At 44.6% G+C, this 68,992-nt stretch overlaps 7 protein-coding genes and 1 long non-coding RNA gene across 11 annotated transcripts; 7 read left to right on the forward strand and 1 right to left on the reverse strand.

The window, feature by feature from the left end:
* Positions 1-15,663: 15,663 nt before the first annotated feature.
* On the forward strand, positions 15,664-24,351 carry LOC144702222 (MAR-binding filament-like protein). The gene is made up of 6 exons (XM_078574175.1): positions 15,664-16,110; positions 16,906-17,111; positions 17,642-17,936; positions 23,270-23,377; positions 23,757-24,007; positions 24,148-24,351. Exons 1-6 carry the CDS (start codon positions 15,904-15,906, stop codon positions 24,260-24,262), a joined length of 1,182 nt encoding a protein of 393 aa, XP_078430301.1. The 5' UTR covers positions 15,664-15,903; the 3' UTR covers positions 24,263-24,351.
* Positions 24,352-24,670: 319 nt separating this feature from the next.
* LOC144702221 (metal transporter Nramp3.2-like) lies at positions 24,671-27,038 on the forward strand. Its single transcript, XM_078574174.1, has 4 exons — positions 24,671-25,485; positions 25,562-25,698; positions 25,786-26,438; positions 26,536-27,038. The coding sequence occupies exons 1-4, from the start codon at positions 24,890-24,892 to the stop codon at positions 26,746-26,748; spliced, it is 1,599 nt and encodes a 532-aa protein (XP_078430300.1). The 5' UTR covers positions 24,671-24,889; the 3' UTR covers positions 26,749-27,038.
* A 1,077-nt stretch (positions 27,039-28,115) lies between these two features.
* LOC144702224 (Transducin/WD40 repeat-like superfamily protein) lies at positions 28,116-30,792 on the forward strand. 3 transcript variants are annotated; one of them, XM_078574178.1, is made up of 5 exons: positions 28,116-28,442; positions 28,554-28,652; positions 29,072-30,099; positions 30,179-30,428; positions 30,502-30,792. In XM_078574178.1, the coding sequence occupies exons 1-5, from the start codon at positions 28,424-28,426 to the stop codon at positions 30,702-30,704; spliced, it is 1,599 nt and encodes a 532-aa protein (XP_078430304.1). In that variant the 5' UTR covers positions 28,116-28,423; the 3' UTR covers positions 30,705-30,792. The 3 variants fall into 3 exon arrangements, with proteins under 3 accessions (XP_078430304.1, XP_078430302.1, XP_078430303.1); XM_078574176.1 differs by having other exon boundaries at positions 28,116-28,652; XM_078574177.1 differs by having other exon boundaries at positions 28,116-28,652; positions 30,182-30,428.
* A 5,397-nt stretch (positions 30,793-36,189) lies between these two features.
* LOC144702225 (FRIGIDA-like protein) lies at positions 36,190-39,395 on the forward strand. The gene is made up of 4 exons (XM_078574180.1): positions 36,190-36,340; positions 37,324-38,317; positions 38,411-38,577; positions 38,659-39,395. The coding sequence occupies exons 2-4, from the start codon at positions 37,345-37,347 to the stop codon at positions 39,277-39,279; spliced, it is 1,761 nt and encodes a 586-aa protein (XP_078430306.1). The 5' UTR covers positions 36,190-36,340; positions 37,324-37,344; the 3' UTR covers positions 39,280-39,395.
* Positions 39,396-43,152: 3,757 nt separating this feature from the next.
* On the forward strand, positions 43,153-44,046 carry LOC144702229 (uncharacterized). 2 transcript variants are annotated; one of them, XR_013581210.1, is made up of 3 exons: positions 43,179-43,414; positions 43,538-43,692; positions 43,776-44,046. It is a non-coding gene; the product is annotated as an uncharacterized LOC144702229 (long non-coding RNA). The 2 variants fall into 2 exon arrangements; XR_013581209.1 differs by having other exon boundaries at positions 43,153-43,692.
* Positions 44,047-44,194: 148 nt separating this feature from the next.
* On the forward strand, positions 44,195-46,687 carry LOC144702226 (glutamyl-tRNA (Gln) amidotransferase subunit A (DUF620)). The gene is made up of 3 exons (XM_078574181.1): positions 44,195-45,103; positions 45,172-45,519; positions 45,583-46,687. The coding sequence occupies exons 1-3, from the start codon at positions 44,621-44,623 to the stop codon at positions 46,192-46,194; spliced, it is 1,443 nt and encodes a 480-aa protein (XP_078430307.1). The 5' UTR covers positions 44,195-44,620; the 3' UTR covers positions 46,195-46,687.
* A 315-nt stretch (positions 46,688-47,002) lies between these two features.
* Positions 47,003-48,788, reverse strand: LOC144702228 (SWI/SNF complex component SNF12 homolog). The gene is made up of 2 exons (XM_078574183.1): positions 48,419-48,788; positions 47,003-47,303 (listed from the first exon to the last, which is right to left on the reverse strand). The coding sequence occupies exons 1-2, from the start codon at positions 48,716-48,718 to the stop codon at positions 47,184-47,186; spliced, it is 420 nt and encodes a 139-aa protein (XP_078430309.1). The 5' UTR covers positions 48,719-48,788; the 3' UTR covers positions 47,003-47,183.
* Positions 48,789-49,203: 415 nt separating this feature from the next.
* LOC144702227 (uncharacterized) lies at positions 49,204-50,425 on the forward strand. The gene is made up of 2 exons (XM_078574182.1): positions 49,204-49,798; positions 50,205-50,425. Exons 1-2 carry the CDS (start codon positions 49,286-49,288, stop codon positions 50,280-50,282), a joined length of 591 nt encoding a protein of 196 aa, XP_078430308.1. The 5' UTR covers positions 49,204-49,285; the 3' UTR covers positions 50,283-50,425.
* The last annotated feature ends 18,567 nt before the right edge of the window (positions 50,426-68,992 follow it).

A 68,992-nucleotide genomic window follows, 5' to 3' on the forward strand; every position in this document is an offset into this window, starting at 1 on the left:
ATCCATCTCCTCATTCATCATATGTTCTGTGTTACACATGCACATAAAATTAACAAGGTACTTTCTCATCCATCACTTGTAGAATTTATGTACATACCTTGCTCTAGGCGAATGTTTACAAATGCATATATTTCCAAGGGAATGTAACAACTATAGAAATATCTGATAAAAACAGAATGAGATCATCAATTTAACCATTATGAATGCTAAAATTTATAGGGATAACTGGAAGGCCTGTCCAGTTTTGGAAGCCAAGAACAGTAATTATCTGTCACTTCTCAAACTTTGATGGACTTAAATAGGTGATATGAACTCATAACATCGAGCATTTTCTTTTCATGATTGCATAAATAATTACAGTATGACTTATTTATTAAAACAATAAAAGAATTAATAAGAATATGTGATCACTATAAGAGTGAAAACATGACGGGACTTTTCAATGAAGTTATTGATGCATCAGGTCACTGATTATTTTTTTTATTCAAAATGACAACCATGCTACTTTTTAGGTATGAATTTAGACATGTTTGGACACATACAGACTTAAATATGGAAAATATCATGTGCAAGTGAAACTCCATATGGTCTAACACACAATGTCCAACAGAAAGTTATTCAAAAAATTCATTTTTCATTTTTCACATCAAAGAACTGCTGCTGAGAATTTTTTGAAAAAATCAATATACATGATTCAGATATTAAATAAATGTATAAATAGACCATACATGAATTTTCATTCTCCATATAATTTAAAAATAAAATAATTATTCATTTGTGAACTCCTTCAAAATATAGGAATGAGGTTTTTTATTTTAAAAAATATATATTAATCAGATTTTGAAATGAAAACATAAAGCTTTATTTTTAATATTTTGATTCAAAACATATGTATGAGAGTTATTTTTTTTGACATTTCAGACAAATATAGAATAATTTATTTGCCACGTTTATATTTAAATTTAAGAACAATGGATTCATATCAAATATTCATATTTTCATTCAGATGACTAAGAAAACAAAACGTTGGACTCAGATTTTTGAAAATTTTGAAGCCAAAACATTATGTTACCTTTAAATAAATCACAGTTGGAGCTATTCATTTAAAATATTCATATAAAATATTCATATCAAATATTCATTTTTTCATTCAGATGATTAAGAAAACAAAATGTTGGACTCAGATTTTTGAAATTTTTGAAGCCATAACATTATGTTACCTTTAAATAAATCACAGTTGGACCTATTCATTTCGTTTGTTTGACAATTTTCTAGTGGAAATAGCTTTCAAACTCATTCAGCTTCTTATATTTCACTAAAATCTCAACAATAGAACATTAATTTTTAGTTTTGGATTCTTACTTAAAAACTGGAGGCATGATGTGTGTATTTTTTTATGATTTTACAGATCTAATATAAATTTAACATGCAACTTCTGTAATTCAAACATAACCAAAGAAACAAAAATTTCTCATTTTTTGTTTGAGTAGTCTGAACAAACATTGGGTATCCTAGCTACTTGACTCAAGTATCTAGGCATGTATGAATACAAAAAATGAAACTCTTCATCACAAATATGTGCATAATTTACTTAAGGTGATGATCTAACCTCATATATACACGTACATGTGTATGGCAGTCTGGTTCTCATCCAATGAGTTATTTCACCTCTATATGGTCGTTCATACCTAGTATGACTAGCTCCAGCATACTGATGTGTGTGGTATCTCATCTATCCATGATTGAGGTTTCCTATTCTCTAAGTTTGTTCCATACCCTAATGACATGTGAATCTGTTCCTTCTTATAATCTTTTTTGCCAAAGATGACACATTTTGAAGTTTTTTTTTAATTTTATTTGAAGGTTTTGATTCTCCTTTAACCATTTTTGTTCAGTTTTTCTTCCTGTTGGTTAATGTATCATATCCTAACCCTTCCTTAATGATGCAGCATCTTTGAGATCCCAACATCATGTTAAGGATCTTTGAGCTGATCTCAGAGCTCTCTAACTTCTTCCATAAGTCATATTTATCAGCTTTCTCCATGCTATGGGAAGTCCTAAGTTATTATATTTATCTCCTCAGTAAGGGAACCTACTTTTGATTCTAGTTTTTCAATCTATTGTACTATCATAGCATCTTCTGGATTAGTTCATAAATTCTAGGGTGTAAGTCTTTTTTACTACTTTCCTCTCTAAGGGATAGACATGCATCAAGTTCTTCCTTTACTCTAAAATTTAATAATTCTAGACATTCTATTTCACTAATAATGATTCAATAATCTCCTTTTTTCATTTGTTTCTAATCTTGCAGTATTTCTTGTCACATGCATATTTCTCTAAGGCATTACCAACATATGACTTGAGCTCTTCATTATCCATCAAATCAAATTAAAAGTATGATACATAGTTAGAGTCACATGAGGATAATTTTCTAAGATAAGTAAGATTGCCATCATCTTCTTCTCCAGTTATTGATACTTTTTGTTCTTTACTTTTTATGGTCGTAAAATAATTTCTCTTCTTTTGAGCTATTTTTCTTTGAGATTCCTCTTTTCTTTATTTTTGCTTCTCTTTCTATCAACCAATTTCATCTCAGGTCATTCTGAGATGAATTGATATTTCTTCCTTCAATGAAAGCATGTTTTATTTTTTCCACAAAACTTGGACCTGGTATGTACCACATGTCCATAGAATATGGTTTAGCCTCCAAGTAATGAGTGTAATTTGCTCTTCCTCATCGATGGACTTATCATCAGTCTTCTATGCTATATCCTTGGACTTATCCTCTGAAATGATTGGGCCAACCAAATCTCATGATTCCAAGTCTCTTATTCTTTGTTTGTTCACATCATGTCTCATGAGTGAACCCACAAGCTGATCCATGGTGTCTCATCCAAATTCTACACTATTTATTTGTTTTTAAGTTGTGCTCCAATTTTATGAAATAGAACCCAAGAGTTGATGGTTAATATAAAAATTCACTACTGTCTTACCCTATGACCTCATCGAGTTTATGACCTTGTATAATAGCCCCATCATCTCCTTGATCTACTTGCCTTGATTCATCTTCAAAAGCTTGAACTCAGTGATTAGAAAATACAAACTGTTACTTTATTATGGGAATTTTTTTCCATCAAAAGGAGGCCTAAAGTTACTTTTCATGGTAATAGGATCGACCCTTAGCCACACAGTTACAGTTCCAAGTGTAGTACGATTTGGTACCACTTTTTAGTTTAAGCGGGTAAGGGATGGTTTAAAGAGGAGATGGCAGTGAATTAGGTCCTTAAAATTTTATCCCCTCTAATATAGTCAACTATGTCAAATACATTTTCCCTATCTAGGGAATGAGGTAGATGATAGGGTAGACTCAGTTCATTTTTTTTCAGCTTCTGCTAGTCCTTAATGGCGCATGGGGCATCTACCAACCGGTAAGGATAAGGCCTAACCAAGATTGGGTTAACGCTAAGAAGCATTTTTGAAATCAGGCATAACAGGGATACCATGCAAATAAATTTCGGTGAAGCAAAGTAATCCTCAACACCTAAAGTCTTCCGTAGATTGTGATAAGTCCAAATTTAGGGGTTTTATGTCCTTTTTTTAATTCAGACTTAACCAAAAGTATTTATGAAAATTTACAATTAAATACTTTATAATTAATCTACGGAAATTAATAGGTCTATCCACAGAGAGGCAGAAATCTAATTTCAGAATTTTTCTTAAGCATAAACATGAAGAAAATGAGTTTCAAAATGAGAGATAATTAGTGGTTTCTTAACTAATTTATATAATTTTATATGATTTTAATTCGACATGGTCCAAACCATGCGAGCGAATCCCGCTCATGTGGTTGGGCGCATGTGCGGTGCGATTGTGCGGTATATCGCACGGGATTTTTGCACACCGCATTGCACACCGCACAGGGGTAGGTGAGGTGCGAAAATTTGCTGTTGTGCGAATTTTTAGTCCGTCCTCCCCGCCCCCCCCCCCCGTCTAGTGCTTCCTTTTGTTGTCTCCACCACCTGTGCCCCGCCACCCGTCCCCCCTCTAGCCCGCGCCCCCTTCGGCCGCCCCCCTGCCTCCCCCTCCGGCTTCCCCCTCTAGCCCACTCCGGCCGTCCCCGGCCCCCTCCCCCACCTCCTCCCTCCTCCCCTGGCAACCACCCCCCCCTTTCGCCGCCCGCTGCTCGCCGACCGCCGCCTTCTCTCCACCCCCCTTCGATCGCGGTCCCCCGTCCACCCCTGCCATGTTCGCCACCTCCGACGCCATCCTCTGGGCGACGCCGCTCGCCGCGGCGGCGCCGCCCTGGCCCGCCATCTGACGCAGCGGCACCGTCTAGGCGGCGGTGTCGCCGCGTCATAATAATTTTTATTATTAATTATATTAATAATTAAACATATTAATTTTACCAATTATTCTAAGAATTAAACGTAATTATGTTATTTCCAAATCACATTTAAAAACCATTTAAAATCCTTCAACTTGTGCGAATTTAGTGCGTTGTGCGGTGCGCTTTTCCGCACAAAAGCGCACCGCACGCCGCACAGGCCATTTTGTGAGTGCAAAAATTCGCACACTCGGTGCGAATTTTCGCACCGCACCGCACGACCATCTCTAATTTTAATTGAAGTAGAAACACAAGGAAAAAACACTAAAAATATCTTACTCTAATTTTCCTCATTTTAATTAAAAACATAAATTGAAAATAAATATTTTTAGAATTTTCTGGAATTTAATTTATACCAAAAACCACTATAAATATTAAAAATGACAATAAGATATTATTTAGAATTTTTTTGGATTTTAAAATCACTAGAAATTGATTATTTTAATTTTAGGCATTTATGATTTTTTGGGAATTTTTAAATGCATAGCATAATGTTTCCTAATTTTTTTAGAATTTTGAAATGTTGAAAAGGATGAACTTACCTTCTCCGGCGATTGCCAGCAGCAGCGGCAGAGCAGCGGTAGAGGGGGTTGGGCCTTTTGGTTCGACGGGGCCGGTGTGGTCCGTGTAGGACTGCCTACTCGATCAGTCCAATTGGGTTTGGCCCGATAGGTTCAGGACTTAGTCAATGGGTCAGCCCAATTGGGCTTGGCCCAATCGGGTCAGGACTTTGCTGATTTGACAAAGTCCTGTACAGAGCACTCCTGAGCCCTGCCATCCCCTACACTACCCGTGCACAGACCAGCATGCAGAGGGATGTCCTTGCCGCACAAGCGTCACACGAGTGTCACACGACATTGCACAACATCACACGACAGAGGCTATGAAGGGAAAAACTCAGGTTTTGAAGTGATAAAAATTATTTTTTAAATGTTATTATTTTAGTGATTCAAAGTGGGGAATGCTGAAGGATCTATAGAGATATAGAAATGGGTCTTAGAGAGGAAATAAACTACTTTATAGAGAGGAAATATCAACATAAGGAGATAGAGAGAGAAATGAAGAAGGTGTTTGAGAGGGAATTTGAAGGTGCAAATGAAGGATTTTTTTATGAAATTTTGAGGGGATAAAATAAGGATATGGATGAAGGTCAAGAGAAAGAAAGATTTGACTCTAGAGAGAAAAATTAGGGAAAATGAATGCTCAAAGTGAAAAAGTGATGTTTTCGAAAGGGAAATGGATATATAACGATGGGAAAATGTAAATCTAAGTTCCTCAAATCTCAATGCAAGCTTAATGAGCCCTCAAGGCTTCCTCTCAGATCTGTATCTTCATATTTTTCCAGGATCAGGTGTTTTTCAATGCACAAGAGTTGAGATACAATGAAATTTTCAATAAATTTACATCAAGAAGGTTGAGTAACCTGGATTATGAAATATGTCTTGTCCTACTGGCCAACCACCTACTAGATCACGTCCAGAATGAGAGGAAATGAGGGAGGAAAGGAGTATTTATACATAGGAAGATTTACTAAATACTCCTTTGGGCATTTTCTATTATCTTTTCTTGCCATTTTGCCTCTTTTTTCTCCATGGATTGAGAGCTTCCCCTTGCAATCTTCAAATCCTTTCTTTGGAATGCTTTTGAGAGCCCAATGGGCAGGCCAGCTCATGAGCCATCTCCCTCAGATTTCTCTTTTGAAGGCCTAAATCACACATTGCTCCTTTCAAGCCCCTTTTCAGAATCACTCAACTCTCAAAAATACTCCAACTCTTGAAGAATTGTATCTTCTTATTCCTGTAAATTTCTATATATATGGAACTATGAAATACTCATCAGTTATAAAAATTCTTGAGTTCAAAGAAGTATATGATGTTACTCAAAAATAACCATGATGTGAAAAAATTAGAATTTATAGTTTACGCATAAATATTTAGTTAATTATAATAATAACATGATAAATTCTGAATTAATAATACCAAAAAATCTTAAAGGTATCTAAATATCCATGTATTTATCTTGTTATCAAAGTGATGATGCTTGACCTCCTTTGACTCAGCTCCCAAAACCTTCATCTAGTTGACCCTCAAAGTCAAATAGGATACATATTAAGTTTTTTATGTTTAATTAATCCAAATACTCACAGTATGCATATAATTTCAAAATATGACTTGGTTATGAACACAACATAAATTGACATAAATTGAGCTAAACATCTAGGTTTTATTACATGTTGATGGACAGATCCTATTTGCTACTCAAATATTTATGTGAATCAGACACCATTTGACAAGTGAAATTGATGGACCACATGGGCTTCTCTACTTACTTTAGATATTTATATCTAAAATAAAGGAGTATTTTATAAAAGTTTAAATGTAGAAAAATAAAACTAAATGTTATAACATTTTGAAGAAGATGATTTCAAATATTGTTACGTAAAATTATTTTTATGCAAGACGACATCAATTCAGTGGCCGGCAAGCCAATCAAACATTCCACATCTCTTTCCATGTTCATTAATAGAACATATACTCATTATAGTGCACGTGTGATGCTTATAATGAAGTCCATGAATACATGATCGGACTTAGTGAATTATGATGAGATCGTAATACGGAGATCACTAGTCTTTAAACATGTGTTCTAAACATTCCTATTCGAAGGATACTCGAGATGGACATCAAAGTATCCGGATATAATAGCACTATCTAGCTTCACTCATATGATGAGTATGGCCGGTCCCGTAGCCATTAGTGTGGAGACACTAAGGATAGATAGTGGGTGCTCTTTAGTGGAAAGAGTTCACTGAATTGATCCATACAAATCCTGAATGGTATTATACCGAGCAGTCAATCACGCGGATTCATGTCACAGTTGTGTAAGTGGTCCTTAGGCATGCGACACCAAAGACGTCTTGTGGATAGATGGTTGTACTTTGACTATGGCCAACGAGCTTCTAACCATGGGATTCTAAACGATCTTGGTCCGGGTGAATCAAGAAGTTCACGAAGATGATTGAGTGGTCAAGATGGGATCATCCACCTTTGGTATAAGAGGTGACAGTTCAAGGAAGACGGTGCGATGAAGTCCTTGGTCAAGGCAGTGAAATATAAGAGACGAGTTCTCCGATGATTTCCGAATTCATCTATACTAACTCGGATGACCGATTAAGGTTTGACAGTTGACCATACCCTAAGTTGTCCAAGAAGAGCCAAGAGGATGAGGGATTATACGTACGCGGTAACCAATGATGAACAGGTTCCATGAAGTGATTCGATACACACTGGTGTAGCTTGGCACCCCACATGGTGGAGACTTAACCTATCGATTGGGTTAAATTGATCCACATTAATTAATCTATATGATGATATAGTTAATAAATTTGGAAGGACAATCGTTTCTAGTTGTTCATCCAGATCTAGGCCTCTAGAACCCAACACAAACAAGCCCACTAATAATTTAGATAGTGGCCCTTACATTTTGGTGTAGTTAACCCTACATATTGATTGACTCAAGGCTTGTCTGACTCAAGTTTGGAAACTTAGAGCCATTCTGTAGTGGGATGTAGGCTTCAGTGATTTTGGTACTTTTTCACCACTAGTTACGATTAAGTAACCTACACTGGCAGGTCAATAGTTGAAGTAAACACTAGAAAGAATTCAGCGAGCGCTCACACTATGTTTTTAGCTTTTTTCAACTAAAGTGAGTCAATTGATAGTCAATAGAGCAGAAAGAGCACGGAGCTCTGTTTGAGTCTAAGTGAGAAAAGTCATTATTTTCTACTATCCTACTCACTAAAAAGTACCAAAGTTTCCAAGTTTCTAAACCAATTTTTTTAGAAACTTTTATTTTAATTTCAAAAAGAAATGCAATTACAGGATTTACCTATCACAGCTTATCCTGTGAATGACAAACTTATAATTATGACTATTCAAAATAGGTTATTTCCATTTCTATAGGATTTCTAATTGTGTTTTTAGTGAAAGTTTCAATAAGTTACAAGAAGGAAAATATTGGGCCCCAAAATCCCCGCCGTCAGCAACCTAGGTATGAAGATCATCATTTGAAGATTTCTGCCAACTTTCTGAAAAAAAATATAAAATATGAAGTTTATTACTTACATGCATATGAAATATATAGTCTCCAGAATTGTACTATTTGAAGAAATAATAATGAGGACACCATCGTGGCCCGAGATTTGCATCATTAGTGACCTTGGTCTTTAGTTCATCGTCTAAAAATTCTGGGAAAGCTTTTTGTAATTTAATAAAGATAGTAGGTATTGATACCATTTAATATATATATATATATATATATATATATATATATATATATCCTCTAAAATCTTTTCATTGAACACAAAGTTAGACAAGTTATATGTGAATTAAAGTAAAGCATTACAAAATCACAAAGAAAAGAAAATAGTCAAATTGTGAGACAGTTTATGAGAGATTCACTTAAAGAATTGTCACAAAATCAACTCATTATTATTTTCCAGGTCCTCTAGATTATTTGGATAGCCTATTGGTATTTTTTGGTGCATTATTTTGAAAGCTAAAAACACGAGAACAATAAAATATATAGAAGAGCTCTAGTGAGATTCAAGCAAAAACTCTTGATATCTACACATCAACTGGTGGTGAATTTTATCCTAAGCAAACTTCAGTCTGCATCAGCATACAAAGGGGGAGGGATATAACAAGAAGAAAAGAAGATTCTTAGGAGATAGATAAAAGCAAGGTATACCAAACTATCTTGATATAATCAAATTATGTACCATTGAAATCCCTTGAGTGGTTATTTATTATTTAATAACCTTGAAACTATATTCAGTTGAAATTATTTTCATATCATTGGTATTTGGATTAACTAAATATAGAAAATTTTAAGTTTATCCCACTATACCTTTTGGGGTCAACTAGGTGCAAACTTCTAGGGCTGAGTCAAAGAAACTCAAGCATTATCACTTAGTGGACGAGTTTGAGGGTCAATGATGATAAATCTTCACTGACATTATACTTCATTTTTATCCCTTTTATATCTTATTTCCAAGTGTTTTTTGCAAGGGACACCAACACAAACGTGGTTAGGGTTTATCATCACCTTAGGATGAATACCCCTAGATAACATTACGGGCTACCCTAAGTCGAATAAAAAACTTAATTGATTATGTCATATCCTCTACCTCATTCCAATATATATATATATATCAAATAGTCTAGGGGTATTCATTTTTATCCCTATTATATCTTATTTCCAAGTGTTTTTTGCAAGGGACACCAACACAGACGTGGTTAGGGTTTATCATCACTCTATATATATAGTGGGATTTGCTAGCAACAACATAATGGAGGCAGTCAATAAATATAGATTGATCCGAAATATGATTCAAATCCAATATAACACCTATGGGTACATAAGAAATGTCTCGAACCGATTCTTTTCATATATATATATATATATCTGCAAGCCAATTACACATTCCGCTTCTCATATTCATTAATATATTATATTCATTACAAGCTTGTGTTTTGAAAATGACCTATGAGTCTTTACCATGGAATTCTATACAGTGCTAGCTCAGATGTAGCAACAAGTCCATGAAGGTGATTATATGGTCAGGATGGAGCCGTCTGCCCTAGGCATTAGACGAGATTGACTCACGGAATATGACCATAGTATCCGTCTTCTGCATGAGACTCACGGATTATTTAAGGTATGTGTAATCCTCAAACTCTAATAGCTCATTCAAGTTAGTACTGATATTTGGACTAGGGCGTACTAACTAGAATGATCTATTAGGGTTTGATGATTAACCGCACCCAAAGTCATCCGAGAGTCTTGTGCAGATGAGGAATTATAAGTACATGGTAAAAAAGAGTTGATGTACTACTTTTTGTATATTTTAGGGCACAAGATGTTGCTTTCCACCCTACTGGCCAACAACTTTACCAATCGATTAGATAAGATTGACCCTTGATTATTTGATATATATTAAAAAGGTAATAACATGCAAATTAAAATGTAATGCATATTACATGATAATGTGTGTCAAAATGTCCATATTTTCATGTTATAAAGATATGAATTCATAAACTAATTTTTAATATAATTTGTATGATTTTCTTATTTTTAAGTATTTTATATAGTATTATGTCCTTATATTTATTTTAAATTTAATTTTATAAGTCAGAAATATTTTTTAGAAGTACAATAGGCATTTATTAATATTTATATATTTATTAATTTTTAATAAATTAATATAGAATCTGTTGACTATTAAAACATCAAGAAATTAATAATAAAGCTGGATATATATTTTTATGATTATTAAAGGCATTTTCTACATTTTTTTCTTGTCTAAATCTCACTTGCCACATGTCTCCGCGCATAATCACCAATATTCAAACAATAATTGTCTCCCCCAATCATTGGAAATGGAAAATTATGGCATAGCAATTGTGATGACATAATTATCCAATGATTGCTTCATTTTTTATATCTATGCATTATATGGCACAAGTTTACTTTTAATGAAATGCAATGTTTGCAGAGCGACCTGGATACGAATTTTGCATTAACATCCATCATTGCTCAAGCGATGGATGAGGACTGAATGAATTGTATTTTGTCATGAACCATCAGTCATCTGTCAAAAATGACGCATGATTGATGATGCAAAAGACAGAAAAGAGGACAAGAATGACTGACGTTATTTAGGATGATGAAAATGTAAAGGAATATAAAATAAATAAAATATAGAAATTTTAAAAATAGGATGGGAATTGATGACCGCCAATGAATAGGAAAACAACCGTCGAGGATGAGAATGACAACCCTAGACGACGAGGACAATGACCACCAAGAATGGGACCAATGACTGGAGGATGACTATCCACGGTGAGGACGACGAAAGCTAAGGAGGGGAATGATGATGGCTGACGATAGGGACAACAACCACTAAGGATGGAGACAAAAATTGTTGAGGAGAGGCATGATGACTCCCAACGATGGGAATGACTGCCAACAATGGGGATGACAATCACTGATGAAGGGGATGATGATCTTTGAGGATGGAGACAAAAACCTTAGAGGGCCTTCAATGATGGGTATAATGACCACCAACAAGTGTTAACAATCACTGACAAAAAGGATGACTACTGATGACCAACATCATTAGAGATTACTAATAATGGCTACTACTGTTAGAGACAACCTCCATAAATGGAATAAGTATTGTAAACATTAAAGATTTGATATAAATTGATCAAAGTGTTATAAATTTAAACACATCTTACACTAAGAAAACAAAATAGAAAGGTCAATTTTCAAAGGATGTCATGCTTATATGACTACTTGTGAAAGCTCGATGTTTAGACCTTGCTTGCAGAAAGATGATGCAATAACCAGGAGAACTGGAATTAGATAAGAATTAAAATTCTGAACAATTGTGAAAATGACAATTACCTCATTCACATCTTCATCCATCATTTTCCTTGCTGGATGAGGTTGTGGGCTTCATCCAATAGTGCAACACACAACAGCTCAATACTCTCCACATATAGCAATGATCTTTTGTTTGTCACAACATTACCACCCAAATGAGAAGAGATGCGCTGCCAGTGTACTTGTTGATGGCATTGATACGTACTCCATTGCCAACTTTGTGAGATGAGGATAAGATCATACATTAGTTCCCATCCACAATTAGAGAGGTTTTCCATCATATCTAATTAAAGACTTAAAGATGTTGGCCTCAAGGTCTAATTTGGCTTCTCATTTGTCTTGGTTTGATGTCAACTTTGTCATCCTTTATCGTCTTAGAAATTGGGGGAGTATGTGGCTGACTACCTTTAGATACTTGCCCTCCTAACGGAGTGGGATGTTCACCGTGCTCAAGTGAACACTAGAGACAAGATCACACATATGCAATAATATCTTCATGGCTGCAAGGTTTAATCAAAGCTAGATTTGGTAATGGATCATAGAGTGTTCCTATGTTACTTTGGCATTCGTCATGTGGGGCGTAAGTCTTGACCTTGATCGGGAAAGCATACCTAAGATAGTGGTTAACCAAGACACTTATGTCGGTTTGGCTTATAAAAGTTGGTGGTGAAGTGGGGGTTCACACAAACTTCTCAACACTCAATCTAGTAATATATTACTTCAACACTTTGATTTTTATATCTGTTCTGCCAGCCTACTAGATAGCCTCCATTTGGGAATCATCCACATATTGTCCAGATTCGTAGTTTGTACCATCTAAAACATGTTCCTGATCCACTCTAGAAGCCTAACTTCTCTACATATACTCCAATGTTCAAAACTAATTCGACATCCTAAGTTGGGGTTATAAAATGTTGCACAAGTTTAGGAAAAATTTTGCTCCTTAACTTAGATTGGTGCGTATATTTTTTAAATGTGACAGTTTATAGAGTAACCCCCCCCCCCCTACAATTTCATGCATGGACCTCATTACATAAGAATATTCCATAATCTCTTTCATCTTTTTTTTGGATTTATTGATATCTTCTAAATTTTTTTATTTTTTTCCTTGCTTTTATTGGGTGTTATTTTTTATTTTTCAAGAATTTACCTCTTTTTTAAAATAAGAGCAAATCACCAAATGCCTGAGAAACAATCAAAACAAATGATTGATGCATGGAAAATAAGAAATACACCTTCAGTTTGCAATTATTTTATTTATTTTATTCATTTCTTATGCATTGAGTTCCATGCATGAAATCGCAGGGGGGCCAATTGTGTTGCCCACTAGCATGTTGCTCCCAAAAAATTCTGTCCCAGCGAGTGCAACTGGCCACAACATCTGCCACGAGTGCTGGCCAATGGTATTTGAATGATTTATTCATTTTATGCTCAAATAAATGTTTAAAAAACCTTAGAATATTATAATATTAGTATAGTCAATTTAGAATGCATAATTTATTTCCTTTAATTAAATTAGTTTTCATTGGTTTTAATTAACATTAGTTTTAGTAGATTTTTCTTCCAATAAAATATCTAAAAATTACACTGAATAAAACACCCCTAAATATAATTAAAATATATTTTAACCAATCTTTTGCTATCTCATTACTTGCTCTGTAGTTTTGACCCTTTGCGTTGTGCCAAGGAAAATCATAGAAATCTTTAATGTAAAAATCACAAACTAAAAATGATTTATAAAACCAAATTATGTTTTCTTGGCTGCCTGATACTAGTCACCTTGAAATCATTGCATTGCATTGAATGCATGCTTTTGAAATACCTTCAAAATATATTTTTGCTTATCCATCAGTTGCATGATAAAATTTTACATATTTTAATGAATTTCTAGTTTTTTATCACAAACGTATTATGAAGTCATCAACTAGAATCTTTCCACTATTGAGTGTGAAAGAATGCAACTAAATTTTCTGCAATCACATTTCTCAAGTGGAATTTCATGCATCGCATCAGTGTTATGCATCAAAAATTTTCTTTCCACTACCTAAATTTCCACCAGACAAACTTTAAACTCTGAAAATGATAAATCTGAAATCATTCAATAGTAAATTTTAAATTAATTAATAAATAATATAATATAAAAATAAAAATTATTTTATGAAAGGAAATTGGATGTCATTACTACTATAAATATTTTTCCTGTGCCAAAATAATTTTCCTACAATAAAAAATATTATTGATCAATTATAAAAAATTTCATTTCTAAACAGAGCATCATTTAAGTTAAATATGTGAAAATGATGGATATAAACTTAAATAATTGATATTTATAAAAATATCAATTATAAAACGGATAATTTTGAAAATAATGTAATGTATACTAGTTTTATAATTAAATATTATTTTGTCAAAATGATCATTGAATAAATTAAAATTATTAAAAGTTTAAATTAATATAAAACTTCTGAAAATATGACATTAATACCGAAAAAAATAACAAACAAACTCAAATAAATAATTATATTTAGAAATGATGGAGCACGTCCAGACGACGTCTACGAATCGTCAGCGGAGCCCTCATCGTCGTTATCAGCATCACTGTCGGTCCGTGTCCAGCCCGACCGGCACGCCAAAGCATCCGTAAAGACGCTTGGGTTTAAGTAACCCGAGTAGAGCATGTGTTCGCATTTTCGTTATCCATTTCCGTTTGTTTAATTTCTATTTTGTGTTCGTCATGACGAGTGCACCCTACTCGTCGTGAAGCACCCTACTCTCTTTTCGTATCTGTTCGCGTCGTTTTATTTTCACATAGTTTAATCTCTTAATTTCCTTATGTTGTAAATGGGGGGGGTCTCTTATTGGACTCCCCTTGTTGGACTCATTGTAAGGGGCCCATCATGGCCCCACATAAGGCCACGATGGGACCATGTTCATTTCAGATCTGGTTTTGTTTTCTGGAAGCTATGTTCATTGGGAGGAAGAAGAAGAAAAGGGAAGGAGAAGAGAGAGAAGGGAAGAGGAGGGAAGGCCAATAAAAAATATTGTGCACAAATAGAAAACCTAAAAGGTCAAATAATTCATGCAAAATATGTAGTGTACTAGATTAATTATTTAATGGATCATTAGATGGTTATACATCCATAATAGCGCGAGAAGGAGATATATTACGTCATGTATCCACCTATTCATAAATACATTCATTTATAGACATATGGATGTATACAATGATAGTTTCAACGCAAAAAAATAACATGTTAGAAAACGTACAACATCTATAAAATTGATGTAATCTTATTAAAAAAAACTAGCACGAACTTGACATTATGGTGTCAATAAATATTGTCACAGTACCATCAACTCTCTAAAATTAACTTAAATGGACATTAAACATTATATTTGATTAAGAGATTTGGGATTATAAGGAACTTTATATTTGTGAATAGCTAATGAAAAAAAAATACAAGGAGAATATCAATGACGTTTGAGAACCTGAAAGGTAGACATGGTCGTTCTGTTTGTTCGTTTTAAACGAACAAAAAATTCGCACAAAAGAACCGCACAGGGCCTTGTTCTTTGTTCTGTTCTTTTTCCTTTTCAAAAAGCACATTCGCACAAAGTCGCACATTTGAACAAAACTAGAACAAAATTTGCACAAAGCGCACAAAAGAACCTCACAGGGGTCTATGCAATGTTCTGTTCGAACAAAAAGAACAGAACTACAATGTCCAAGTGAAAGGTTATTACCCATTTGACCGACCCATATGATATAGCACCCAAGGGAGACGGAGGAGACGTGGCCGGTCAGCTTGGTGCGGTATTCATCCCACGTCGGACAAGGTGGACCGTCCGTTTGATCGATGATCCTCCGATGACGTAAGAATGTGTAGATGAGACGGGCACAAGATCTCGTGGTCCCTGTCCTGCCTCGCTGCACATTCTCCGGCGGAAGCTGACGGCGGCGCCGCCTTTGCAGCCACCGAACCCCCGGCCAGCGAGGTGTGAAGAAGACCGACCCAGCAACTGAGAAGAGGAGGAAGAAGAAGTAGAAGAAGAAGGGAGGGAGCGTCGGCATGCCGTCGCTCGCCTCCATCTCGTCGCTGCCGAAGACTAGCCGGACATCGTTCTTGGGGCGGCGATGGCCTCGACGTCTGCTCGTCTCCCCGCAGCAGACGCTTCCCTATCGCCCTCCTTTGAATATCCGGACGTGTACGATTGTTGCCTCGGCATCTCCGTCCTTCGATGGGCATGATGGACGAAGACTGACCGGCAGTTCCAGGGTTTGAATTTCGCCCCGTTTCGTTTGCTTCCTCCCCTAGTTTATATACTCTGCGGAGATGGCTTTTCTTCCATTTGGTTCATACTTTTCGGTTCTAAAATTCGATTTTTCCTTCGCGATTAGATTCTGAAACACCCTCCTGGCTAAAAACTAGTAATCCCATTCGGCGGAGACTTATTGAGTGAATTCACAATTCTGGAACCTCGGCTACGTCAGATATCATTTTTTGTGTAGTAGAGCACACTGTACAACGATTCCTGGGAGATTTTAGTGTACAGTTATTATCACCTGGAATTCAGAAGAATTTTGACCAAAATATTGATTTGGCTCCTTGGTTTTTTATTTTCTTTTTATGTTGTCATCAGGACAATCCGTTCTAGTTTTTATTCTGAGATTTCTATGTGCCTACCATATGTTACAAATTTAACCAAAAACTCGTCGTTATCTCACCATTGAAACCAGTTCCAAATTGATATATGGCCTCTTCATAGGATGTCATGGGAGTTTCCGATTAGAAAATTTTCTTATGGCTACTTATAACTTTGGGATCCGATCAGTCTATGCACTTAGTAGGATCTTCCTTATCTATTTTCTAATGTATGGAATATCACTTTTTATAGTGTGTTTGAAAAGCCAAGCTCACAAACTAGGTTGGTTCTTAAAATAGTTTCAACCATCTTTCCTTTGATTAAATTCAAAGTTTTTGAAGGATATTGATAAGTGCCATCATTTTCTATTTTTCATTTGGTAAATTTAATAAAGTCGTGATGTGGATTGTTTGTTCAATTTTTTGCAGGGCTCAATTCTTTCAAATATGATTCAAGAAATAGAACCTTTGGATGTAAGCCTCATTCAGAAGGATGTTCCTGTGGAGACAATAGATGCCATGAAGAGGACGATTTCAAGCATGCTGGGGTTACTCCCGTCTGATCAATTTCATGTCCATATTGAAGCTTTCTGGGAGCCTTTATCAAAGTTACTGGTCTCATCAATGATGACAGGGTACAACTGCACTATACTGACATCTTATAAACCGGATAGAATTAAATTTTATGTGATTAATGTCTTGATTGTCATAACATTAACATGTCAGTGTTCCTTTAGGGCCCCTTTTTTTATTCAGTATTTGAAAAGTACAATCAAAAACCTTTGAGTCAATTCGTGGCTCACTGGGAGCCCCGTTAAACTTGGATGATCTTGCCAGATCACATTGCGACAATGGACGACCGCCCAAGCTTAAGAGAAACTGGGTCAGATGAAACACATTTGGAAGTTTGATCATGTGACGAGAGCTTGATATTTTTTAGCGGATTATTGATCTTGCTTGGATTTCTCCCTTCCTTTTCGACGTGTCTATCTTGCAGTCACATAATTTTGTATTTGGAAAGAAACATATGAAGTATTCTTCTGTCTGAGACATATGATCATTCGTAGTTGTCTAATTTGAACATAATCTTCTTCTGTGTGAGACATAATCTGTACTTTTGAAAGTTGAACGTAACCTGATTTATTTTGGTTTTCCCTTTGTCTAGGTATACATTGCGCAACGCAGAGTATAGGCTATGTCTTGAAAGGAACCTGGGTGTACCGGACGAAATTGCCGGAGAAGAAGAATCGTACGAGGCAGAGTTTGATGGTCCTGGAACATTTCTTGATGGAACCAGTGAAATGTTCAGGCTTCAGAATGTTGATTTGTCGACTAAGACTGGGGATGTTGTAGAAGAAGCCTGCATTGTTGACCTGGATATTGAGGACTTAGGAGAATTGCCTCCCCAAGTCCATGAATATATTCGTCACCTAAAATCACGCTTATCATCAGTAAAGAAGGTACGAACAGGTTCTTAAGGAGTCAATCTGTTTGCTTGTTTGTGTGTTTTGAGGATTCTTCTCGAATTTCTCATTATTCCTCCTCTTTTGTCATACTCTAAAAACTTTTGAGATCTCTTGTTCTTTGTATTACATGTTTTCTTTCTTTGAGTTATGTTATTCAATTTCTCATTTTTTTTCTTCTTTCCGTAGAAAAAGGATACAGTATGTTATTTTATAATGGAATTGTTTTATTCGATGATGAATCGTTGCCAAAAAATGTTTTCTTTGCAATAACGTTATGGGGGAAAATTCTTAATGAAGATTCAACTTTTTATGATTTTGCAAACAGGTTAGATTATCCCATCCCCACTTCCTGACAAGTAATTTTTGCAACAAAAAATAACCCACCGCAACCACATAATGTGTCTGGAACAGGGTGCAGACTTATGGGTCCATGTGCAGCCATCTTAAATAAATTTTTTTGCCGGAATATTTTCACCTGTAACAAGTAGTTGTCTCGGGGAAATAAATGGTGAAAAGTTGATACGAAAAGTTGTCTCGGGGAAATAAATGGCCATCTTTGCAATAAAAGTTGATACGGTCATATCAACACGGCTGGGCGATATCACCGACGAGGTTATGGCAAGTTTGTATAGCCCCATACCTATTGTCGCCGCCCGCTTGCTGCTTGTGGAGTTCGCGGCTACTTCAAGCCGTGTCTCGCTCGGATCTCCCTTCAACATGTGCCATACTCCATTGGCCTGAAATTGTAGTAGAATCAGGTCCCATTGCGTGGACGTCCACCCTAGGGTGCGGAGCCACGCGAACCCCAGAATGACATCGAGGCATAAGTCTTAGACCGGGTGAAAGGAGACGATGGCGTAATATGCTTGAATGTGGAGTTGCACGTCGGAACAAAGCTCGGTCCCATGAGATAGCCGGCTGTCTCCATAGCGCACACAGTATGGGGTCGTACTTTTTCGCTTCAGCCCCAACCTGTGAACCAGACCGTCGTCAATAAAATTGTTGGACGCCCCCGAGTCGATGAGGATGGTGACTTCTTGGTCGTGAATACGACCCTTGAGCTGGAGAGAATGCGGCGCCGACATGTTAGTGACCGCTTGAATAGTGAGTTTTCTGAGCTCCCTCGGGCTATCTATCATCAGGCTCGGCTCGTCCTCGACCTCCTCTTCTTCATCCGTCTGTATTCCTGTCGACTCTGCCGTATGCATCACGATTGAGACATTCAGTGTCTTCCGACAAACATGGCCCGGCGTAAACTTATCATTGCATTGGAAGCACAGGCCTTGCACCCTTTGAGTGGCAATCTCTTTGGCCGTTAGCGGAATCTGGCGGGGTACTCGCGCTGGAGGGTTTCCTCCGAGCACTCCCCCTACAGGGTTTGGTGCTGTGAAGCTCCGTGAGTTGTCCCCGTTGCTTGGTGCGTTCCACTGTTCCGACTTGATGTTGTCATCTCCACTTGGTGAAGTAGCTTCTCTGCCTTGAACGCACAATCAATTAGAGCTTCGGTAGAGAGAGGCTCGCGCCGATCAATTTCCGCTTGTAGGGATGGTTCCAAGGCAGAGTATAAGGCGTGCATGGTGGTTTCTTCAGAGATCTCGGGCAAGTACCCAATCAGATCCACAAAGGCGGAGACCACTTCGTCCACCGTGCCCGTTTGATGTAGCTTGAACAGTTGATGGTAGGCCTCCCGGGGTTGCAAGCCGAAGCGATACGACAGTTGCCGTTTGAAATCTTCCCAGCTGACAAAGCCGGCTCGGTCGTCTTTGAAACAGAACCATGCCGACGCCTTGCCTTCCATGTACGACGAAACAATCCGAAGTCTCTTTGCGTCTCGAGCGGGATACGCCCAGAAGTAGTGCTCCACATGGCGCAACCAGCGTTCCGGATCCCCTCCTGTGAAAGACGGTATATCGGCAGTCCGGTGGTGGTGGGACAGGCGGTGACCTCGTCGTACCGGTCCTCGACAATTATAATCTTCTTCTTCGTCATGGTCCGACTCCGAGTCTCCCACGAAGGCACCGCGGTCGTGACGGGGCATCACCGGTGGCAAGCGAGGCCCCAGCCGCGGTTCCCGTGCTGGAGGTGGCTCCCTTGAGTGTCCACGGCGGAAGCGATCAACGGCCAGTCTCAAGTCGTCGCCCTCCGGTCCTGAGCTGCGCTCTTGTAACGTTAGGCGGGTTCTCGGTGAATGAGGCCGCCAAGGAATCCCATGCAACTCTTCGGCGGCAAACCGGCGGCTTTCCCACCCAACATCCGGTGGTGGACGACCTCGTACGTCCTTGGTGCCGCCCACCCCGGCTGTGGCGGGTCGACGAAGGTCGTCGGGCGAGAGGTCTCTCGGACCACCGTTGAAGTCCTGGGTAGGGGGCTCTCGGTTGTTTGCCGGGGGGCCTCCTGCGCTTGAGTAGCGGCCCGGGCCGAGCATAAGTGAGCCTGCTTGCTTCCTTCTCCTGCGAGTGGGCCTATTTGCTTTAGGCGGGCCCGCTCACGGCGAGGGAGGGACAAGTCGGCCCACGGGTTAAGAGCCAGTCCGTTTGACCGGTATGCGTTCCCTGCACCAGGTCCCGTAGGGTCAGCTGAGAAGGCGTCGGCCCTGGCGGCGCCGACCGTTTCCCCTTCAGCCGGTGACGGAGGCGGACCTGACGGAGGCGGCGGCGGTACAGGTGGTGGCTCGCGCGGCAAGGGGGCCGCGTGCTCCTGCCCCTGGATCAGGAGTGGAGGACCCGATTGGGACGACTCCGGCTCCTGCCGTGGTGTACGGTGGTCTGGTTGCTGCTCCAGCGCAAGGAGCAGTCGATCGAACTTTTCTTCCAAGTGCTGGAAGCGGGCCTCCATTGTCTCCAGGGAACGGCTCTGATACCAATTTGTTAAGCTCCGAAAACTCCAAATAACTTGTTATAGCTTAACAACGTCTTGCAACACACAATATCTGAGAAGGTAGAAAGAGATAGAATGATAGAAGGGGGAGAAGGCGGGTAGGCGGGATCAACGACGCCTTTGAGCAGACGGGGTTGACGACGCCTGGACTCGGTCTGGACCGTCCTCGAGCAGGGGTGGTCGTCTGCAAGGAGGAAGGTCAGATGGGCCTTTGAGATGGGAGGAGTGCGAAGCACGTACCGAGATCAAAAGCTTCCTTTCTCTCCTTGCCGATGAGTTGAAATAGACTCGGCTAATGGGCCCCCAACGTGGGCCTGGGTCGACGTTCGTAGATGCAGTGACGGATCGCATCAAAAGTATAAATGGGTTGAAAGACCTCTACACCTTTACTTTGGTGGTGAGGGATGCCATTAATGCTTTGTATAAATCAAAGGGGAATTTTGATGAATTCTTACCTGACCTTAAAACTCCAATAATTGGATGATCTTAGAGATGCTCCAACCTTGCATATCCTAAGCAGGTTCTGCAGTCAGGAAGAGAATCCATGCTTGTATGCAACTGGTCCAATTACTTTCAAAATTGAATATGTACGAAACGGTGGATACTTAGTTCCTGTTGGTCCTCTTTGCACAGACTTCATCTGTTATGGCATGATTTTCAACTCTGTCAACCAACATGAAACTTAAATTATGTTTACGACAGTCTCCCTTCGGAGTCTACCACAATCTTGCCCGGACCAAGATGATCTTGATCCAACCTCAATTTTCCATTATTTTCCAACTGTTTACCCTTTCGATATTATATTCTGAAATCAAAGAAGATCGGTTGTGCTCCTTCCTGCTTCCCAGACTAAACCTGATCCACATCAGCATTACAGGTCGTGGACTCTTCCTGCTCTGGTGTAGGCCCGCCCACCTAAACAGGCCACACAGTTTGTTGTTTAAGTCTGGCAAAGAACCTTCGTGAGACAGACAGGATTTTTTCCTGAGAAAAAATAACTTCCAACCATAGCTCTGATACACTTGTTGGGAATTATAATCCGTTGGCCACGCACAGCGGAAGACGTCACTTCTTCTCCAAATAATAATATCGATGCACTTCTGTTAGAAAGTTAATCGAATGAATGAATAGGGAGGTTACACTATGAAGAGAAGATAACAGACAAAATAGAGGGCATTGCTAGAAGATCCAATGCCACCAGAAAATCACCCACAGCCAAGGAGAAGAGAGTGAAGAAGCACAGCCACATCCCAAAATGAATTGTCAGTGACGGTGCCGGTGATGGTATGCATGGCAGCGCCAGTAATGGCGGTGTCCTCAGGGACGCTGGTGATAGCAGGCAGACACAATGCCTTTTTTTGTGAACTGTAATGGTATTGTGTCTCTGGTCTTTGTGAGGCAGACATTTTGTGAACTGTAATGGGACCAAGTTTAGAGATTTATCGGCTCGCATTTACCAAGGTCTAGATTTGTATGAAGTCTGATAACACTTGGTCCCTTTCAGTCAAAAGATGATCAGTTTCATCAGAAAGCGACAGTATAGGGCCATATCCCAATAGTGGAGGATATGTTATTGATACAAACTCAGGAGGTCCTACTGAGTGAAGGAGGTAGGGGGTTTGATATTGATTAGAGACAACAATTAGGGGGTAGGAAATCGTTGGAGGTGAGGGAGAGAATTCTGGAGATAGGACGCGGGACAACCAGAATAGACGCTGGGACTTCACTTGTTACTTCTTGGCTGCTCATCTAAAGGGAGGCCTATCTTCTTTTATAGGGAATTACACTTAATGGGGAAAGAGTATCCTAGAGGTGTGAGTTCCTCCAAAAATTACACACATCTCTGAAGATGACCCTGAAATTTCTGATATCTTGGCTACAAAAAGAGATATTGATCGTTACAAGGAGAGGGGTTGTCATGTCTGCTATTCGTTCGAATAGGAGCAGCTTTCGAGGTTAACCTTTTTGCACATTTCAGGAGACCCACTTTGGAAGATATTCCAATCTTTTTTAGATCTACACTTTCTAAACTCATCACCAAGTTTTTCTGCCTTAATTTGACGTGATCGTCACTCCAGGCTTTCACATGAAGATAAGTATCATGCTCGCCCTCTGTTTTCAAGGCATCAATTAAGCGCATAGGATTCATCAATCTCTCAGGTTATCCTCTCCTAAAGGGAGGGCTATCCTCTTTTATAGGGAAGTACACTTAATGGAGAGAGTATCTTAGAGGTGTGTGTTCCTCCAAAAATTACATACATCTCTGTTTTCAAGGCATCAATTAAGCACATAGGATTCATCAATCTCTCGGGTTATTTTCTAATGATTCTTTCTCTTTTTTTCTTCCTTTGTTTAACTCACTACGCATGAAATTTCTGATCCACTTTCCGGGTTTCTCTCTGAAATGGGGACTCCTGTATGTGCTAACTATACTGGCGTCATTCAAACAGGAAATGCATGACTTGAAAAGAGAAACCGACGCTTTGCAGATGCAGCACTTTGTAGGCGAAGAAAAGAACGATTTGTTGGATTATCTGAGATCGCTACACCCAGAAAAGGTTCAATTTTCATCCTTGACTTCCTTCGTTATCTATTATCCAATTGTATCTGAGAGTGAAACGTCATTGCTCTTAGTAAGCCCAGCTCTTCAACCACCCGTCAAAGTCAACCACGTCATTGACGTTGACCGTACTGTTTTGGGCCGGTTGACCATGCCGTTGACGGGTTATGATGCCACAGACCGTGGATGATTGACGACATTCTCAAAAAATTAGTTAATAGAAGGTGACAGGATCTCTAACCTGTCAACCCCAGCCCCATTGTCGACGTTGACTTGGAAGTTGACGCTGAACCCCTATACACTCTCCCTGCGTTTGCCTCTCTCGTTGTCTCCCAAGAAACATTGTGCAAGTCCATCAATTACGCTATCTTTTGCAGGTTGCAGAATTGTCTGAGCCAGCCTGCCCAGAGCTCCGAGAAACTGTCCACTCCATAGTGCACGGCCTATTGGCAACTCTCTCTCCGAAGATGCAGACCAAGGCGCCACCCCAGTCCGAGAACCCCACCGCTGGCGCGATGAACACCAGCGCCAACGCTGACGACTGCGCCGAACTGGTCGAGAACACCTCCCTCAATTTCCAGCCCCTCATCTCCGTCTCCCGCGATTATCTTGCTCGTCTCCTCTTCTGGTGAGCGTTCTTCCTTCTCGAAAATTATTGCTTTGACTTGGAATTAAGCTTTGTAGACGGACAAAGGACAACGGGCTTACGTTATAGCCTTGTTGGAATGTTCTAACAGGGATTGAATATCTGAATTGTGGTTATATCAGGTGCATGCTGTTGGGTCATTACATCAGAGGACTCGAGTACAGGCTAGAGCTGATGCAGCTCCTCGCAATTCCCAGCGGCAGCGGCAGCGGCGGCGGCGGCGAGTATGCTGCGTAGCGGTGGCGTTGAATATTGTGGATAATTATTCAGTCTCAGTCGTTGTAGAGAATATTGCGAAGCGTTGAGTAAATAATTATTTTTTCTCAGAGCTTTTCTCTTTGCCCTCTCGAAAGACGTACGTTTAACTTTCCGAGTTAGATCGAGCCAACCGACCAGAGCTCACAAGTGGGATTTTAGACTACCCATGGGCCCTCTCTCTTTCCCTCTCCTCTATCCTTCTCTCTGTGTTCTGTAATGCCCGGTATTTTCCCTCTCCTCTATCCTTCTCTCTGTGTTCAGTAATTCCCGGTATCTCACTCTTGTTTCTCTCTCAATCTCTCCTCTTTTCTCTGTCACTATCTCTTTCAAGATTCCCAGATCTCTGTCTCTCTCACCATCTCTGTCGTCATCTTTTCTCCATCTCTCTCCTCTATCTCTTCCCGACCTCTGCCTCTCTCCGTCCCGGATGACGTACCGTCATCCGTCTCGGCCTATGGTGCAGTAGAAATGGGAAAGGCACGTTCTTGAGTTGAGGTGATCGATCGCGCACGACACCATGAAACCACCTTCTCCAAACGATGAGCAGGTAGCCAACTCGCGCGAACGAAGAGGCGAGCTTCCCCCAATTCTCGCGCTTTGAGGAAGATGGGTCGGTCGGGGTCGGCCATGGGAGACAGCCCAAGGGAAGAAGAAGAAGAAGAAGGGGGCGAGGAGGGGAACAGGTTGCTTTCCCACGGAGGAGGAGAAGAGGAGGAGGAGGAGGACGACGAAGAGGAGGAGAAGGCGTACGAGGTGAAGGAGAAGATCGTCATCCATGTGCCGGAGGAGGAGGAGGAGGAGGGAACGTTGGCGTCGTTCTCGTGGAGGAAGCTGTGGCTGTTCACCGGGCCGGGATTCCTGATGAGCATTGCGTTTCTTGACCCGGGAAACCTAGAAGGGGATCTTCAGGCCGGGGCAATTGCAGGGTATTCTCTTCTATGGCTTCTCATGTGGGCTACGGCCATGGGGCTTTTGATCCAGCTTCTCTCTGCGCGCCTCGGGGTGGCGACGGGCCGTCACCTGGCGGAGCTTTGCCGGGAAGAGTACCCTAGGTGGGCTCGGCTGCTGCTTTGGGTCATGGCCGAGGTGGCGCTCATCGGGGCCGACATTCAGGAAGTGATTGGAAGCGCCATAGCGATTAAGATTCTGAGCAGCGGGTTTATTCCTCTCTGGCTGGGAGTTGTAATCACGGCGTTGGACAGGTGAGAATTCGGATTGTTTTGAGTTTTCTTGTTGGAATTGAACGTCATGAGGGATTTCGATCGAGTTTTTCTGCAGCTTCGTATTTCTGTTCTTGGAGAATTACGGAGTCCGGAAGCTGGAAGCGGTTTTTGCTGTCCTCATATCGACTATGGCGATTTCTTTCGCATGGATGTTTGGGAGGACTCAGCCAAGCGGAATAGATCTTTTAATCGGTCAGTGCACTGAAAATTTTGTGCTCTTTCTGTCCCTTTTTTTCTTGTAAATTTCTTCCTGTAATCATTTTTGTCCTTTATTTGTAGGAGTCTTTGTTCCGAAGCTTAGCTCAAGAACTATAAAGCAAGCAGTGGGGGTGGTGGGCTGTGTGATAATGCCGCACAACGTCTTCCTTCATTCCGCTCTGGTACAATCGAGGAAGATCGACAAGAACAAGAAGAACCATGTTCAAGAAGCCGTGAACTATTATTCAATAGAGTCCACAATCGCGCTGTTCATATCTTTTTTGATCAATTTATTCGTTACTACTGTTTTTGCAAAAGGATTTTATGGAACCCAAGAAGCAGAAACTATTGGGCTTGTGAATGCCGGGCAGTTTCTTCAGGAAAAGTATGGCGGAGGCTATTTTCCTATTCTTTATATTTGGGGTATTGGGTTGCTGGCAGCAGGACAGAGCAGCACGATAACTGGGACTTACGCAGGGCAGTTTATTATGGGTGGTTTTCTTGATATGCGGATGAAGAAATGGGTTAGATCGCTGATCACTAGGAGCTTTGCCATCGTCCCTACAATCGTCGTTGCGCTTATTTTCGATAGCTCTGATTCCATGTTAGATACTTTGAATGAGTGGTTGAATATCCTTCAGTCGGTGCAGATTCCATTTGCACTCATTCCTCTTCTTTATCTGGTTTCAAACGAACAAGTTATGGGGTCTTTTGCTGTCGGCCCCACTCTCAAGGTATATTGGTCAATGAAAGATTGATCACTTTATTACTTGAAATCGCTAAGCTCACTGCGATGTTAATGATTTTTATGATATTGAGTTCTTTTTGCAGATGGTGACGTGGACTGTGGCAGCCCTTTTGATGAGTATAAATGCTTACTTGTTGCTGGATTTTTTCTCCTCTGAAGTTCAAGGATTGTGGTGGACTTCTGCCACAGTTATAATCACATCTGGATATGCATCATTTGTTATTTATCTTGTCTTACATGGTACGGGCATGTCGACTAAGCTCGAGTCGGCGCTTTCAAATTTTTGGCACGGTTAATGAACTTCTGTGTACAGTTCCAGTTGGACGGCATTCCCAGGTTGATATGTGCCTCCCAGAGTTTTAAATTGGGTTTTTTTATGATGAAGGGGAATGAAGGATTCCGCAGATCCCCCCCCCCCCCCCCAAATTCTTACTGGCTGTTCAATATCTGTGCAGTGGATGTTGTATTGCACATTTATCTATGTTGCGAGGATTTCATTCTCATTTGTGAGAAAAGAGACATGTGCGTGTATCTTTTTCCTAATAAGATGTAATGAGTTTACAAAATAAATTGCTTTTATGAATTACGAATTTTTTTTACGTTTAGTATTTTGAGACTGCATTCCGTTGCATAAACCTCAGACTGAAACTATGATGTGTCGGTTGGTATGGAAGAAATTGATGCAGCTTGGATTTTGGGTACAGTTTGACGGGTTGCTAGATGCCAACCCAATATTTTAAGAAGTATTAATATAGTTCGAAGTATCACCTGGTTTCCCAACTTTTTAAGTACAAGTGATCTTGGTCTTATCGGGTTAATTTATTATCAGCTAATGTGTAATAAATTGGGTGTCCTCGTAAACTTGGAGCAACTGTTGGAACCAAATGCATGGTTTGGTTGTGTTAAACTCTTCTTTAATGGCTTCCGTGGTGTTAAGCCACGATATTTTTCGTTCTTTTTTTCAGTATATTTCTACCGTTCCGTGTGGCCACTTTGTCGAGAAAACTCAAATGTATTCCACAAGTTCTTTCCACTTCTGAATTATGTTCATAATAATGACCCGCTATATTATCCCAACATTCTTAGTTAATTTTTATTTTACTTAACTCACATTAAGTTTTGCCGCTGATATCACTCTGGGATTTCAAATGGTGAGAGGTTTGTACAAGCCTATCTGCATCTCTTTTGTTACTTATGTTTCTTCATCTTCCTCTCTGGTCCTGTTAAAGAGGTTGTACTAACTCCCATCTTTAGAAAGTTCATCTAATCACACGAATTATCATCCTCAATATATTTTTCACTATAGTCTCATTAAAATTGGAATCCTCTACAACTAGAACAAACAGGATATGCTGAAATCAAAATTCTACATTCGTGGTTATAATTATGATGGGAAATTGAGCTTCCCATTACCCAAACAAAATTACAGCTCAAATCAAAAGTCCATATTCATGGGGAATTGATCTACTTATTTCCCGAAAAATAACAACAATCGTTTCTCCCTCAAGATCTAAAATTCCTTCCCAAAATCAACTTTAAGTATTTGGCCAAAATGAGATGTTTCGATTGATGCGCTCGAATGACGAAAACTGGAAAAGAGAGGAAAATAAAATTGATAAAATCCGAAATAAGAGAGTGTTTGCCTTCTCATTTAGGGGTTTGGCTTCATTGCCGATTTCGATTTCCCCCCGTCAGTGATTTCGCGTACGCTGCGGCGGGAATGATCGAAGGGAAGAAAATCATGACTTGGATAAATTCTGAAGCGTGTTTGTCGGAGCGAGAGATTCCTTGAAAGGGCTCGTGAACGCGAGAAATCCCTTGAAAGGGAGATTCCTTCGACATCCGGACGAGGTTTTATCGGAGGAATGAAACCCCGCTCTCGCTTGCACGACGCCTCACGGACACGCGCGCTTGGTTCTCCGTCTTCTTCCTTTCAGCAATCTCTGAGAGATTAATTCTCCGTCGCAGGCCATGAACGTCTCGATCATCGGTAAGACCTTCGACTCACCGTACTTGCCTTTATTCTGCCCTTTAAACGTCCTCCAGGAAGAGGGATTTTCACCAGCCTTGTTCTTCGCGGGAACTTCCAATGTCCCCGAAGACCCCTTGCAGGGGGATTTCCCGGAGGTAATCGAGGAGTATCTGCAGCACGGGAGCATGAAATGCATCGCCTTCAATCGTCGGGGAACCCTTCTTGCCGGTAATTTCGTTCTCAGAAACTAAAAAAACTCTCTGCGTCCCAGCCCAACACGACGCTAAAAAATTCACCTCCTCCGGTTTGCATACGCGGGGACTTTGATCATGCCCAATAGTTGAGAAATTTTCCGGCATGATCAATCTCTGAAAAAATGGGGTTTGTTCCATCTGGTTCTGCATCATCCCTTGCAATCTCCTGATCCAAGTAGAAACCGGCAAGTTTTTTTCTGGGAGCGGGGAAATCAGATACTACCTGGTACCATTTCCTGATGGGTGGAGTAATAAACAAAAACCATGCCATATGAACGAAGAATGAAGAAGAAACCAGGGTTCTTCCCAAAACTAGTACTAGTTTTCGTAGAAATTACTTGTTGGCAAAAACCCATTTGAAAGCAGCGTTCTTTCGGGTGTGTGTGGGTGCAGCGGGGTGCGCGGATGGGAGCTGCGTCATCTGGGACTTCGGGACACGTGGCATCGCGAGGGAGCTCCGAGACGAAGACTGCGTCGCCCCGATCACGAGCGTCTGCTGGTCAAAGCTGGGGCAGTACCTCCTCGCCGCGGCCACCGACAAATCGTTGACTCTCTGGCACGTGCGAACCGGCGAGAAGACGGCGAGGATCACACTGCAGCAGACCACCATGCACGCGCGGCTTCACCCGGGCGCATCCCGGCCGTCCATCTGCCTGGCCTGCCCGCTCTCCTCCGCGCCGATCCTCGTCAACCTGGACACGGGCAGCTCCACCGTGCTCCCCGTCGAGTCCGCCGCCGGGCCGCCCGCGGCGCGCAACCGGTTCGCGGACGGCTCGCCGCCGTTCACCCCGACGGCGGCGACGTTCAACAAGCAGGGCGACCTGGTGTACGTGGGCAACTCCAAGGGGGAGATCCTGGTGGTGGACTCGGAGACGGCGCGGGTCCGGGCGGCGGTGCCGGTCGCGGGGGGGTCCGTGATCAAGAACATAGTCTTCAGCCGCGACGGGAGGCACCTGCTGACCAACTCCAACGACAGGGTGATCCGGGTGTACGAGAACCTGCTGCCGGCCGAGGGCGCGGCGGGGGGGCTGGCGGAGCTGGGCGGGCGGTGCCTGCGGCTCTGCCGGGAGTTCTCGGACGCGGTCACGAGGGTGAGCTGGAAGGCGACCTGCTTCAGCGGGGACGGCGAGTGGGTGGTCGGCGCGTCGGGGAACAAGGGCGAGCACAAGATTTACATCTGGGACAGGGCCGGCCGGCTGGTGAAGATCCTGGAAGGGCCCAAGGAGGCCCTCACGGACCTCTGCTGGCATCCCGTCCGGCCGCTCGTCGCGTCCGCGTCCATCTCCGGGCTGGTCTACATCTGGGCCAAGGACTACACCGAGAACTGGAGCGCCTTCGCCCCCGACTTCAAGGAGCTCGAGGAGAACGAGGAGTACGTCGAGCGCGAGGACGAGTTCGACTTGATCCCCGACCTCGATAAGGTGATCGTCTTCTTCCCCTCTGATGGTTTCTTCGTGGCTCGGAAGCTTGGTTTTTTTTTTTTTAATGGTGGGGACGCAGAAGAAGGAAGTGGGGGTGGACGAGGACGCGGAGGTGGATATCATGGGGACGGAGAAGGACTCGGCGTTCAGCGACTCGGACGAGTCGCAGGAGCTGTGTTTCCTGCCGGCGGAGCCGGCGCCGGACGCGGAGGAAGAGGATCGGGAGGACAAGTACGCGCCGGGGTCGCCCAAGGTCGGAGAGAGCGCGCAGTCGGTGTCGCCGGAGACCGCTCAGAACGGCAATCTCGCCGCCTCCAGTCCCGCGGAAGGTGAGTCATGGACTCCGTCGAGGAATTGAATGATTGATTTGGGTGATTGATCGATTGGCTGGTGGATTGGTAGCGGCGGGGAACAACTCGTCGGCGGAAAACGGAGGGGGAACGGGAAGCTCGAAGAGGAAGAGGAAGCCGTCGGCGAAGGGGCTCGAGTTGCAGGCGGAGAAGGGGAGGAAGCCCTCCGCCAAGTCCTCCTCCAAGGCCAAGAACAAGCCGCCGGAGTGCCATGGCGCGCTTCTGGAAGACGCTCCGGCCGACGACGGCCTCTGAGCGAGATCGCCTCCTAATTTGCCTTACTTTTTTTTCCTTTGCTGTGTAAACTTTGTTTTTTTGATAGATGTCCTAGTGATTAGATGAACATTGTTTTAGTTATTCAGACCGTCGGCGGACCAGTGGTCGTTGACGAACGGTCTCCGGTTAGTGTTCGTGTTTCGTGAATAGGGCAGGGAAGTTTGTATTTCGTCTTGAATATCAAATGAGGTTGGCCCCTTTTTATGTGTGCTGGTTGGAAAATTTTGCAATGTAAATTGTAAACTGATTTACCTGAATACTCCGGCAATGGTGTGATAGATGAAAATTGACCGCTGTGAGTATCAAATGCTTGCCCCCTTTTTATGTGTACTGCTTGGAAAATTTTGCATTGTAAATTGTAAACTGATTTACCTGAATACTCTGGCAATGGTGTGATAGATGAAAATTGAGCATAGTATAACTTCGGAACAAATTTATGAGGTAATTTCAAGATTACATGAAGTGGCCTCAAATTACATAAGTATTTGAAAAGGAGAAATACTAAAACAATTTTGAAAGGCCAAGTTTGGGAAGGTTCATTTAGTTCTCTCTATTTGTAATATTGAATGTGAGAAGAACAAATTTCAGGGCTCCACATTTTATTTCTTTAGCAATGTACTGTATATCTTAATATAAATTTTATAAGATGCATTTTTCTCCTTGATTGAGCATATTCATATGTTAATGAACTTTTTATTGAGGACAGTTAGAAAAACATTAATCAGATACATATATCTGGCCTGCTGCCCATCAGCTTTTAGTCTATAAGTATCAATTATCAAACTTAAGGAGAACACCAAATTTGAACTAAATTTGTTAATTTTTAACTTCACTACAGGAATACCACATTTCATCAAAGGAATATTAGTAATGTCAAAAATCTATTGCATGAAAGCAATCATTTTGTTTGAAAATTTTAAGCTTGTGTATGGTTTTATCATTTTCAATAGTAAGTACGTTGCTTTATTTTGTTAAGCTTAAAATTGTTACTTTTTAAGCTTGGTATTAGTCACTGGATGTTTATCTGACAGAATTAATTAGTAGATGTGAAACCACAAGCATTAATATACACTTAATTATTCAATCAATGCAAATATTATTTGACTTAAAACTATGGATGAACAAATATATACTTAAAATATACTTAATGATTCAATATACTGTAAATCTTAATATAAATATTATAAGATGAAAAAAATCTCAGTTCAAGTTGAAAACTAAATAGACTGTTCTGGCAACGGAGTTTCAAAAACATCAAAGGAGTTGAGAGGCAACACGATTGACATTACGTTGGACAGCAATAATCATTGCTGAAGTGAAGTTGTGACGCTCCCAAAATGCGTTGTCAATTCCATTGAGTACTCACCACTTATCTTCCATGTCTTTCAGGGTTGTGGGGCTCTAACTTGAAGTATGCTGGCTTGAGAGAAAGAATATTTGTAAGGATGTGCTTGGTATTCACCCCAATAAGAATGTATTGGGCTGAATAAGATGGCTCTGTGTCGCCTCTATTGGTATCGTATGTGTGTTTGATGTTGTCATCACAGTCTGATTCGGAGTTTGAGGTGACGATGACAACAGTCGGGTCTTGGGGTTTCTTTCCTAATCTTCCTCGGAGCAGTGGTACACTCCTCTGTGGTGTGCACCTTTTTCTGGCTCCTGTTCCCTCCATCGTCTCCGTGTGGCCGTCAATGTACATGTTTTTCCAAAATATAAATACAATGTCTTGGAGAAATGATGTTCCAAGGCAGTCAAAAAATGTTCAGAAATAATTATTTTTAAAACCAATAACATCTTAATATTGAGTATACCAAAATTTTGTAAAGCAAATTTTAATGATATTTATTCAACACCTAACCCCTTTCGGTACCTGGTAAGAAATTGGAAAGTAAACTATCAATGAGTTCGTTTTTTATAATACAAAGTAATAAAAAAATTTAGGATAAAGATGGCATATACCTGGAATCCCCATGCTACCATCCTTCATCTACGTTTTCTTCGTTCCAATCCTCTTCCACTAATTCTACCTCTTCAATCTCAGGTAATGACTCTGGTATGTTGCTTTCTGGATGTTGTTGCGTAAACCAACATTAAAGAGTCAGGAACGTTTATGTGCAAATTTCACGCCTATTGAAGAAGAAACGCTCAGATGGTGCACGTGATGCGCAGACAGGAAGCAAATCTATTTGCCAAAACAGAGATCTTAGGGAATTGCTTGCAACCGTCACCTTGCTACCATAGGAGAGCATCATTCGACACATGAGAAATTTGTAGGTAACTCTGTAACTCGTTGTCCATGGATGGAGTGACATATTCTTCTCGCGGGATCACCTATGCAAGCTTCATCTCGACGGACGGGATGTAGCTCTCATCCATCCTGGCTTTCTCTTCATAATTCATGTGTTGCTGTTGACTCACTCTATCGCCTCTAGTGATGTCGGCATCCTGCAAATTTGTGACGTCCTCCTCATTCACATTGTTCGGAAGTATTTGCTCATATGTCACCAAGGTGTCACGTTCTTCTAGAGCAATGGAGTGTAACTTAATATGTGGGTCTACAACTGATACAATTGAGAAGGCAGTATTTCCTCAAACACGAGCCTCGTACTTGGACAATTTTGCTCTATGACTCTACACGTAATTTGGATGGTGGCACGTTGTTCCATAGTGAGGACAACACCATTTGGGAAGGCGTCCTTGGTCTATGGCATCGATAGCTTCACAAAGGTGTTCATCAAGGACTTGGAGCAATGATAAAACTGTTGTCGTTGTCACACGTTTAGAGCTGAAAACAATATCTGACGCTTCACGGAAAGGCTTTAAAATTCGAGCAAAGTGTGCCACTATTTGCCACTCATGTTCATCTATCACAATTTTTTTCTCCGTCGTGCTCTCTAGCTCAAAAATTGTTCAACACCCTTCTCTTTTGAAATGCAATATACAACATTTTATGCGTGGAGTTCCATCTAGTCTTCACATCCAACACCAAGTTTCTACTATTAGGCATCTTTAATTGCGCACACCATTGGACATAGCTCCTCCATCTTTCATCCGAAGAACAAATGGCTGCAACAATTTGACGCACTCGTGTAACCAAATCTCCCAAAGAGGCAGATCGCCCAACCCATCAGCTTTGTGCTTCTTCGGACTCCCTGTCCACTAGCACTGCTGCCTCATCGGGTGGAATTCCCAGTGCTTTCAAACCATCCTGCACCGCAAGGTTTGTGACATGCGCGATACAAGGTATGCGCCGATTTTGATCAAAGTTGGGATTCACTTTATGTACTGCATTAGTCAATGACGTAATCATCAATCTATTGTTACTTGTGTTGTCCCTCATAATATCAGTTACTTTCTTCCCCAGGCCAAAGTCGACTAACACCTATAGGAGAAGTTGTGTGAGGTAACTCCCGCTATGTGGACCATCAATTTTATTTACCGTCGGGACATGTTCTTCAAGTCTCCATTCCTTTGTGACCCAATGCATAGTGATTCTAATCATATTTTCACTTGTCCATGCATCTACTGTTAGGCAAACACTTTTAACATTTGACAGTGAGCGTACCATGTTTTGTTTCTCTCGCCCAAAGAAGGTCTTCACGTATTCACAAATGGTCTTTGAGCATGGTATTATAATATTATGTTGTGCACAATGAAGCAACACCTCTCTAAAACTATTATCATCACCAATGGACCACGCTTGGTCAGTGAGACATATAAATCTGGTGAACATCTCCTTTGTTTTCTCAAATGTGATACCTAGTAAGAAGATATTTTGCCCAACGGGCGAACCCAACATTCCAACAATAGATCGTTGACCTCCAGAAGTCGGCTCCTCATCTGACCGTCGGACTTGTTTATCTTTCAGCCGATGGTGCTTATGGCTCTTCTGCAAGTGCCTCTAAAAATTTTTATAGTCCCCTCTTTGTTTCTCTCAATAGTAGTAATTCTTGGAGGGGTGTTCTCATTGCACATAATAGATTCATACTGATTTACCTCAAACTCTTCAAAATATTGCATGGCCTCCGATTCTCGCCCACGACGCTTTCTCTGCAAGATTATCGGAGTACTTGTGCTTGATTCTCGCCTATGATTACGATCTTTCACCATTTCAGTATTTGCATTCTTCTAATTTTAATTGCTTCCCATTTGAGCTTCATCAACGTTCATGTAGGGCAAGCTTTTCCAAGACGTATTCTTAAGAATAAAGAATAACGCAATTGTTCATGCATTGCATCACTTCGTAGTATCGTATTTGTTAAAGTCTACCAGTCATTAAATCAATGTATCATTCGTAATATGCACTAGAATCAGAACATCAAATAAATAGCAACTCAAAGAAATACATAAATCATTCCGTGAATTAGAATCAAATAGTGCACGCAATAAAGTACCTTACTGTAGCGCTAATCGGAGGAGGAGGCCTTGCCGAAGGGAGTGAATGTATGAACAATTGCGTTGGGAGAGCCTCTAGCTTACTGGACGCATGAACGAGAGAATGATAGGGATGAGTTGGACACATTGGGAGAAGGGAGCTGGAGGGAGAAAGGGCAAGGGTTCTGACGAGGGTGGGAGAAAGGGAGAATGGAGAGTGTAAGAGGGAGGAGTTGGGTACAATCTATTAAACAATCACTTGTACAATGAAGCAAGCATAATTTAAATTCACCATTTAACACATGCTGAAGTATAACACCAACTCGGACATGTGCATTCTTTATTCGGTGGACGATGTTTCTGAAGAACCATGGAGATTCGTCGAAGAACATATAAACCATGGAGATTCACTGACGCACAATAAAACACAGTTCATGAACATACCGTTGGGAGTCGAGCAACAAACCAATGCAAATAATCCCACCCAATGTTCTTGACAATGCTATCCAGAAGATAGAGCAATGGTAGCTTCTGATCAACAGGAACCTACACCAATTGAATAACTAAAATAATTTTCGGTGCAAAAATCGGAGTAAAAATGAGGCAAAATTAAAAAATTGATAATTCTTGGAGAGGAAATTGGAGCCCACCTCCACTATACGGTTGCAGATGGCATTGGCGACGCCTTCAGCAACCTGGATAGCCGAATTGGGGGGGGGAATAGCCGAATTGGGGGGGGAACCTGGATGCATTGGGAATCTAACCTGTTCGCGAACATGTACTTGTCCAATTTTTTTCTGTTCATGTTAGTTTGTTCGCATGTTTGCGAACGAACGAAATTTTTCTTCCCAACCCTATCAGCGGTTGAATAAATCAGGATCTATTTTGTTTTAACTTGGTTTTTAAAATTGATGGCGTAATGATTAGATCAAATATATTATTTATTTATTCATCTTCACTCGTGGTAAAGGATAGATAATAATCTTTGCGTACTGACAGTTCGATGGGGTCCATCGAATGGACGGTCGAGATTGGGCCAAGTTTTGGGCCCGTTCGGACGGTTTGGGCCGTTTTAGTCTGGACAGTGCATATGTTCGGTATACGCGAGTCTCTGATCCGTAGGATTCAGATTTTAGAAGCGGAAGACGCGAGCTAGGGTTCTCTGCGAGAGCTCCGGGATCGTGTTCGTGATTTTGCCTTGTCTCTTCCCTTTCATCTGAAATTCATGTCCACTTTGTCCCGTGAGTATCCTATCTTTTTTTTTTGGCCAATTCATTTCGTCTTTAGCTGTTTTTTGGCTCTCCGGGTGATAGAATAATGTGCCGCATGTGATGCCTGTGGATCGTAGTACATATATCACTTTGATTGCTATGCACTTTGGAAGTTAAAGGGGGATGCAGCGGACTATTATTGGAATGACATCTTTGTTTTACTGTTTTTTTTGTCGGTGGCAGATTTGATCTTTCTCTCTGTAATGTCGATTCCGTTCGATTTCATTCGGTCATTGCATCGACGAAATTGATTGCCATCTTCAATTTTTTTTGTAAACGTCTCCGTGCATGTAATCAGTAATTGCAGAACCAATGGTTGCTAGGGTGTTTTGGATATTATTTGGACAAAACATCCCTCAGCAATAATCGTATCGTCTGATCGTTACGAAGATTCTAATCAAAATATTCAAGCATAAAAATCAAGTCTATTTTTCTCATCCAGGATACGGGTTTTTTTAAAAATGTTTTAAAAAAATTGTGCCAAATGATAGAAGGCTGCTGGGGATCTGGTCGTGTTAGATTTTCTGGTCGTGGTAAATTTCCCGGATCCCATTTAGAAGCCATTAAATTTACCCATGTCTCGTTTTCAACTGATTATGAAAAGTTTCATTGAATCGATCCCTGTTATTTCTGTCATCTCAAGCCCTTTAGTAAATCAAACAGTATATCCCTACATTCGTCTGAACATAAAAAACAGGCAAACGAGAAATTAGGGAAGAGTGCTCTCTGGGAGAAGTTCTTAGTGAACTGGAAGATAAAAGTCGAGCAGATTCTCAGGCATGGGTGTAGTGTAGGAAATTGTTTCATGTATATTCTTGTCCTGGCGAGCCATCTAATGTTTGTTGTACCGTTTCGAGTATAATGTTTAGAGCCTCTGAAGCTAGAAATTAATGTAATCATCATTTAGTATTTGGGCTTTGCTTATGCTAACGTTGTGGGAAATCTATTGGCAGCTTATATGTAAGGAAACATCCATGACGCAAGCTGAGGCAGTTGTGGACATAGATTCAAGTTCCAAACTGTTAGAAAAGCTCGGCAAAGTTTTCAATGATGTAGAAACGAACAAGGATGCTTTTAGCAAGTTTGGTGCCGCATGTGCTGAAATGAAAGCGCATATCCAGAACCTTGAGAACTCATTACGGAAAAGATCAGAAGAACTTGTGGAGAGAGAAAAGGCTTTTGAAGAAAAAGCATCTTCCACTCGAAGGCTTATAAACGAGAGAGAGGCAGAAGTTGCCGGAAAAGAACGAGCTTCTTTAGATCACATTCAAGAACTTAGAGATACTGCAGTCGATGCGATTGCCGAAGCCCGCAAGAAATTCAAGCTCGCAATAACTGAACCCGATATCCAGGCAAGCCCATCAAGAAACGGCGACCCGAAATCCCCCAATGACAGATCAGGGGGGTTTGTTGAATCAACGTCTGCCAGAATGAAGCTTCACCCAAAGATGAAACAAGTGTGCGAACAGATGGATTCCAAAGGCCTGCTGAAGTTGCTCAGCGAGAACAAGAAACAATCGGCCTACCTATGTGCTCAAATTCCCATCGCATTGAAGAACGCCGATGATGTAGCTCGATTGGTGATTGATTCTCTGGGGGTGATAGATCTTGCTGACGGGAATCAGAAGGATGCAGCTGCCTTTGATGCGCTGAGAAGGGCTTGTCTCGTATTAATGGAAGAATTGGCCTCTTTTTTCAATGGCGAGAAACCCCCAAGCTCCGAGACTCTAGAGAAGGCCAAGTCAGTTGCAAACGAGTGGAACTCCAAGTTGGAGGCCGCTGATGGGAGCTCGCTGGAAGCACAGGTTTTGCTGCAGCTCCTTGCAACGTTTAACATTGCTCGAGAGTTTGGTGAAGATGAGCTTTGCAAGCTTGTTCTTGCTGCTAGCGGTCGCAGGCGGGCAGCGGAGCTGTGTCGTCCTCTCAGGCTTGACCACCGGATACCAGGTCCGTGGATCTGATCGAAAACTCAAGTTTAACCCGAATTCTTTTTTATATACTTGCTCGTCAAAGGATGTGATTTGTTGTGGGCCTGCCCAGGTATCATTGAAGAACTGATCAGCCGGGGCCGCCACATCGACGCTATCCATCTTGCCTTTGCATTCAAGCTCACCGGAAGCTTCCGGCCAGTGGCCTTGTTGAGGGAATATTTATCGAGGAGTAGATCACCGGAGAGAAGCACAGATGACTCGCCTTCCGGTAGCCAGGTATACCAATTATTGTTATTATTTATTGTTTTTATTGTGTGGTGGAAATGGTTGCGAAAATTCCACTTGGGTTTCTTGAAGGATGCTGATGAGCAAGAGCTGAGCACGCTGCGATCCGTGATCAAGTGTATAGAAGAGTACTGCCTTCAATCGGAATTCTCGTTGGCGCCTCTCCAGAGACGTGTGTCGGAGCTGAAGAGAGCCAAAGCCGACAACGGCTACTCGGGGCAACGTAGATTCCGCCACCGGAAGCTACGTTCCGGCGGTGGCGGTGGTGGCAGTGGCGATGGGTATTATCCCCGTCTCCATGCCAGTGCAGAATTGCGCGGCGGCGGGCGATACTCGCCGCGGTTTGCCGGCGGTGATCATCGATCGGGCGGCAGATACAGCCCCCGCTTCGCCACCGCCGACCGTGGGCGGCCGCTGGGGTTTGACGAGGACGGCTTCCGGGGTGATAGCTTGGAAAGGTATCCTTATTCAGCGCCGCCGCCCCCTTATGCCTTGCAGGCGGCTCCAGGCCATGCGCCATACGAACCCACGTCGTACGTGCCTTCTCCCGTTTCGTACGTGCCGGAACGCAGCTTCCCGGGCCAGGATTACTTCCCAGAAGAAATGGGCCATACATCTTCGTACGGCCCATCTAGCTTTGCGGGCCAAGGCCGTTCTGGGCCACATCATTCCAGGCCACCGCCGTACATGTAACAGCCGGATCGAACGAACCGGTGGGCTTTGGCGGGCCCTGCGGCCCATCCCATCGTGCCCACGGCTTATCTCCGTTTTCAAAAGATAGTCCTACGAAATTTCTTTAAAAGAAGAAATTATGTGGGCCAGGGCTTACCGACTGTCAACGAATTGACTCTTAACGGTAAGCTCGTTTATTAGAAATGCGTAGGGAAGGACACGGTCAGACCGAAATTCGATCAGACCGGACCGAACCGGACCGTCAGTCAGCGTTTTTAGGGCTGACCGGACGTTCGGTCCCGGTTCCGATTCGCATGCTCTGCCTCTCCCCCTCTCTCAATCTCTCCCCCGCTCAGTCTCTCCCCCGCTCTCATTATCGTTCTCTCTCCCTCTCTCGCTCGCCTTCTCTCCTTCTCTTCCTCGCTCCCTCTCTCTCTCCCGCTCTTCCTCTCTCCCTCTCTCGCTCTCGCCGTCTCTCCTGCTCGCTCTCTCCCTCTCTCCCCGTCACCCTCTCTCCCATTCTCTATCTTCCCGTCACCCTCTCTCCTGCTCGCTCTCTCCCTCTCCCCCCGTCACCCTCTCTCCCATTCTCTATCTTCCCGTCACCCTCTCTCCCGCTCACTCTTTCCCCGTCACTGTCTCTCCCGCTCTCTCTCTCCCTCTCTTCCGTCACCCTCTATCCCGTTATCTCTCACTCTCCCTCTCACCCCATCAACCTTTCTCCATATCGTTCTCTCTCACTCTCCACCTCTCGTTCTCACCCTCTACCCTGCTCTCCCTCTTGTTCTCTCTCACTCTCTACCTCTCTTCTCAACCTGTATCCTGCTCTCCCCCTCCCTCTCCTTCTCTTTTACTCTCTCCATCTATCCTGCTCTCCCTCTTTTACTCGCTCCATTTCTCCCTCTATCTCTCTCACCCTCTATCCCGTTCTCACTCTCTCCATCTACTTCTCTCCCTCTTTCTCACCCTCATCCATCTCGTTCTCTCTCTCTCTCTCGCTCTTTCCCTCTCCCCATCTCGTTCTCTCCCTCTCTCTCATCTGCTCCCTTTCTCTCTCTCTCTCCTCTCACCTGCTGCCTCTCTCCCTCTGGCAGTCCCTTTCCTTTGCACTCTCTCCCTCTGAGTTCCCCCTCTCCCTCTTTAAATCTCTCCTCTTTCAATCTATCACACACTCTCTCTCCCTCTCTAGAAATGCGTAATCTATTAGAAAACGCGAAACAAAGAGAACGCATTGTTTTAATATTTCACTGAACATTATCCTCACGAAATCGAAGGAAATTGGTCGAAAAAGGCAGAAAAAGTGGACCCCCGAGAAAAACGATGGGGACATATAGGGCGACAAAGATGGAAATTTTCATATATTATTGTCACAGGGGCAAAGAATAGCGATTTGGACCGCATTTATATGCATTAGATGCCCGGTCCTTGAAGGCGCACAAGGCATGATAGGAGAACAGTTGACGTGGACTGAGGTCAGCTATTCAGAGTTAACGAAAGATGACTTTTTCTTGTGTTTTACGGACATCCCTCTGTAGTGAAGCCAGCGATGAGCTTCAATACAACAAAGTGTCCAAGCGGGTGGTGTTAGAGGGCAATGACGAGCTACTGTCGCTACTCCCCCTCTTCTAGAAGGCAGGCAGCCTTTTAAAAGTGAGGCATGGCAGGGATATCACTTACTTGATTCACGTCGTGCAAAAGTACTTCTTTCAAAGAGGTCTTTACACTGCCCTCTTGATCATACGATTGGAATCTGGATCGATTTTATGTAGTTGGATTAACAGCACCAAAGTCGATCAAAGCAAAGATGCAGGGGAAATATGTTTGTAAATCGTCATGTCGAACCTAAAGATCACGTGCAAGATGTTTAGCATTAGGGCAAGTATTGATCATGATTCTAAAAGGATCGATATCTCCGTACTGATTACTTTTCGGCGCGTTTTCATTGTCAATCCGGTGGAATTTCTCGAAGAACGATGCGTCCAGTCGCCAGTGTCTCTGGAGCATGTTCGCGCAGTAAAGACCATTTTGCAAAAGATTAAAAGAAAAACAGTAAAATTCGAACGACCGGACGTGACGAGGGAGAACTGGCACACTTCGTCCGGAAAAGAGGCAACGAATGACTTGAGGTATATCTTGATCCGCAAACGTATAATCATCAGAGGTGTCTCAAGTCATTCATAACGAATTTCGCAATGGAATTCCAGGACTTTACCTTGTTCTTACATGGCGGAAGAGATCGGCGGCGATGGAGATCGCAGCTTTAACTTCTGTCGACAGCGATCAGACTAGCCTCTGGAAACAGGAATTAAACCCCGTACGAAGAGGCCAGCCAGCTTCATATTCAAACTCCGCCTGGGATTAGTTGTAACTAATCGCTACAATTAGACCGGTAAATCGAGTTTTTACTTCCTGCGAAAAAATCAGGGTTTTCCGTCGAGGTAACCTGAGATGACGTTGACTTCCCTTGTGACAAACAATTCACATATTTTTCTGATATTTCACTTCTATCATCTTCTGAGAAGAGAGTCAAAGGTCCACTCGTGGGCCCCATGGTCAACGACAATACCTAGCATGATGACGTGTGGTGTGGGTGATATCTCTGCTCCATACTCTTTCTCTCTGTTCTCTACTCTCTCTGCTGTCTGTGTTCTCTCCCTCTCTGCTCGCTTCTCAACTGTCTTCTCTCTCTCTCTCTCTTTTTCTCTCTTTCTCCTTCGCTTTCTCACTTTCTCTCTCTCTCTGTTCTCTACTCTCTCTTCTGTCTACTCTCGTGCTCTCTCTGCTCGCTTCTCTAACTCTGTCTTCTCCCTCCCTCTCCCTCTCCCTCTCTCTCTCTCTGTTCTCTACTGTCTGCTGTCTACTCACTCGCTCTCTCCCTCTCAGTCTGCTATCTACTCTGCTATCGACTCTCTCTATTTCTCTCTCTCTGCTGTCGACTCTCTCTCTTTCTCTCTCTCTCTCTTTCCTTCTCCCTCTCTCTCTGCTATCGACTCTCTCTCTTTCCCGCTCTCTCTCTCTCTGCTATCGACTCTCTCTCTCCATTTCCCTCTCTCTCTATGCTGTCGACTCTCGCTCTTTCCATCTTTCTCTCTGCAGTCGACTCTCGCTCTTTCCATCTTTCTCTCTGCAGTCGACTCTCTCTCTCCCTCTCTCTGCTATCTATTCTCTTTCCATCTTTCTCTCTGCTGTCAAATCTCTCTCTCTCTCCCTCTCTCTCTTTCTCTCTTCCTCCCGCTCTCTGTGTTATCTACTCTCTCTTTCTCTCTCCCTCCCTCCCTCTGCGCTATCTACTCTCTCTTTCTCTCTCCCTCCCTCCCGCTCTCTGTGTTATCTACTCTCTCTTTCTCTCTCCCTCCCTCCCTCTGCGCTATCTACTCTCTCTTTCTCTCTCCCTCCCTCCCTCCCTCTGCGCTATCTACTCCTCTCTCTTTACCTCTCACTCTCTGTGGCCTGTGCTATCTACTTTCTCTTTCTCTCTCCCTCTCAATCTCTATCTACTATCTCTTTACCACTCTCTCTGCTCTTTTCTATTTACTCTCTCTGTGATACCGACTCTTTATCTCTCTCCCTCTCTTTTCTCCCTGAGATGTACTCTCTCTCTCCCTCTCTTGGGTCCCTAAGATGTACTCTCTCTCTCCCTCTCTATACTATCTACACTCTCTCTCTCTCTGCTTTCACTCTGCGTTCTGTCTACTCTCGCTCTGTCTGGGGGAGGGTTTTTACAGAGGTTGCCCGTGACTTTGGCGGGCATCTTTCCGCAATACCCGCCGAGGGTCGTCCTCTCCCATGATATTCTCTTTCTCTCTCTATCTGTCTCTTTCTCTCTCTTAGTAGACTGATGTGATGCGGTGGGGATTCGGTCTTCTGATTGATGGAACAGCAGAGGCGTCCTCTCTCTTTATCTCTCTCTATCTCTCTCTCTGATGGGGAAGTGGGGATGGGGAGGGTGCGTCGTCTTGGTTTCTTTCTAGGGTTTTCTAAGACGGGTTTGAAAACAGTCAAACGGTTCGCCTGCTGCTGATTTGTGGCGAATGGCGATAGAGATCACGTAAGACCCCCGCCAAGTTGGCTCCCCGGAGGCGATAAACAACAACTCTCTCCTCGTCCGCATCTGCCAGGACAAGGACGAGCCTCATGGCTTGCCAGCGGAGAGCCCGTAAAAAACTTCTCTTTGTTTTTAATTACGACCCCCCACCCCTGTTCGTTACATAGCTACAGACGAATCCAGCACGTGCCCACAACCCTAACCCTAACCCTTACTCTCGCGTCTGTAATGGAGGAGGAGGACCTTCGTCGACGGCAAGCAAGCGAGAAACAAGAAAAAGATCACAAACCGGGGGAGTCGGGGGAGTAGGGGGAGTCGATTACGGCAAAGCGTGAGGGGTCCTCCAGCTAGCTACCCCGCACCAACCCTAGGGCAGAATCACCGTGAATGTACCTGCGAAAACCCTAGTTAAAATTCCGAAAATTAAATTTCCCTCTGTTCACCGACATTGCTTCTTTCTCCTTGCTCGCAGGCAAGCTTCGAGTATAGCCATGACCGACACCTTCCGCAGGGAAAAAAACTCTTCGTTTTGCATCACAGGGTGTCTGTGAACAGAGAAAAGGACCACTCTGCTGGGTCTGCTCGCAGGCACTACTGATCCGGAGCAGATGCGGAATACGTCCTACGAGCTTTTCCTTCGAGGTCTCTTCCACTGTCACTAATGGCGGTCCGGGTGTCGGTGTCTCTGTTTCTATTATAAAAACAAGATTTATCCTAAAAATAATGTTATTCGTTTTCCTAAATTTTCAAAAAAAAAAAACAAGAGCGAGTCCTTCCTGTGGGTCTGGCCCCACGCCGCGTGATGGGCCCGCCTCGCTAGCGAAACGGGTCTCTCTCTACACCTTCCCCCATCATTCTCGTTCTCTCTCTATGTCTACACCATACGGTTTGCAGCTTCTTCTTCTTCTCCTATCTCTGGTTTCTGACGTCTCGCTTTCTTTCTCTCTCTGGCTTTTCTCGCTCCAGTTGCAGTAAGAGAGAGAGGAGAGAGGGGGGAAGAGCGTGTGAACAAAACCGGGGAAGAAGAAGTGGGAAAGAGAAGGAGGGCAGCCGCAAGGAAAGGAAAGCGTCGACGGTCCCGAGAAACCGCCGATGCCATCTCTCTCCTGTCTATTCTCTTCCGTCCTCATCACCCAACCGCGCATCGGTTTCCGCTCGCCATAGCCAGTTTCTTCTCTCTCTCTCTTTCTCTCTCGCTCTTTCTTTCTTTCTTCGTCTCTGGTCGGCAGATCTGAGTTTTTCCTCCGCCGGAGAAGAGCGGCGGAGAAGGCGAGGAGACCAAGCTCAGTCGTCTGCTCGTTTTCTCTCGGGATCGAGATGGAGAAGAAGCAGGGTTTCTTCTCCGCGCTGAAGGAGGAGGTGGTGAGAGGCCTCTCCCCGGCCCGGACCCGGAACAGAACCCGAACAGGAAGCCCGCCCCGCGCGCCCTCCCCCATGGCCGGCCTTCTCCGCCGCCGCGGCAGCAAGAGCGCCGCCCAGCCGACCCGGACCCAGAACTCGTCCGAGCCGCTCATCTCCAGATCCGGCAGCCTCCGCCCCGCCGGCGAAGCTCTGGCGCCGCTAATGGAGGGCCCGCCGGACCCCGCCGCGGCCGACCGGGACTGCAGGAAGGAGAAGTGGGCTCACTGGATGAAGGGCCAGTTCTCCCGAGCCCCGTCCATGTCCTCCTCCTCCGTCTCCTCCTCTTACCGCCGCTCCGACCTCCGCCTCCTCCTCGGCGTTATGGCCGCCCCTCTCGCCCCCATCCACGTCTGCTCCTCCGACCCCCTCCCCCATCTCAGCATCAAAGACACCCCCATCGTCAGTCCTCTTCTCTAACCTTCTCTCCCTCTATCCCCCTCTGATGTGAGACGTCGTCGTGGTTGCAGGAGACGTCGTCGGCGCAGTACATACTGCAGCAGTACACGGCGGCCTCCGGCGGGCAGAAGCTGCAGAGCTCGATCCGCAACGCGTACGCGATGGGGAAGGTGAGGATGGTGGCCTCCGAGTTCGAGACCGCCACGAAGGTGATGAAGACGCGCCACGCGGCGCGGTCGGCCGAGTCCGGCGGGTTCGTCCTCTGGCAGATGAACCCCGACATGTGGTACGTCGAGCTCGCCGTCGGGGGCAGCAAGGTCCACGCCGGCTGCAACGGCCAGCTCGTCTGGCGCCACACCCCCTGGCTCGGCGCCCACGCCGCCAAGGGCCCCGTCCGCCCCCTCCGCCGCGCTCTCCAGGTCCGACCCAACCAAATCTCTCCTTCCATCTCTCTCCGGCTAACCCCCGGAATTCTCGATCAGGGGCTCGATCCGAGGACGACGGCGAGCATGTTCGCGAACGCGCGGTGCATCGGGGAGAAGAAGGTGGGCTCGGAGGAGTGCTTCATCCTCAAGCTCTGCGCCGACCCGCAGACGCTCAAGGCGAGGAGCGAGGGCCCGGCGGAGATCATCCGTCACGTCATGTTCGGGTACTTCAGCCAGAGAACGGGGCTGCTCGTCCACGTCGAGGACTCCCACTTGACGAGAATCCAGTCCAGCACGGGCGGCGACGCCGTCTACTGGGAGACGACGATCAACTCCTTCCTGGAAGACTACCGCGCCGTGGAAGGGATCATGATCGCGCACTCGGGGCGCTCGGTGGTGACCCTCTTCAGGTTCGGCGAGATGGCGATGAGCCACAGCAAGACGAGGATGGAGGAGGCCTGGACCATCGAGGAGGTCGCCTTCAACGTCCCCGGCCTCTCCATCGACTGCTTCATCCCCCCCGCCGATATCCGCTGCGGCTCCGTCGGCGAGACCGGCGAGCTCAACCGCGCCGACAAGGCCAAGCCCGGCTCGCACCGCGCCAAGGTCGCCGCCCTGGGTAAGCCCTCCAATGCCGTCGATAACATCGTCTGGAGGGTGGAGGTCTAGTTAGCTGTGTCTATACCCGTAGGTGTTCTAGTCTGCTGACTCTCATCATAGGTTTAGAGTTCGAGGGAGGGGGAAGAAGGCCGCCGGTTCGAGCTTTGGGGGTTTTTTTTTAACATCTCTTGTCTTCTGTAAATAGGAGCGTAATTGTTCACAGGTCGTTCCTCTCCCGGGCCTCCCTGAAGCTCTTATACTCTAATTGCAGACCCCCTTCTCCGTGTTTCTCTAGGTAGGGTTCGTTTCCTCGTCTGCGTTCTGCTGCTTATAAAAGGTGAAGCTTAGTTTCTTACGCTGTCACCATACCGCCGGCGTCGGCGAAGAGGCCGCCGCCGGACGTCGTCCGTCGTCCCATTTGTCTGTCCCCTCGTCGTCATCCTTCTTCCTTGCATGATGTTTCTTTGTTGGTGGGTCTCTGGTTTTGTGGTGGAGGAAGAACAGCTCGTATTGTAACCCCGGATCTATTGAGATTGATTGAGTTCATGCTTCACTTCATTCATCTTCATCCTCTCTTTTTCTCTCTGTCTCTTTTTGTGTATTATATGTTTGTCTCGATTAGGGTGCGATAGGGTTTGTAGCAGGCTACAGAGGTCCCCCACACGGAAAGAAGTTTCCTTTATTGACTTGAAATTCGGTGATTCACGCGGTTTTAGCTAGCATTCATTCTTCCCCGTGGTGCCCTTTCAAGAAAGGCGCCACCTTTGGGCTTCCTCAGTAGGAGGGAAAACGTGGACCGTCCGATCGATGAGGTCCGGCGGATCTTCTGAAATTCTGCTGCGACAGGCGACAGCCATACTTCCCGGAGAAGGGGTCATAAAACAAGGATAGTAACTGTCCCATGTTAAACGAGCTGCGAAGCAAGTCAATAGATAGATTCTAACGCGAAAAATGAATTTTTTATATCACTACATTCAATGGGTCTCCTCTCCGGGCGCAGCTTCCGTCCGCTGAAACATCGAAAGGACGGTCATGATGATAGTTGAAAAATGGGGAGATCATTTGGAAAAATGGGGGTTGATCAGCCCGGAAATCTCCAGGAATCCGACGCGATCGCGGCCGCCGAAAATGGGCTTCAGCTTCTCGTCGCAGATAACCACTTTCTTATCCTCCGGGTCCTGTCAGGAACAGAACATATTATCATTGTTGATCCTTCTCTGATCTGAACATTAATTTCCACAAACTTATCCCGTCAAACCACATTTTATTCACATAAAGCTGAGCACCATACGTTCTTTATTCAAGATAGAAGATGATTCGACAGTACACAGAAAGGGTCAGACGCCATAAATTGTGCGCCAGGCTCTCGCGATTTTTTTCTGATTTTTTTGTTTTTGAGAGAGCAAATTTTATTAACTACAAGAGACGAGAGAAAAGAAGTTCATTCCACACGAGTCCATGTGGGAAAAGGCTCGAGGGTGAGAATCGAAAATCGTCGGTTTCGCACGACAAATCAATGAGACAACATCAAGAAGCGCATAAACCCTCACAATGATAGCTGCATTTATAGCAGGCCTCAAATTATCTGTAAGAACACATTAAGATTTTAAACAGAAACCAAACGGATCATTTCGACAACCTCAGACATAGATGAGAAAAGATATGTCTCACTGAGACTGCAGATTGGAGAACGTTTCCTTTATTGAACATGGTAATAGCATACCGGTTTCATACAAAGCACAAAAGACCGTCCCCATTATGCATTTTGAATTAAATATGGCGTACCTCGATACCAGTAAAAGTACGTAATACTCTCTCTCGCATTAAAAGATGCATTAATACCCCTATAAAAGGTTAGCCGCATCATTGCCGTTAATTTCGATTATGTGTATACAAATGCGCAATGTTTCGTCTTTACATTTTCAAAGCAATTAACAATCTGCGGGACATCGTCCGTTTCTCACGCAAATAAACACATACTTACTCGTCGCCCAGCAGTAAGAATTGGCTGACAAAAGTCAAGACACCACTGAAGCCATGAAAAATCCACGAGGAAACCAAAAAACATGACTCACATTTCCCAGAAAACCGCAGCTATAGATGAAATTACACAGCTAAAGCTTTCTGAGTTAACAAACATAAATTACAGATAAGAAGACTAGAGATGAAGTTACAGAACCCTAGTCATTTAGAATCGATAAATTTCCGAAAGATAAAGCCCAAAAAGGAAGCACAGCAATTAAACATTCCGCCAATCAAAAACCATAAAGACCGTAAGAGAGGGAGGGAAGACCTGAAGGCCGTGCTGCTTGATGTAATTCCAAATCTCCTTGACGGCCTGGGTGCGGGGTATCTCGGCGACGCCGAGCAATTCCTGCATTGCGGGAGAGACGGGCCTAGCTTTTGTAATTCCCCTCGGTTGCCTCTTCTCCTGCGTCGTCCTCGTCGCAGTTTTCGACGCCGCGCACAGAGGAACCACCGCTTTTCTCACCGGACACACAACTCCATAAGGCGAACGACACTTGGACAGAGACCGCGCACCGACGCCGGCGAAGGATGCCGACAAGCCAAAGAAGGAGAGCTCCGCCGCCATGGCTGGGCCAGAAGAACGATGGCGCCGGGAGAGAGGTCGAGAGCAGCTCGCTCCGGATAGAGCTGTCAGACCAAAAACCCAACCGTTTATGGGTTGCCTGAGAAAAGGCCCATTATCAAACAAAGCCCAATCGTTACCCAGTCACATGAAAAAAGGCCCATTAGGCCCAACTTACTGGGCCCCACGATGTAAAGCCTAACGGACGGATCGTCCCACGACGCGATCAGGGAACAACGTGGGTACGGACCTCGTGCGCTAGTAGCCGTCCGATTCGACACGTGGCCTGCCCAGCGGTTCATCGACGTCGGATGTTCGACGAGGTGGCAACGGTCACTAAGATTGGTCGTCGCGATTCAAAAGACCGCAGACCGAGAGGAAGCCAGAAAGCCAGCGGTGACCTCACCTCCCACTGTCTCCCTGTCGCATCAGCCAACCCCGCAAAAGAAGAACAGACTTGAACCCTCACTATAAATACACTTCCTTAGTACTCGTTGTATCGTCAGTACCGCCTCTCCCCCGAGTTCATCAACCTCCCTCTCTTCTTCTCCGGCGGCCAGAAAGAGGGAAATGGAACGAGGGAGTCTACTCACAGCGGTGCTCCTAGCGCTGGTGGCAGCGGCCTGCGTCGCGGGCCAGGGCCCAATAGGCGGCCCAACAGCCGCTCCGTCGAAGGCCCCAGCCGCAGCCCCGAGCAAGCCTTCCGCCGCGGCTCCTGGGCCGGCCCCGGTGAAGGCCCCCGAGCCTAGCCCTCCTGCCCAAGCCCCCACGCCCCCACCCCCGCACTCCGCGCCCAAGGCAGCGCCCGCGACCGCGCCCGTCGCGCCGCCGGCCGCGCCGCCCTCGCCTCCCCCAGCGTCGGCCCCCGTCCCCGCCCCCCAGTCCGCTCCGCCTGTTACCCCGCCAGCTCTCCCCCCCGCTTCCGCCCCTTCTCCCACCATCGCGTCATCTCCCGTCCCGTCCGCCTCTGAAGAGCCCGCTCCTGCACCGAGCGAGACGTCGCCGGTCGCCTCTCCTGCACCGTCCGTTGCGGAGACCCCCGGGCCATCTCCGGCTGCCACGTCTCCCACTGCCGATGAAACGGTACGTCCATCTCTTCCGGTTTGATCACTGTTACTTGTCCTGTTCCTTTGAAAACTTCCATTCTTTCCGCGCTCATGCAATTAATTTAAATTCTACGCATTTTTAATTAATCACTGTTTTCGGAGAGGCGGATGTCAGGTACTTTAAATGCGGTTTTGACTGTATTTTGGAGTCCGTTGTCTGAGTGAGACTTTTCTCGTGCCCGTACGACAGAGCTTCGGTTGTCGTGCCCGGGTCTTGTCGTCGTATCGTAGCCGTCGGATCTGCTGCTCCGCTTTTTGGCCTTTTTGTCGTTTTTTATGAAATAAATTCTCCCCCACCGATTTCTCTCAGTGGAAGATCTGATCTGGGCCGTCCATCTCCGCATGCGGTTCTCTTGATTGCGAAACACGTCATCGTTTTTCAGGGCGGCGCGGCGGAAGTGACAAGATCGATGGCGATGGCGGGATTGGCGATGCTCGTCGCCTTCGTTGTAGCGGTGTAGGCGACGGGCGTCTCTGTGGACTTTTCTTCTTCCGATCCCCTCCGTGCATTCATTTATTTGTGTGGGAGGTAGACAGAGAGTTACTTGAAATTTTAGTTAGAGACTGCTATTTATGGTATTTACTCCGCATTGATTGTTGCCTACTTCATATTCATTCCCTTGAAATCCTGATCGACTTTACTGCGGTTGCTGTTTTCCCGTGACCGTGTCGATCTGCGTTTGCTCTCTGGTAGAATAAATATCGATCAGTCGTTTATTTTCCTAGATCTCGCTCCAGAAATTATATAACTCTTGGTTGTTGAAATGTTTGCGATAAGAGAGTGAGAGATGACGAGCAAACTTAGGATGATGGTTCGTTGCCATCGTAGTGCGCTGGCAGCCATTTCATTATGATCGGCTGGCAGTACAGTACTAGCGCTCTGTCGTACCTGAAGAAGTTCATACAAGCAGCTACGTATAAGTTTGTCTCTCCATACTAACGGTTAAATGAAAACAACTATCCGAAGTCTCTCAATTCTTTCTTTTCTCATTTGCCATAATCTTTGTATGGACACATGAGACTGTTAGCTATGTTACTTCAGCTTAGTTTTTAATATAATGTAAAGTGTCAAGTTTGACACTAACCTCAAAGCATTCGGTTGCCTAATCAATAAAAATTATAATTTGCTTTGACCCTTAAAATAAGACCAGATAGTTATGAGAAGGATAATCTCCCCATAAAGTGGTGATATAGGAAATAATAAATGTTTAAATGATAATAAGGGAATGTGAGAGAATCTTTTATGGGATATAAATCATAGATAACTTGTAACTGATGGTGAGATACGAACGTGCCAATGAAAATTCTACATATGAAAATTAGGGCAACATAGAAACTGTACATGTGTATTTATAAGTTGCAGAAATGGAAAGAGATGACTATGATAATTGGTGACCTATATATGTATATTTATAACCAGGGGCGATGGCAGGTAGCGAGAAATCATGACCCGTGAAATGGACATGGATACTCGTAGACGGACAAAGGAACTCACGGTACAAAATACATCATATATTTTTATATGATCAGTAGTATTTGTGGGTGCAGGAGAGGGCCTGCACTTCTCTTTTGTCTTCCAACTTAAATCAATTATTTCAACCAAGAAAATCCATGGCTCCCAAGAAATCAATTCTTAAATCACATTTTTTCCTGTCACAAAGCCTGCCAATTTGGTTTAAAATCAAAGATAATTTATTTATGGTCTTTTATATATCCCAGTATGTAATTGGATATGACAAGACTGCAACAAAGATCCATGAAATTTTCAGCATGAAACTATTTATATATCATCCGATATCATGGTTTAAAAATTGGTGATTTTGAACCATCGGTCTTTCTATCTCCTCAATCAAATCCTGTGCCAGAAATGCTAGTGTGCCCTGTATATGAAAAGTCACAATCTGATTGGATTTTAGTCAGACCAGACCATCGCCATGCCTTTTTACATCAAGCTGATCTTCCAGTCTGGTTGTTGTTTAATTATCAGACCGGATGGAATCCCTGAAATAGAATTACTATTATGTTAAATGGAGCCTCTATACTCTGCCTAGTTTTTAGGCTACATTTAGGCCATGGGTTGTGTCTATAATCCCTTCCTATATTACATTTAGGCCAGTCTGGATAATAGAATTACTAGTATCTCTTAATCCCTTCTTGTATTCTCCTTGATCCCTTTGAGTTTAGTTTAGTTTCTTGAAAGTTTATTTGAACTAGATGTTTCTCTCTCTCTCTCTCTCTCTCTCTCTCTCTCTCTCTCTCTCTTTCTCTCTCTCTCTCTCTCTCTTTCTCTCTCTCTCCCTCTCTATCCCTTTCTCTCTCTCTCTGTCCCCCTTTCTCTCTCTCTCTCCCTCTCTCTACCTCTCTCTCTCTATCTCTCTCTCTCTTTGTCCCTCTCCCTCTCTCTCTCTGTCCCTCTCTCTCTGTCTCTCTCCCTCTCTCTACCTCTCTCTCTATCTCTCTCTCTCTCTCTCGGAGTTCAAAATTGATGATGAGAATTGATGATGAGAATAGCACTCACTAGGTCGTTTGTCAGGTTAGTAAGGAACCAATCAACAAATTTACCACCTTGCTAGTAGTACTTAGTAAGGGTCTATCCAACAGGGAGCTGAGTAGCTAGTTAGGATAAATTTCAATATGAATTTTAAGTTCGAGGATTTTATAAGTCTCTTTGATAATATTTTTATTCTTTAAGAGCGTTCATTTTCAAAGAAAAAACATGCATACTATTTTTACTAGTGTGAGGCCCCTAACTAGGCGGCATTCCCTGCCCAGAGGCCTGCGTGCTTATTGGGAGGGCATGTCCATGTATTTTTGGCTCACGACATTAAAGGACTGAGTCATTATGGGTAGCAATGCCCAAATACCTGATTTTTTTAGGCCATTGCCCCTGTACCTGGTGATACCCTGCAGACGGTGCACGCGCCCGTCCTCGCCCAAGGCGGGACGGCTCAGGTACAGTCCACGTGTGCTGGGTGCGCGCGCGAATCAGTGTGTGCACCGCGTGCCAACGCCAAGCGCCACGCACGCCAATGCCAAGCGCCACGCGCGGGAGCCAATGCTACGCACCAGCGCCGAGCGCTGCGCGCCGGGGCGAGAAGCACTGTGCACGGGTGCAGGACGCGCAAGTCGGGCGGCGTGCCGCAGTTGCAGCGTGCGGAGTTGTGCGGGGTGCCGCACAGCGGCAGCGCGGGCAGTGTGTGCATTGCGCGTGCGGGGCGCGGGGCCGGGAGACATCCCGCCAGGAGACTAAGGCATGTGGTGCGCTGAGAGCGCCGAGACGGCACAGAGGGCGCATAGCGCTCCCACGGGTAGTGTTGGGGGCGCAGTGTTCAGCGGGCGTCAAATGCGGCGCTGTCGCGCAGACTGCGCCTGAGGGTGTTAACACGGGTGACGGTGGCGTGTGTGATCGCCACGCTCGCGGGCGCACGACGCCCGGCCCGGCGCACTTGTGTAGCGGCTGAGCGGGCGCGAGCGCAGAGCGGCGGCCTTGAGGCAGTGTGGCGACACTACCTTGGCACAAAGTGCCTCGTCTCGTTCCTTGTATCACCCCTCGTCTTCCCCCATGTAATTATCACCAATGATGATGTACTCTTTATGACATCAATGCAATGACCCTATTCCCTGATGGGGTTGCGTCCCCACCATCTCCTCTAACCCCTTCTATGCGGTCTTAAGCAATCTACAAAGCTTCCGCCGCAAGAGATCAAGTTTGCTCAGTATTTTGCCCCGAACATTGAGGACAGCACACGCCAAATTCGAGCAAGAAACCTAGCTCGGGATATGACCGTGTGACACCTAGGTATAGAAAATTTTCCATAAAGATCCTAGACAGAGAATGATTTTTGAGATTTTTTTTTCAGAATTCTTTAACATCTTCAGAAAGAGATAAAAAATTCTGAAGTAAATAAGATTGTAAGTGACTTATCCGGTTCAGAGTCGTTGAATCGGATGAGAGAGAGTTGTCTGTATCGTTACCGAACTGAGTTAACGCAGTTCGTGAGTGATTCCCGACAATATAAGTGAAGGGAGAGGAGTGTCTCGGTCTTTGGGTGCACAAGTGCCAAAACCCACTTGTGCATTGGGCTTTGGCACTCCGCCGCTGGTTGCGCTGGGGGAGGTGCTCTCACGTGCATCTGATCAAGATGACAATATCTCGAGTTCTAGAAGTCGTTTGTCACGTGTGAGTAGGTGTTCAAAAGCTTAGGACACTCACTATCTGCCTAAGTGATAGCCAAGAGGCTTAGGAAAAGACAGGGAGGAGGTAGAACGAGAGGAAGAGAGTAACCTTTTTGTCACACCCAAGGGGCCTAAGGTAATCTCTTCAGCTCCATACCAAGTGGCTTCAAGATCCAGGACGCTCCCGAAAACTCCTTGTAACTTCAGGATGAAGGTGGACCAAAGAACAACCTCAACAGATGGAGAAAGTGGAACAAAACAATACTCAATTCTTGGATGCCTTCAAGGAGGGTGAGGGGGGCTCTTTTATAGGGCTACATGTGTTTTTTTAATCATTCTTGGTGGTTGGATCATGGATGAACGCCCATGGTTGAGTTCTTGAGGCCTCAATCCAGGTGATCAGACCCCAACCAATCAGATTCTTTCCCTCCAGGTCAAATTTGGAGGGGAAAGAACAAGTTGGTTAAAGTTAGTTACAAATCATCCTTAGCCCTTGGATTTAAGTTGGAATGGATGGATGGATGGGTTCCACCCTATGAATCCTGGACTGGATCTCGACCCTAGGCTCTCCTCCAAACAATAACGGCCACATGGAGTCCTCCTCAGGTGTCTTGATCATCCTCAAAGCCTCCAAGAACCTTCTAGAAGGTTTTCTTCAAGCTCCTTCACAACAAGCCTATCAGTTGAGCCAGCTCCACTGATTTGCATGCATCTTTTTCTTCATAGCTTCTTTTGATCTGAAACTTTGCCTCAAGCCTCAAGACTCATGTCTTGACTTCCTCATAAATTTTCATTATTTTGTGACCACCTAAAGTCAATCTTTAACCTGAAAAGTCAACATACTAGGGAAATTGTTAGATTCATATCCCACTTGACTCATTGAGTCAAGTTGTTAGAAATATCCCTGATATCCTCTTAAACGTAAATCCCAAACTATGTAACTTCATAAAATACATGTCAGAGCAATGATGGAAACCTCAATTGAGTAGAAAAAATTAGCTTTTTAATCATTAGAAAAGGTCGAAGGCATGATCTCATTATTATGTAAAATAATAGTTTTTGGTAGTGTTGAACTAAATTTCAGGGCAGTTAGGATGAAGAATGCATGCATATGACTACCCTTATTTGACCGTATCAGTTGTGTCTATAAATGGCCCCCCATTTTCTCTTGTTTTCTTCACCACTTCATCTCTTAATCCCTTCTTGTATTCTCCTTTATCCCTTTGAGTTAAGATAAGTTTCTTGAAAGTTCATGTGAACTGGAAGTCTCTCTTTCCCTCTCTCTCCCTCTCTCTCTCGCTCTCCCTTACTATCTCTCTATCTATCTTTCTCTCTTTCTCGCTCTCCCTTCTTATCTCTCTATATGTCTCCTTATCTGTCCCTATCCCGCTCTTCCTTCTAATCTCTCTATATGTCTCCTTATCTGTCCCTATCTCGCTCTTCCTTCTAATCTCTCTCTATATGTCTCCTTATATGTCCTTATCTCGCTCTTCCTTCCTCTCTCTCTCTCTCTATCTCTATATCTCACTCTCTCTATCTCCCTTCCTATATCTCTCTCTTTCTCTCTATCTCACTCTCTCTATCTCTCTTTCTATCTCTGTCTCTCCAAGTTGGTCCTCGATGTTTCTCCCCCTATCGTCATGGTGATCATCCTCACCATCTTCTGCAGTTATCTTACGAACTAATATTGGGACGGACTTCAAGAACTTGGAGTTTGATCAGTTTTGTGATGAGCATGGGATCCATTGTCACTTTATAGTGAAGAAGACTCCTTAGTATAATGGTGTAGCTGAACGCATGAATCACACTATTTCAGAGAGGGCACAGTGCTTGAGATGCCCAATGAGTTTTCGGCGGAGGCAGTGAACGTAGTTGTTTCTTTGATTAATAGATCCCCCACTTCGGCTCTTGATGGGAAGATAGATGAAGAACTATGGAGTGGCAAGCCTGTTGACTATTCCATTTTGCGTATTTTTAGATGTCCAAGTTATGCTTTCATTCCTGCTGAATGCTGAGAAGAGATCAAAGCTTGATCCAAAGTCTAAAAGTTCATTCTTTTGGGTTATGGAGGAGTAAAGGGCTATAGGTGCTGAGACATTGAAGCAAAGAAGATCGTGGTCAGTCTGGACGTGGTGTTTGATAAAGACCATATCTTGAAGGCATCCATTTTTTAGTCCTTGTCTCAGAAACTACATGATACTCTTGTGGAGAAGATGAGGTGGAGGAAGTGAAAAGTCCACCTAAGTTGATGGTTGAACCTATGGAGACTCTGGAGCTTGTGGAGGAGAGCATTGCATCTAGACAAGGCATGCGGGTGACAAAACCTCGTGCTCATCGAGAAGAATTTTTTGCTTTTACGTTGTTTGCAGGAGACGGTGAGCCAACATCATTCAAAGAGGCGTTCCGTTGTCCTGAGAAGGAGAAATGGATGAAGGCAATCTTGGAGGAGAGAGAATCCTTGGACAAGAACCACACATGGGATCTAGTGGAGCTGCCCCGGGGAAGCGTGCTATTCAATGCAAGTGGATCTTCAAGAAGAAGCCTCCAATCTGGAGTATGGGCCAAACACAATAGAAAGTAACACTTATTGAAAAGGGGTATGCTCAAAAGGAAGGAGTGATTTTGATTAGATATTCTCACCAGTAGTGAAACATACATCAATTTGCTTGGTGTTGGCTATTGTTGCTCATGAGGATATAGAGTTGGACTAATTGGATGTGAAGACGACATTTTTCCATAGATATTTGGAGGAGACTATTTACATGTAGCAACCAGAGGGTTTCATTGCACGAGGAGTTGAACATCTTGTCTGGAAATTGAGAAAGTCGCTTTATGAATTACAGTAATTTTTGAGGCAGTGGTACAAGAAGTTTGACTCCTACATGATGCAGATTGGCTACACCATGTGTGAATTTGATTGTTGTGTTTACTTGAAGAGGTGTGATGATGGGTCATGCATTATTTTGATGCTCTATGTGGATGACATGCTCATTGCATTGAAGAACTTACGTGAGTTTGCAAGACTGAAGGCGCTATTAGGAAAGGAGTTTGACAGGAAGGAACTTGGAGATGCAAGGAAATTTTTTGATATGGAGATCCATAGGGGCCAAGAGAGAGGTTGCTTATGGTTGACTCAGAGGAGCTACCTTGAGAAGATTTTGATTCTTTCACATGTCCAATGCAAAAGTGAAAAGTACTCTTCTTGCACATTATTTCAAGCTATCTAAAGCTTAGTGCCCGAAGACTGAAGATGACTTAGCTGAGCAAATTCCTTATGCTAGTGTTGTGGGCTCACTTATGTAGCTATGGTATGTACGAGGCCAAATATTGCTCATGCAGTTGGAGTTGAGAGCAGATTTATAAGCAACCCCGGGAAGGAACATTGGAATGAAGTGAAGTGGATTCTCCAATATCTAAAGGGCTTAGTGAGCACAGGGACTCTCTTTGAGAAGGAGAGTTCTCTATCAGCAATGGGATAATTTTTGATGAGTCATCCAGAGAAAGGAGGAAGTGTGGGTAGAAAGGATAAGAAGGGGAATGCCCTGAACAATTCTGGCATGGGTAAATTTTGTTCAGGGCCTTCCCCTATTTATACTAAGTGGGTATTTTTTACAAAGACCCACAAAACTTTATATCTTTCGACATCCAAAGACCATTTGCCTTGGCCCATGTATTAGTTAACAACTCCATCAGCCCAATAACCTTTATTGGCCTTCCAAATTAATTAACTATATCAAAATATAGATTAATTATCATCGGATAGATTTAACCCAATTGATAGGTTGAGTATCCAATATATGAGATGCGAAGCTACACCTCGTGCTCTAATAGATAGAAAGGAGTGCGTATAGACTCGCTCGTGGAACTTATTCGTCATTGGTTACTGTGTACATATAATCCCTCATCCATATGAGGCTCCTTGGACAACTTAGGGTATGGTCAACTGTCAAATCCTAATCGGTCATCAGAGTTAGTATTCATGCATTTGAAAATCATCAGAGAAATATTCTATGATACTTCACTGCCTTGGCCAAGGACTTCATCGCATCGTCTTCCTTGAATTGTCACCTCTTATACCGAGGGTGGACGATTCCATCTTGACAACTCAATCATCTATGTGAAATTCTCAACGCACTTAGAGACTATTTAGAATCCCATTATTAGGGTTACGTAGGTCATAGTCAAAGTACAACTCTCCATCCACAATATGTCTTTTGTGTCTTAAGTCTACGGATCACTTTCACGACCATGATGTGAATCAACCTAATTAGTTGTTCGGTATAATACCATTCAAGGATTCGTACGGATCAATTCAATGAACTCTTTCCACTAAATAACATCCAATATTATCCTTAGTGTCTCCACACTAATGGTTATGAGACCGGCCATATTCATCATATGAGTGAGGCTATATAGTGTTATTCTATCAGGATATTTCGATGTCGTTCTCGAGTACCCTTTGAATAGGAATATTTAGAACACATGCTTGAAGATTAATGATCTTTGTGTTACAATCTCATCATAATTCACTAAGACAGATCATGTATTCATGGACTTCATTATGAGCATCACATATGCACTATAATGAATATGTTCTATTAATGAATATAGAACGAGATGTGGAATGTGTGATTGGCTTGTCGAGCCCCATATATTTCTATCAGGAACTAAGGATATCTAAAGGGGAGGTTCCTTTATTGTGTGACAGTCAAAGTGCTCTATGCTTGGAAAATAATCAACTGTACCATGCACGTTCACAACACATTGACGTCAGTATCAGATGATCTGGGAGTTGCTGAATTCGAGAGAGATTTCTCTTCAAAAGGTACACACTTAGGAGAATGCTGCAAACATGTTGATAGAGGTGATCACGATGGAGAAGTTTCACCAGTGTTTACACATACTTCGTATTGGAGGTACCTTGATCAAGGTGGAGCACCTAGTAGATGATCGAGGGACATGTGCGTAGGCCAAGATGTTTGCCAATGTGGAGATTATTGAAAATGTCAAACCCCCCAACCCTAAGTTTCAGGATTGTGGCCGTTGACTTGGTACATCCTAGAAAGTAGTATGACTTATCAGATCTTAGAAAATAGGATCTTGCCTACTTTCTAGGATCGTGCTTAGTTTTTAGGGGACATTTAGGCCATGGGTTGCGTCTATAAAAGACCCGCCATTTTCTCTTGTTTTCTTCACCACTTCATCTCTTAATCCCTTCTTGTGTTCTCCTTGATCCCTTTAAGCTAAGTTGAGTTTCTTGAAAGTTCATGTGAACTGGAAGTCTCTCTTTCCCTCTCTCTCTCTCTCTCTCTCTCTCTCTGAGTTGGGTTCTCTCTTTATGGTGACGACGCAGAGACGTGACTAGGCTAACGACTATGCCTTAGTGTTTCTCCTAGTATCTTCTTGGTGATCATCCTCGCCATCTTTTGTAGTTGTTCATGTCCAAGTACATTTCCCTTAGTGTTTGCGCCCAACACTCTATCCCTCTCTCAATCCTTCTATCTATTGCTCTCTAAGTTTCTCCCCTCATCAAACTCTATCTCCTTTTTTGGGTTCGATGCCTTGGTTTGTCCATGGAAACCACATTCTATTGATGCGAAAGCGTGTAGATTGATTCACAATTGATTTTTGAAATGAAATATATTGAATGTACCTTTTGGGGAACTTGTTCACCCTTGACTTTGCTGCTCCAAGATCGTTATGAAGCCGTTCACGCGTCCGACCTCTAGAAGTATCCACACAATCACTGGGCACTTGGATCTCTACATCTTCTTCTTCAACTCTTCTTGAAAATCTGGAAGATATCCTCACCATGAAGACAGTCTTCCTTTGATGAGTGGAGAAGAGAGTAGAGAAAAGGAGGGGCTCTCAAATCAGACTTACATGGGTGCTTAAAATGAGACCCCTTTCCCTCTTTCTATTTCACTTAAGGTTTTCTCAGAGACCCTACAAAGTATAATATATATCCACCAATGCCCTTAGGAACTTGTACGTGTGACCCTATAGGCCCATGTATCATTCTAGTTAATAACTTTAGTGGCCCAATAACTTTTATTGGCCAACCTTATTAATTAACTACACCAACATATAGATTAATTAAATAAGGATCGATTTAACTCAATTGATAGGTTAAGTTTCTAGTGTGAGGGGTACCAAGCTACACCTTGTGCTCTAGAAGATACCAAGTAGTGTCAAACTCTCTCATGGAACCTTTACCGTCATTGGTTACTATAGAAATGAAGAAATTCAGAGGAGAGAGAAAGTAGAGAGAGAGAGAGTGCACAAGATTGGGGCCAAAAAAGGTGATTCAATTACTTCACATAATTCCCCTTATATACAGAAAATCCAGGGTCGAAAATACCCTTTCAATCTTGAATTAAGGAGGTTACTTGTTAAACAAGTAATTAGGTTACTTGTTTGACAAGTAGCCTCCAACAGTTACTTTCTTTGAAAGTAACTGTTGGAAAGCAGTCCAACGGCTAGTTACTGCTAGCCGTTGGACTCTGGGCCTGTCTAGGGCAGGCCCAGACCATATCAGGCCCACTAAGGGCCTGATATTTTTGCCCTCAGTGGGCCTTCACTAATGGGCCCTAAATGGGCCCTTAGTGGGAGAGTAATGACTCCTTAAGGGACCATTACAAGACTGCTAATGGGCCTTTCAGTGGTCCATTAGCAGTATTTTAGGAGGGTTAGTATTTCCATTAATACCCTAGGTTTAGGCTAATTACATTTACAAGGCCTTGGGCCCTATATGTATAATCCATCATTTGTGCGAGACTCTCGAATGACTTAGGATACGATTTGTTGTCAAACCCTAATCCGTCATTCGATTAGTAATGATGCGTAATGGGGATCATTAGAGATCGCCTTCTCTAATATCCTCACTACCCTGGCGCAAGTGATTCCGTCTTGACCACTCAATCATCTATGTAATCTTCTTACTACATCCGATCTATAACTTATTTGAATCCAATGATTAGAGGCTCGTAAGTCATAGTCACAACGTAGTCGTCCACTCACGAGATGTCCTTGGTGTCTTAGGTTAGTGGATCACTTATACAACCGTGACTTGAATCAACTTGATTGACGTTTAGGTATAATACCATTCAGGAATTCGTACGGACCAATTTAGTGAACTCTTTTTCCAAAGAACACCCACTATCTGTCATTGGTGTCGCCACACTAATAGCTGTAGGATCAGCTATACTCATCGCATAAGTAGGATCAGCTAGTGCTATTTTATCTAGATAATTCGATGTCTGTCTCGACTATCCATCGAATATGAATATTCAGAATACATGTTTAAAGACCAGTGATCACTGTATTATGATCTCATCATAATTCACTAAGTCATTGCACATATTCATGGACTTCATTATAAACATCACACATAATAATAATGAACGCAAATATTTTATTCAATGAACTTAAATAAACATGGTAGTATGATTGGCTTGACGGCCACATGATATCCATCATCATTCCCCCTCTCTCCCTCAACCCACTTCTCCCTCTCTCTCACACTCTCTGTCTTCTTCTCTCACTCCTTTCTACCTCTATATCTCTCCCTCCATCCCTCTCTATTCCTCTCTTTCTCACCCTATCTTCTCCCTCCCTCCCTCTATATTCTTCTCTCTCTCACTCTCTCTTTCTCTCTCTCTCCCTCCCTCCCTCTATATTCCTCTTGCTCTTTCTTTTTCCCTCTCCCTCCCTCCCTCCCTCTCTATTTCTCTTTCTCTCTCTCTATCTCTCCCTTCCTTCATCTCTCTCACTCTCTCCCTCCCTCTCTCTCTCTCTCTCTCCCTTCCTCCTCTCTCTCACTCTCTCTTTCTTCCTCTCTCACTCTCACTTCCTCCCTCTCTCTCACTCTCTCTTTCTCCCTCTCTCTCCCTCCCTCTCTCTCTCTCCCTTCCTCCTCTCTCTCACTCTCTCTTTCTTCCTCTCTCACTCTCACTTCCTCCCTCTCTCTCACTCTCTCTTTCTCCCTCTCTCTCCCTCCCTCCCTCTCTCTCTCTCCCTTCCTCCTCTCTCTCACTCTCTCTTTCTTCCTCTCTCACTCTCACTTCCTCCCTCTCTCTCACTCTCTCTTTCTCCCTCTCTCTCCCTCCCTCCCTCTCTCTCTCCCCTCCTCTCTCTCACTCTCTCTTTCTTCCTCTCTCACTCTCACTTCCTCCCTCTCTCTCACTCTCTCTTTCTCCCTCTCTCTCCCTCTCTCCCTCTCATTATCCTGTCCTTTCTCACTCTACATCATACCATCTATCTGGTGGCGATGACGTCAATGCAACACCTTCGGACGCGCTGCCACTGTCATCTGAGACATCCCGCGTCATGACTCATCGCCGAGATCATCTGCAGAACCACCCTAATAACGACCAAGTCAATGCATCGACATCAGTCGCGTCTCCATCTACACAGGACACATCACGCATCATGACACATCGTCAACACCAGATCCAGAACTGTCCTTTGACGTGACCTGATAACAAGTCGTCTATTTTATCTTATTTTTCGTATTTTCTCTTTCCTCCAAGGCCCATATGTAGGCCAATGTTAAACGATACACTTGGTGAATCATTTTTCAAGAATTGAAGTTTTCTTTCTTCTTGGAGGATTTTCCCTAATACTCTTCTCTTCTCTTCCATTGCAAGTTGCCGCCGCTTGTCGCTGCCACTACCGCTGCTTGATGTTGCCGTTGCCCTCAACCGCATGTGTCATTAGCCGCTGCGCTAGCGCCCGTGCTGTTTGCGCGCCCCCGCGACGTGCCGTCCACACCCTACACCGCCTGCTCCCGAGCCCTGTACTGCCTACACCCCGCGCCATCAGCGCCTGTGTCGTTTGTGCTCACGCCCTCGTTCACCGGAATCAAAACCCGAGCCCCCTACCTCTTGCGCCGTCGAACGTCTCGCGTCCACACAACCCTTACAACAAGTATCCGGGGTGATGTAGGACGACTAAGGAAAAGGTGACTAAGTTGATGGACGGATGGATGATGACGGGAAAAGGGTAATAGACGGGTTTGTAGGGAGGGATAAAACAGCCACATAAATACACGCGGTCGGATTTGGACTTTAAAACCGATGAAAAACTGGTGGTGCAGCTCCGACCCTCGTCGAGGGCGGGAGTAATGTGTTCACCCACCGCGACGATGCCGAAGCACCGAAATCAATATCCAAATTCGCGTCACGAAGAAACACTCGAAAGAGAGGGAGGAAGTGGGAAATCCAAACCAAATCTAATTCTGACGGCGGTGGAAATTTCTCGAGAAAATACTGGACGGAGAACACTTTCGACACCAAAGAGTTCAGGTGTACCTCGACACCGTAGTGCGTGAAGAGGTTGCGGGGAATTTAGATCGTGACGAGATTGGGTGAATTCGGACGTTGAGTGGCCCACTGGACGAGAAGATTCTGGACGTTCCGGGCGTTGGACGGCCCTGGTAGTGAGTAGATGTCGTTGTCGTAGAGTTAGGCGTAGGCAACTACCCACGCGCGCGAAGCGCGCGTAGGGTGCGCGTGGAACAGCGCGCGCGGAGTGCGTAGAGGGCGCGCAGCGCACTCGGAGCGTGCGGAGTGCCGACACGCGCGCAGAGTGCACGGACGGCGCGCAGCGCACCCGGAGTGTGCGTAGCGCGCGCAGCTCGAAGTGTCAGACGGCGTCAACGACGATCGGCGGCCAGGGGCGCTCTGGGCGGCGGCCTAGGACGTGGCCCGGGTGGCCTGGCTGGGGCGGCCTTGCTGGGGCGGCCTGGGCAGCCTTGGGCGGCCCTGGCAAGGGGTGGCCTTAGGTCTTTGCTGGCGGCTGGCCCAGGCGGCTGGGCAGCCTTGGCGGCCACTGGCGGCGGGCCTTGGCGGCCCTGGCAGGCGGCCATGGGCGTTGCCTCGGCCGGCCTGGGCGGCCGGGGCAGAGCGCAGGCGGAGCACAGGCGGCTGAGCGGCAACCTTGGGTGGCGTTGGGCGGCAGCCCTGGGCATCCTGGGAGACTGCCTTGGGCGGCCTTGGAAGGGTGCCTCAGGCAGACGAGAGAGAGAAAGAGGGAGAGGGTGGGAGAAAGGTGGAAGAGAAGAAGATGGATGGGGAGAGGTGGTGGCTGGCGATGCAACGGCAGCGGCGGCGGCGACGACGGCGACGGCTAGGGTTTGAAGGTAGAGGGAGGCTGGGCAGTCCTCCAAGAAGAGTTTAACTGAAACTCAATTCTTGAAATTATGACTGCATAATGTTTCTTGAAAACAATGGCCTATATATAGGCCTTGGAGGAAAGAGAAAATGACGAGAAATTAGAGACGAGAAAGTAAAGACTTGCGCCGTGTCACGCCAAAGGGCAGTTGTGGATCTGCCTCTGGCGTCGTGTCATGACGTGCGTAGGGACGTGCGCGGGTGGAGACGTGCTTGTCGACGGCTGCGGCATGTTGACTTTGGTGTTGACTTTCATTGACCGTGGCGGGTTGACTTCGGTTGACTTCGCCGTTGGGTCCATAGCAGACGTGTTGACTCCGATTGACCGAGGCGACATGTTCGACGATGATGTGTTGGCGTCCTCGCCATCACGGGGCTTCAGATCCTACATCCTCCAATAGTGCGCCTCGTATACCATTTAGGTTTTGGGGCGCTGCCCCGAATCTCGCAAGGGGGCGACTCCCCCCTTGACCCCCCGCCAACTGACCGCGCAGTTGGATCCGCGACGCCTTGTCGAAGTGCACTGACTCGTCCCCTCCATGACTCGTCAAGGATTTCCTGCATTGCCACAACGCACTGTCTTAGTGTTGAGGTACTTCCTACCCTCTTTGGTGTTAGTGTTCTTTATCCAGTGTTCTTCAAGTCTTCGTCCTCCGCCATCGGATTAGATTTGGATTTTGAATCTTCAAGCGAATAGACTGAAATAGGTCTTTGAATCTTCAAGCGAATTGCTATCGGATTTATTGATTTTGGTGCTTTGTTTTCACCACGGTGGTTGTAGGACAGTACTCCCGCCCTCGACGAGGAAAAGGGGCTGCACCATCACTATTTTCATCGGATTTAAATCCTCGGATTCGATCATGTGATTTTTGGTCTGTTATATCCATCCCCTGGTGGGGACGACGTCAAGACATCGACAACGGGCGCGTCACCACCGTCATCTGAAGTCAACACGACCGCCGAAGACATGCCGCCATCATCACTAGATCAAGTCAACGAGCCAACGCCACACACATCTCCACACACGCACGCCTCTTCACGCATCATGACATGTTGCCAAAGGCAGATAAACAATTGCCCCTTGACGTGACACGAACCACGTCCCTCGTCATTAATTTTAGTAACTTGTATTTTCTCTTTCCTCCAAGGCCTATATGTATAGGCCATTGTATCAAAGAAACAGTTAGGCAGTCATTATTCAAGAATTGAGTTTGTTTTTAACTCTTCTTGGAGGACTGTCCAGCCTCCCCTATCCCTTCTCCAACCCTACCGCTGCCGCCTCCGCCGCCGTCATCACTTATCGTCGCCTACCGCCTTCCTCCCCTTCCTCTCTCCCCCTCTCCATCTCTCTCTTTCTCTCCTTCCCTCTTGTCTCTCTTCTCTCGTCCTCTCTCTTCCCTTCCCAATTTGGTGTAACACGATGGTCAGAATTGACGCTTCGTGTTACCTTCGGAAAGTATATCCAGAATGCAACCAAATGACGTGTTTTAATGTGTATGAGTTGAGAAAATATTAACGAGAAAAATGAAGATCAATTGCTGAATTGAGACGTAGAACAATTAGAGACACAAAACGGGTTAGTCACGGTCAAGCTCCCAATGATCCGAGTGATCAGATCGAAGGAACCGACGTGATGGGGAACACTCCTTGTCCGTGAGCGTCCACACAGTCACGAGAACGACGCTGATCCGGGACCGTCAATAAGAAGTTTCTATCACAAAATATGGCTTATTCTACCTGTGTAAGGTCACTCGAGCAAATAAGCAGTCGGTGGTCAGCACTGAAAGAGGTAAAATAACACTGTAAAGGTTGAGAGAGGACGTAACCTGCGGATGGTATTATGGCTGCAGCAGCGGATGGGGATCATAATAATCATCGATCCACGTGGCTAAACCGGCATGTTGATCAATGTTGTAGATCACAGATGGGATATTCCCTTTGAATGTTTACTGTCTTCCAAAAGCCCCAAACCCATGTTGTCCGATAATACAAACCAGAGGACAAATCGTCTCCCGTAGAGTTCTCTGGTGGTGAGAGTAATAATCTCTTGAAAAAGTCTGAATGTTCCCAAGGGAATTCGACAGGGAGGTAATGATCTTGGACCAATATGCAGGAGTACTCGATCAGAGTAATGACACTCGTCAATCCCAATGACCAGAATAGCAGTGTGAAGAAGAGTGGATCGTGATTTGCAGGGTATGGCTGTCGGCTGATCAAAAGGAAGATTTTAGAGACTGAGGAGATCCAGGTCAGCAAATGTTTTCCCAGGTTTGTTTGATTTTCAGGGAGGGGAAATTCTCTCCAAAGGTCTGTCAATCCACGCCAGGAAGTGGACGGAGGAAGCGATGCCGACGTCCAGACAAGAACTGCTGCGCAGGCGATACTGCGTCGTGGATGTGTGGATATGGCAGAGATTCTCCGTCGGTAATCTTTGTCGTCGCTCGGTGGGTCGAAGGGGGCAGATTTGTCGATGGTAACTTAGGCAAACGTGGACTATTTCTGGCGATGAGGAAGACCTCCTTTTTTTATTCTACGGCGATGAGGATCGTTCCTCTACTACTATCTTCTTCAGAAAAGGAAATAGAACGCCAGATAACTGCAGCAACGACTCAGAGCTGAACTTCACGAATTCAACAAGCTCCTATTTTCTTCTTATTCTTTCAAGTATCAAACACGAGGTTCGCCTTCTTCTCCTACGATGTTTCTTCTTCTTCTATGACTATATCTTCTTCTTCTTTCAAGAAGGAAAGAAGGCAAGCACGATGAACACAGAATAGTAAAAGATGATGGGGGCTCTAGATGCAAAGCCAAGCAACTGGGGTCCTCTTCTTCTTCCACTGTGCCTTCCTCGTCCTCAGAACACAATCACCATGAACAACCACAGAAATAACTGCCAAATTGAGAAAACGAGATCTGGTTTTTTCAAACAAAGACTTCTCTTCCCCCTCCACGTCCACTCTTCCCTTTTTATATTGGTGAAGTGGTAGTTGTGGAGGGGAAATGGGCCTTTTGGGCCCCTCCTCTTAAGGGAGAGCCTATTGGGCTCCCCTTAAGAGGATTCTTTAGGGGGAGAAGAAGCCCAACATGGATTTCCTCCCCCTAAAGATGACATTTACACATAATTAAAAATAAAACACGCACGAGGGGAGGCCGGTGCTCACGCAGGAGGGCCCTCCCGATAATCCAAAGACGACAATAGAACGAGAGAACATAAAAATACACGACGCAAAGCGATAAGACGATGTCGGTTCTCAAGCTCGGTAGCAAAATTGTAGATTCTTCACGTCCGCTTGAGCGTCACGACGTGGCTGGCGATGGATCGGGGCGTGGTCGACTAGATGGTCCTCCATCACAGGGCCGCCCAAGGCAGTCCACCCTATGCTGCCCAAGGCCGCCACCCAGGATCGCCCAAGGCAGCCTGCCCTAGGCTGCCCAAGGCCGCCGCCAAAGGCAGTCGCCCCAAGCTGCCCAAGACAGCCCGCCTAGGGCCGCCCAAGGCCGCTGCCCCAGGCCACCCAAGATAGCCCGCCCTAGGCCGCCCAATGCTGCCGCCTAGTGCCGCCCAAGGCCGCCGCCCCAGGCCGCCCACGGTCGCCGCCCCAGGCTGCCCAAGGCAGTCCGCCCTAGGCCGCCCTAGGCTGCCACCCCAGGCCGCCCAAGGCTGCCGCTCAGGGCTGCCCAAGGCCGCCCAAGGCCGCCGCCCCATGCTGCCCAAGGCTGCTGCCCCAGGCCGTCGAAGGCCGCCGCCCCAGGCTGCCCAAGGCAATCTGCCCTAGGTCGCCCAAGGCTGCCAACCCACGCCACCCAAGGCTGCCACCCAGGGCCGCCCAAGGCCGTAGCCCCAGGCCGCCCCAAGGCCGCCCTCCTAGGGCCGCCCCAAGGCACACCATCCACACCAGTGCCCCCGCACGCCAGCCCTGTCCGTGTCCGTACTCGTCCGTCACGCTTTCTGCTAGGGCCGTACAATGCCTGAAACGCCTAGAACCTCTCGTCCAGTGGGCCATTCAACGCCCGAAATCGCCCAGCCTTGTCACGATCAGAATTCCCCGCAACCTCTTCACGCACTACGGTGCCGAGGTACGCCTGAACTCTTTATTGTCGACGTGTTCTTCGTCCAGTGTTCTGCGAGAATTCTCCACCGCTGACAGATTTGATTTGATCTCGGCAGACGAGTCAGAAGGAAGGAAAATGACGAGGATGGCTGATGGAACTCCCTAAAATTCTCTCTATCGTGAGTTTCCCTCGTGACGTGAATTCAAGTATTGGGTTTGGTGCTTCGGCATCGTCGCGGTGGTTGAAGACAGTACTCCCTCCCTCGACGAGGAACGTGACTGCACCACCAGTATTTCATCGGTTTTAAGTTCCTAATTCGATCGCGTGGAATTCTGTGGTCTGTTTTATCCATCCATCCAAACCCGTCTAGTATCCTCCACCCGTCGTTGTCCTACCCATCCCCACAGTCGTCCTTTTCCCTAGCTGTCCTGCATCAAATCAGTTTTCCTTTTCCCTAGCTGTCCTGCATTAACCCCTCCCCTAGTCGTTCTGGTTCCAGTTTCCTTCGTCACCCTAATCCCATCTCCCCTAGTCATCCTGCATCACTATCTCACTCCCTCTATCCACATCTATCTCTTTCCTTCTCACTCTCTCCCTATATGAACCTTTGTCTCTTCCCCTCTCATTATCTCTCCCTCTTAACTCTATCTCATCCCTCCTACTATCCCCCCTGCTCTAGCTCTATCTCTCTCCCTCTTTAACTATATCTCTTCCCTCCTGCTATCCCTCATGCTCTGGCTCTATCTCTCTCCCTCTTGAACTATATCTCT

This window comes from Wolffia australiana, chromosome 4 (assembly GCF_029677425.1).
Source record: "Wolffia australiana isolate 7733 chromosome 4, ASM2967742v1".
In the NCBI taxonomy this organism is placed as follows: Eukaryota; Viridiplantae; Streptophyta; class Magnoliopsida; order Alismatales; family Araceae; genus Wolffia; species Wolffia australiana.

Excerpts from the sequence above, each read along its gene's own strand:
- LOC144702226 (XM_078574181.1), top strand. The coding sequence starts at position 44,621 with ATGGAGAAGAAGCAGGGTTTCTTCTCCGCGCTGAAGGAGGAGGTGGTG. Across the intron at positions 45,104-45,171 it reads GCATCAAAGACACCCCCATC|GAGACGTCGTCGGCGCAGTA; the intron begins GTCAGTCCTCTT and ends TCGTGGTTGCAG. Across the intron at positions 45,520-45,582 it reads CCCTCCGCCGCGCTCTCCAG|GGGCTCGATCCGAGGACGAC; the intron begins GTCCGACCCAAC and ends ATTCTCGATCAG.
- LOC144702225 (XM_078574180.1), top strand. The coding sequence starts at position 37,345 with ATGACGCAAGCTGAGGCAGTTGTGGACATAGATTCAAGTTCCAAACTG. Across the intron at positions 38,318-38,410 it reads GCTTGACCACCGGATACCAG|GTATCATTGAAGAACTGATC; the intron begins GTCCGTGGATCT and ends GGGCCTGCCCAG. Across the intron at positions 38,578-38,658 it reads ACTCGCCTTCCGGTAGCCAG|GATGCTGATGAGCAAGAGCT; the intron begins GTATACCAATTA and ends GGTTTCTTGAAG.
- LOC144702224 (XM_078574176.1), top strand. The coding sequence starts at position 28,424 with ATGAACGTCTCGATCATCGGTAAGACCTTCGACTCACCGTACTTGCCT. Across the intron at positions 30,100-30,178 it reads TGATCCCCGACCTCGATAAG|AAGAAGGAAGTGGGGGTGGA; the intron begins GTGATCGTCTTC and ends GTGGGGACGCAG. Across the intron at positions 30,429-30,501 it reads CGCCTCCAGTCCCGCGGAAG|CGGCGGGGAACAACTCGTCG; the intron begins GTGAGTCATGGA and ends GTGGATTGGTAG.
- LOC144702222 (XM_078574175.1), top strand. The coding sequence starts at position 15,904 with ATGCCGTCGCTCGCCTCCATCTCGTCGCTGCCGAAGACTAGCCGGACA. Across the intron at positions 17,112-17,641 it reads GTCTCATCAATGATGACAGG|GTATACATTGCGCAACGCAG; the intron begins GTACAACTGCAC and ends CCCTTTGTCTAG. Across the intron at positions 17,937-23,269 it reads GCTTATCATCAGTAAAGAAG|GAAATGCATGACTTGAAAAG; the intron begins GTACGAACAGGT and ends TCATTCAAACAG.
- LOC144702221 (XM_078574174.1), top strand. The coding sequence starts at position 24,890 with ATGGGTCGGTCGGGGTCGGCCATGGGAGACAGCCCAAGGGAAGAAGAA. Across the intron at positions 25,486-25,561 it reads GTAATCACGGCGTTGGACAG|CTTCGTATTTCTGTTCTTGG; the intron begins GTGAGAATTCGG and ends GTTTTTCTGCAG. Across the intron at positions 26,439-26,535 it reads CTGTCGGCCCCACTCTCAAG|ATGGTGACGTGGACTGTGGC; the intron begins GTATATTGGTCA and ends TTCTTTTTGCAG.
- LOC144702227 (XM_078574182.1), top strand. The coding sequence starts at position 49,286 with ATGGAACGAGGGAGTCTACTCACAGCGGTGCTCCTAGCGCTGGTGGCA. Across the intron at positions 49,799-50,204 it reads CTCCCACTGCCGATGAAACG|GGCGGCGCGGCGGAAGTGAC; the intron begins GTACGTCCATCT and ends ATCGTTTTTCAG.
- LOC144702228 (XM_078574183.1), bottom strand. The coding sequence starts at position 48,718 with ATGGCGGCGGAGCTCTCCTTCTTTGGCTTGTCGGCATCCTTCGCCGGC. Across the intron at positions 47,304-48,418 it reads TCAAGCAGCACGGCCTTCAG|GACCCGGAGGATAAGAAAGT; the intron begins GTCTTCCCTCCC and ends TGTTCCTGACAG.